Source organism: Chenopodium quinoa, unplaced genomic scaffold (assembly GCF_001683475.1).
Source record: "Chenopodium quinoa cultivar QQ74 unplaced genomic scaffold, ASM168347v1, whole genome shotgun sequence".
Lineage (NCBI taxonomy): Eukaryota > Viridiplantae > Streptophyta > Magnoliopsida > Caryophyllales > Amaranthaceae > Chenopodium > Chenopodium quinoa.
This window is the reverse complement of record NW_018743850.1, coordinates 1678630-1750718: the sequence shown is the minus strand read 5'-3', so window position 1 is coordinate 1750718 and position 72089 is coordinate 1678630. Positions and strand designations below refer to the sequence as shown.

The 72089-nt window shown below is 36.4% G+C and overlaps 3 protein-coding genes and 2 pseudogenes across 5 annotated transcripts; 3 read left to right on the top strand and 2 right to left on the bottom strand.

Annotated features, from left to right (window-relative positions):
* The first annotated feature begins 507 nt into the window (after positions 1 to 507).
* Positions 508 to 6845, top strand: LOC110685902 (ACT domain-containing protein ACR3-like). Its single transcript, XM_021862456.1, has 10 exons — positions 508 to 792; positions 2674 to 2776; positions 2860 to 2966; positions 3060 to 3171; positions 3244 to 3289; positions 3433 to 3547; positions 3770 to 3837; positions 4609 to 5226; positions 5826 to 5930; positions 6340 to 6845. The coding sequence occupies exons 4-10, from the start codon at positions 3110 to 3112 to the stop codon at positions 6673 to 6675; spliced, it is 1350 nt and encodes a 449-aa protein (XP_021718148.1). The 5' UTR covers positions 508 to 792; positions 2674 to 2776; positions 2860 to 2966; positions 3060 to 3109; the 3' UTR covers positions 6676 to 6845.
* Positions 6846 to 40327: 33482 nt separating this feature from the next.
* LOC110685901 (F-box protein SKP2A-like) lies at positions 40328 to 44845 on the top strand. 3 transcript variants are annotated; one of them, XM_021862453.1, is made up of 5 exons: positions 40328 to 40467; positions 41707 to 42007; positions 42971 to 43319; positions 43402 to 43543; positions 44216 to 44845. In XM_021862453.1, exons 2-5 carry the CDS (start codon positions 41745 to 41747, stop codon positions 44575 to 44577), a joined length of 1116 nt encoding a protein of 371 aa, XP_021718145.1. In that variant the 5' UTR covers positions 40328 to 40467; positions 41707 to 41744; the 3' UTR covers positions 44578 to 44845. The 3 variants fall into 3 exon arrangements, with proteins under 3 accessions (XP_021718145.1, XP_021718146.1, XP_021718147.1); XM_021862454.1 differs by having other exon boundaries at positions 40360 to 40467; positions 41745 to 42007; XM_021862455.1 differs by having other exon boundaries at positions 40364 to 40467; positions 41757 to 42007.
* Positions 44846 to 44917: 72 nt separating this feature from the next.
* Positions 44918 to 49306, bottom strand: LOC110685900 (annotated as a pseudogene).
* A 5927-nt stretch (positions 49307 to 55233) lies between these two features.
* On the bottom strand, positions 55234 to 66077 carry LOC110685899 (putative DEAD-box ATP-dependent RNA helicase 29). Its single transcript, XM_021862451.1, has 11 exons — positions 65569 to 66077; positions 63853 to 65014; positions 63657 to 63714; positions 62378 to 62482; positions 61450 to 61495; positions 59455 to 59531; positions 58240 to 58292; positions 57762 to 57837; positions 57610 to 57666; positions 56427 to 56565; positions 55234 to 55631 (listed from the first exon to the last, which is right to left on the bottom strand). The coding sequence occupies exons 1-11, from the start codon at positions 65951 to 65953 to the stop codon at positions 55429 to 55431; spliced, it is 2361 nt and encodes a 786-aa protein (XP_021718143.1). The 5' UTR covers positions 65954 to 66077; the 3' UTR covers positions 55234 to 55428.
* A 3662-nt stretch (positions 66078 to 69739) lies between these two features.
* On the top strand, positions 69740 to 71126 carry LOC110686267 (annotated as a pseudogene).
* Positions 71127 to 72089: the final 963 nt, after the last annotated feature.

Genomic DNA, 72089 nt, shown 5'->3' with positions numbered 1-72089 from the left:
TATTCTGTAGTATATAAAATAAAATTAATAAAACTTGGCATTCTAATAATACAAATTAAAATAAATCCAACAACTTACTTTATTATCAATAATTAATTTTATATAATTGCAAAAAAATAAATGGTCAAAGTTGATAAAAAAAAGTCAAGTGTCCCGACTAGGACAGAGGAAGTATGTCGTTAGCTATATTCTTATCAAATACTGTAGCTATTTTAAACTTAAACCATCTAGTGTTGACTCAACTCAAAGTAAAACGGAATTGATCATACTCAACCAGAGCATCATTATGTCAATTAAATCCGAACAACCTGTTTGTCACCTCTATGAAACAACACCGTTAAGTATCCCACAATGCAAAAGACTGCGGTGCAATAATTAACAGAAGAGGATCAATGATTAGACAAAGGACAAGTTGCACAGAAACACAAGTTGATCTTGCAAAATTGACTTAGATTATTACAACCATATATTTTAATACAACCATATTTATTTTCCCTTTAGATGAGCAGAAATACAAATTAACACTTTAATTAAACAAAATAAAAACAAGAAAAAAGAGTGAGATTTGACAAAAAAGTGATTCTAGCCACGCAATTCGAACGTGTCTTCCTCTTTCTCTCTCCACTCAAAACCCAACCAACATTCAGCATTCAGCATCAATATAGTGCGCCATCTGCTGATGCATCACTCAACCCCACTGACAACATCTTATTGAAATTCTCAATTTCTGTTCAAAAACCAATCTTTTTTCATTAGTTTTTGCTGATTTTCTCTGTTTCAGACACCCATTATGTAAGTTTTTCTCTTTCCATCCTTTTCTTTCTTTTTAGTAAGTGATTTTTAATTTGATTAGATTGTTAGTTTTGATGATGGGTTTTATAGCGATTGTTTGGTTAATTACTTAATTGTTTATTAATTCAGCATATATTCTTTTGATGTTCTTGTTTTTCTTGTTCTGTTCTGGGTAGTGTTCTGCTTTGTTTAATTGGGTTTTCATTAATATAAAAAATTAAAGGTGTTTGAAATTCTAGAATTTGAAATTATATTCATGACATTTGTGATATGAAGAAATATCTAATGTAATTGATTAATTGGGATTTTAGTATGTATACAAAGGCTGGTATAATCATAATTTTTTAATTTATGGTAGATGAGGAGTTTTGGCCTTTGGGGATTGTAAAGGGGCGCAAAAGTTGGAAAGGTTTATATTGGCTAGATAATTTTGTGTGATTCTGTTTGAGCAGTAGATTAGTGCTGTCAAATCAGTTGTTCAGGTTGTGTTTTGGGTCGAGTCATGGCGGGTCAATTAGATGGCTTGTCATATTGGGTAATCTTAGTTCGGGTTAGTTTTTGATAGCTCTATATAAGTATAGGCTGTATAGCATATATTGGAGTGACCCGCATATATTGGCCACTTGGAGCTACAGTGGTAGCAAGCAAGGCTCATGCTATTGTTCAATTTGTGTCTAAGTGCTTGTTAGTATAGTTCTTCTGCTTGAACGCCTTAAGTGGGGTCGACTACATGAACCAACATGAAGATTTCCTAGGAAGTCACTGTACTAATCTCAATCATTATGGCTCATGTCAAGTGATGTGACAAAGTTTTACACTCGCTGTCACTGGTCTACCGTAACTATACTAGGTCGCCCATCCTAGTATGGTTATTTATTGAATATTGGAATCATCATAAGCAAGGTTGTGTTGCTAATGTTCGAACTTTCTAGGTGCCCTCCTTCGTTATACACAGAAGTATCTTAATATAACTCAATTTAGTGTATGCTGAGTTTAGTGGACATACAGTATTTCTCTTGTTTGAGGGATGTAACTTTAAATTATGCTTGTATGAAGGTTGGTTCCTTAGAGAGTTTGATTTTGATTTTGATTTTCATCTATAACTTACATTTCTTCCTAGACTGACTTGTGAAAAGAAACATGATAAAGGATTCAATTTTGATACTAAAGCACTTTGTTTCCAGGGATATTGAGGGACTTTGTAGAGGGTTAACAAACGGAAAACAATTTAACTTAAAAGCACAAATAGGCTAAGAAATGGTAATCAAGGGCAATATAGTTTCAGCTGGGGCAGAGTACTATGTGCTAAGGCATGGGTAAGATTAGAATTGCCAAGCCTTTAGTAAACACTTAAGCAGAATAAGAGGTAGAGCTGAGATGATATGGGAAGCTGTGAAAGTGAATCAGTCTGAGATGTGTAGGTGCTTGGCTGTTTTTCTGTGTTTGATATGATGACTTCAGTGTTCAGTAACAATAATGCCAGCTCATCTAAGCTATATGATATCTATGGAGTCCCATAAGTTTTCATCCTCATGAGTTTTCATCTGCATTCTAGAACTGACTTTAGCTGATGCATTATACCTTTGCTTGGATTAGGTCTTTAAGATATTATGATGACATTGAATTTGGTGGTGTTTATGGCTGGCCGGTTTTCTGTGTTTGATACGATGACTTCAATGTTTACTAAGGATGTTGACAGTTTATCTAAGCTATATAATGTCCATAAGTTGCATAAATTTGATTTTTCATGAGTTTTTGTTCTCACTTTTGAACTGATATTAGCTAATGCATCATGCCTAATTGCCTATGTTTGGATTAGGTTTTAAGGCAACTTTGAATTTAAATATCTTGTTTAGTGATGCTATTACCAATTAATTGCAGTGAGTCAAGTGGCTGTTTTGGAAGGTGTGGTAACTAGAGAGCCATTGTTGGACATAATTTTCTTTTTCAACTGGTATCTCAGGACTCAGGAGTCACAATAGAGGTAGTCACAGTAATCATTTATATATTGAGAGAGTAGTCTTTACAAGGTGTAATTTGGCTGACTTACCTTTTCTTGTTTTGCAGGGTCAAGGATTATAGTTGTACTGTAAAGGTGTACGATGTAAGTTGGTGCAGGATTAGGGTGAGTTCAACGGTGAATTCAGGACTCCGCCCTCATTTTGTGCAATTAGGTATGGTCATCTTCCTAGTCATATTAGCCATGTGCAATTTGTAATGCTATTTATACTTCATGTGATATAATAATGGATGATTTGTTGAACCAGGTAGCTGCCGCCCTTGGAAAGTCTCTTGAATTTTTGTCGAAGACAATAAAATGGCTGGGCCATATTTTGATCCTGAATATGAGAACTTAAGCATCAGAATAAATCCTCCCAGGTTCCTATCTAGTCTGTGTTTCCTAATGAAACACTGTATTGTACATCTGCCTCTAACGTGTCTGTTTTTCAGGGTATCTGTAGATAACACCAGTTGCCGTGATTGCACCCTAGTTAAGGTCAGAATTTCATCTTCTGAATTTCAGAACAAAAGTTGCACTTTCTCACACCCCCTTCCTTATGTATGGATGATCATGTCATATACTGCTTTCTGTCAATATATGTAGAGCTAATATGTAAAAAATATATTGCTTTGTTACAGGTTGATAGCATGAATAAACCAGGAATACTTCTGGAAGTTGTGCAAATCTTAACTGATCTTGATCTCCTCATCACCAAAGCTTACATTTCCTCTGATGGTGGATGGTTTATGGATGGTGCGTATTTCTTTTATAAAATATTTCTGGTGTTATTGAACTAATAATATCTGAACCTTATGTTGATCCTATCAAATACAAATTATTATGCATATGGATTAAAGTTGACAAGAGCTGTTCTCTTAGTCATGCTTATTTTTTGGGGTTTTACTCATCTTAGATTTATATTCTTGCCTTTACTGACTCACAACGTTGGATTATTTTTTCCCTTGTGGAAAACAGTCTTCCATGTTACTGATCAAAATGGAAAGAAGATTACAGACAGCAAGACCATAGATTATATTGAAAAGGTATGCCTATCTTTCCTGTGATCAACAATGTGATCATGTGTTATATTTGCATGTTGATTCCAAACAAAGTAATTCTATTATGATTGATTGAATATTATAATGGCCTTTGTATGATGCCATTATTCCATCATCAATGGCTGTAGCAGTATGATTTCTTCTTGAACCCATGTATTGGACACATTGAATTGGCAACTAGAATCTCTAAGAGTAGTTTGATGATGTTTAGTTAGTTCCTAGTCTAGACTATAAACATATGAGGAATTTAGTAGTTTTTACTCATTAAAGTTAAATCTGGTTCCTTTCTTTTTCCTTGTCATTCTCAAAAGATTGAGATTCTTTGTCCTTGTGAGACTTACATTAAGTCAAACCAAATGATCTTGATACATTTATTACACAAATTTTGGATTCATCTAGACAGCTTTTTTAGTTGATAAATAAGCATTCAGCATCAGTGTAGATCTTTCGAAAAAGAATTACCTCCATTAGCACTTTTTGGGGAAAGCAACTGATGACAAGAGTGAGTCTCTCAAAAAGCTACAGCCTACATCACCATTACACCCCCCACCCTTGCCAAGGCCAATTATATGTCTGCAAAGTTTCTTTTAAGTCACTGAAGTATTTTCCTAGTTGCCAGAGCTATGACCACTGTATTGGGGACATTTGTAACATTTGTGTCTTAGTTTTGGTTTTTTACAAAATAGAGTACCATGTAAGAAGTTTCTGATGCATCATCAGGTAACTAATTGTTTTTTGCACCCAATCTCGCAATAGGCTTTGGGACCCAAGGGCCAAGCAGCTGATTGGATAAAGAGTAGGCCAGGAAAAAGAGTTGGACTACACTCTGTTGGTAATCACACTACTGTCGAGCTGATAGGCAGGGATCGTCCAGGGCTCTTGTCAGAAATCTTTGCGGTGCTTGCTGACCTCCACTTCAACATAGCTGCTGCTGAAGTTTGGACCCACAACACTAGAATAGCTTGTGTCCTTTATGTCAATGATGATACTACCTATCTTGCTGTAGATGACCCCTGCAGATTATCTCTGATGGAAGAACAGCTCAAGAACATTCTTGGTGGCTCCCAAGATGATGAACATGTGGCTCACACCAGTTTCTCCATGGGTTTTACCCATGTTGACCGACGTCTTCATCAGATGATGTTTGCTGACAGGGATTATGAAAATGCTGACACACCCAATATTGTGGAATATCCTCCTCCTCTCAAGCCTAAAATTTTTGTTGAACATTGTGAGGAGAAAGGGTACTCAGTGGTTACAGTGAAGTGCAAGGATCGACCAAAGCTTATGTTTGATATTGTCTGCACACTTACTGATATGCAGTATGTTGTTTTTCATGCAACCATCTCCTCTGATGGCCCATATGCATCACAGGTATCAAGATCATTCTCTTTGCCAAATTTGTGGGATTTTTTGTACTGTTTCCTTGAATTGACTTAGCTTTTGCCTAAGCTTCTGTTAGATACGTAGACACGATGCTAAAATGATATCATCAGGTAGATTGGAGAGTGTGAGAAATTAAGCGTCATCATAGTGGATATCTCAAGATACAAGAGAATTTTACTACATAAATATTAAATTTTCTTGTTATATTTTATGGTTTAAATTACAATTTTTGACAGATACTTCTATTGGTATCGTCCAAAATATTGACAGATATTCTGTTATATTTTCCAGGAAGTTCGAGGTGCACATTGTTCAACTAAGGCCTTTCTGTTTCTTAGTTATAATAAGTGTTGGAAGTTTAATACTTCCACCTCGATCTTCATTTAGGTTGAAAATATTTTTACCCCCCAATTCAATTTCTAAGTGCATGCATGGCATTACCTTTCATGTGTTTACCATATGCATAAAAAAGTTCAAAGATCCTCGTGATGGTTTGCTTTTTATCCCTTTGCTAAGGAAAAAATTCCTCAGTAACCAAAATTAATTTGTACTGCAACATTAAATTTGCTGATGAACAAGAGTTACAGGAGTACTACATTCGACATATGGATGGCTGTACACTTGACATGGAAATGGAGAAGGAAAGGGTTATCAAATGCCTTGAAGCTGCCATTCAACGGAGAATAAGTGAGGTAAGTAATGTCTCAAGCCTTCAATGTTATGGTAGGAAGTTCTGGTTGAAAATATGATTTCTTCAGTCATTGGTACCAGTTACTGAACTGAACAAGTTGATTTTTTTTTACTAACTTGTAATGCTTAGATTGCTTACTGGCCCTTATAGCTTTAATGTTAAGATGCAACAAAAAATTGGGGGGTGGGGTGGGATATTATTATTCAAATTATCAACTGTATGAAATTTTAGGATATGTGAAACTTTACAATGGAATGGAAGAACTAAGTGAGTGCAAATCAAATGACTGGGGGTTTATAGGCATTATAAGCATAAACAAGCAGGAATTGTCATATTATATTACTTTGTAACAAACAGCGCTATCCTGTAGAATAATTTACTTTGGAATTTATGTGATGCTTATGAAACAGGGTCTAAGCCTAGAACTTTGTGCAAAGGATCGAGTTGGCTTACTATCGGAAGTGACAAGGATTCTCCGAGAAAATGGACTGACAGTAATGAGAGCAGGTGTGTCCACTGTAGGAGAAAAGGCAAAAAATGTGTTCTATGTGAGAGATTCTTCAGGGAATCCAGTAGGTGTGAAGACAATCGAAGCACTCCGAAAAGAAATTGGGCTTACCATGATGCTCAATGTAAAGAAAGCCCCGGCTAGCTCCAGGGAACCCCCGGAAGCTAGAGGATGGGCCAAAACCAGCTTCTTCTTTGGCAGTCTGCTGGAGAAGTTCTTGCCGGGCATATGTATGTAACATTTTGGTGTATTTAGACTAATAAAAGTGTCACCAAAGAAAGCCTCTAATTGTCATCAGAACTGTGAATCTTATGATTAATTTTAGATGGTAGATATGTAGGATGAGAAACATTATTAGGACAGCATAATATTCAATATGAAATAGGGCCAAATTTTCTTGCTTTTTCATAGAGCTGGTGACTTATGCAATTAGGTCATAAATTTGGTTTCATGTTGATGTAGGCTGTTTCCAAACTACACCAAAAATTATATAAAGCCACAAGATAATTGAATGTATAACAAATTAACAACTCAAATCAAATCTAGTTTTGTGCAGTGTGAGATCTTGAATTTCTCTTACGTTTTGCTATGTTGAAAAGTTGAGTTTAGCAAAAATAAGTTCAAACAAAAAGTTCAATTTAGTAAAATAAAAGGCTACTCCGTAAGGTATTAATTATGACCTCATGAGAGTTGTAACTATGTACAAATTGAATGCAAAGTTCTAAAAGGTCAATCGAGGGTTAGTTCAAGGGGTAAGAAGTTTGTATACACAAAAAATGTTTCCTAATTTGAACAAAAATAAAGTGTAAAATTAAAGATATTGAATAAGGTGATTTGAGCATAACAGAATGATAGGAGGTTGAGTTGTGACGAAGTTAGAATCTACTCCGTAATAATAACCATATAAAGAATGGAGTTTGCGTCTTGCGTCGTAATACACCAGTACCTTAACACAAAAATGTTTTCTTATAAATATTTTGAGGTCAGATTATATATTAAGCATGTTGAACGAAGGGAAAATCATAAAGTAAACAATGAACATTATACGTTATTATGTGCAATTATAAAAGATGCGGTATTGCCAAATCAGTGTGATCTGGAATATGACAATTTCAGGTGTTGATGTTCCTACAAATATTGCTTCAACAATCAACATGCCTGTCTTTGACTTTGAGAATGAAGAGTTTTTGAACAAGCTAGCAAACATCTCGTTGTCAAGCTTGTTTTAATGGCAACTTGTGTATAATAATTAATTAATAAATTTAACTATATGAGTAAATGGAACTCTTCCACCTCCTAACACATATATGAGTTAATGGAACTCTTCCACCCCCTAAGATCGAAGTACATATTAAGTTTGACTCTCCTTGATTCTTTGTTATTATATTTTAACTTTTATGCTTGTCAATGCATAATTTTAATCACTAACATATTAATTTTTTAGATTTTTTTTTTCTTCAAACTCAACTTATAAGAGTAATAGATGAAATGAAATCGGAAATAAATTAGGGTATAATTAGTGTTAAAGCTAATTATCTTTCCAAGAGGGTTCAAATTAAGAGTTATAAAAGATATTTTTGACAATAATATTACAAAATATAAAGTATATAAAGGTTATATAGAAATATTTCATTTGGGTATATATATGGAATATGATTGTCAAACTAGAAAGAAAATATCATAAGGTATAAATAGTTTACATAAAGAATTTGCAAAAAAAAAAAAAAAAAAAAAAAAAAAAAAGCGAAAAAGGCAGGAAAATTTTCACAAGGTAATGTCAAGTGTCATTGGTTATTCGCTTTTAGTATATAAGTTAATTAATAGAAGATTTATTACGGAGTACTCAAAATCATTGAAAAATCAGATACTTTTGTCGACTATTAAAAACTATCCGAAATTATGACTTGAAAATACGAAATTGATCAGATTTCTGAAATTAGAATGTCAAACTCGACACCCTTCGATCTAGATCAACCATTGATCAAGTTCAAACACTTTTGCTTGTATAATACATCAAATTAAGTAGTTTATTTTCACCATATGCATAAAAACTAATTAATTAGTTTGTTCATATGATATCTTATCTATATTATTATTAAAACTCATAGGACAACATGCTAACGCCATGCGTCATCCTTATTTATTATTTGGTGTCACATGTGCGCCATGTAGAGCTGTCAAAAGCTAACCCGATCTGAAATACCGACCCGAACCCGATTATTAACCGACCTGTTTGAACCCGAAAAAATGGTAACCTGAACCCGATATGACCCGACCTGAAACCAACTGTAGACCCGAGTTAACTTGAGTATTTGAGACCCGATCCCGAACATGAATAGATCTGCAAATGAACCGACCTGAATATAACCCGTAAATTATTGACCTGAACCGAACTCGACCTGAACCGAGATTGACTCAAACCTGTTTTAACCCGTCAAAACCCGAGTTTAACCCGACCTGTTACTAACCCGACCCAAATTTAACCCGACCCTTATTATACCGACCCGAATTTATCCCGACCTGTTATTAAACCGACCCGAATTTAACCCGACTTATTACTAACCCGACCCGAAATTCAACTCGATCTGTTACTAACCCGACCTAAAATTAACACGACTTGTTATTGACCCGACCCAAATTAAATCCGAATTGCTCCAGACCCATTTCGAACTCAACCTAACCTGTTATTAATAGACCTGGCAATCGTGTCGTGTCATGTCGTGTTCGTTTTCGTGTCGAAAATTAAACGGGTTGGGGAAGGTCAACACTAACCCGACCCATTGAATAAATGTGTCGTGTCGTGTTCACCCAATTAATTAATTGTGTCGAAAACCCTTAACACTAACCCACTTTTTTCGTGTTCGATTCGTGTAGTGTTGTCGTGTTGAATTGAAAAAAATTGGTCTTGTTCAATAGATTTATCAATAATTTCATAAATTATTAGGGTTTTATATTAGGCGGGTTGAATCGTGTTAATTTCGTGTTGAGAATTTCAATATTAACCCAACCTGTTTAATTAAACGTGTCATGTTGTGTTGACCCGTTTAATTAAACGTGTTGAAAACCCTTGATACTAACCCGTTTTTTTCGTGTTCGGTTTGTGTCGTGTTATCGTGTCGTGTCAATTTTTGTCAGCTCTATTAATTGACTTGAGCCGATTTCAAATCACCTTAAATTCAATTTAAACCACCTTATTAATATTGATCAAAGTACAGTTATATAGTTACGTTGTCACTTATTATTTATATCTTATCTAAACTTATCTGAACTAATTAGCTCGAATTTAAACTTATGTGAAATTATTTCTCTTATAATAATTGAAGAAATTGATAATGATTAAACGTGAACCGAAACCCAAATTAACCCAATATTTGAGACCTGATCCCGAACATGACCCGACTTGGAAATGAACCGACCTGATTGTAACCCACAAATTATTGACTTGAACCGAACTCGACTCGAACCTGAGAATGACCCGACATGGAAATGACCCGACCTGAATATAACTCGCATATTATTGACTTGAACCGAACTTGACTCGAACTCGAGAATGACCCGACCTAATTATAACCCGCAAATTATTGATTTGAACCGAACCCGACTCGAACCCGAGAATGACCCTAACTAGTTTTAACCCGTGAAAACCTGAATTAAACCCGACCTATTATTCACCCGATCCGAATGTGAGTTGACCTATTATTGACCTGACATAAACTCGACGCAAACCCGATAAGATGTATGACCCGACGTTACCCGACTCAAGCATGATCCAACCCGAACTCGACCCGCATAGGTTACGACATTATCCCGAATTGACCCGACCCGAGTTGACCCGACCCACACTTACCCGACCCAAACCCGACCCGTTTACCCGAATTGACAGCTCTAGCGCCATGTGTCATCCTATGTGTATCCTCTTCTTTCATTGCATTGAATTGTAGTAATGTAAAGGTCATTTGAAAAACTCTTCATTGGTATAACTTTAATTTTCTATAATACGGAGTAATGTTTAATTTACTTGAAAAACTCTTTATATGTATAACCTCCACATTTAAATTTGACATATTAATATAGAATATTATATTTTTCACTAACTTATTAATATTGTTATTAACCCTTTTTTATTGATTTTGATCAAACTTATAAATATATGATGTATCGGGGCATCGCCCAGGCCAATAACTAGTTTGAACTTTGATTTGTAAACCTTACACTTAATACTTCGTATTATTAGTCTCAAGCATCGCTTTTAGATGTGAATTGAATTTATTAGACCACATTACTTATTGTTTGGGTCCATTTTACTCCAATTGGGCCGACCCACAAATGATTTAATCAAGGCTCAAGGTTCAACTCTCCAAACAAACATGCCAAGTTAGTCAAAAGCGGCCCAGTCAGCGTGGCAAGCCCATATGACTAGAGAGCCCATTAAAGCCTCTTGAACAAGGTATAAAAACCTTGACTTCTCTCTCTTTCCATCTATCTACATTAAGCCTCAGGCCCTCAAGTATTAAATTCTCTTGCATAGCGTTCTCTTTCTAGAAAAGCACTATACTAACTTCGGCATTGGAGGGGCCTTCCTGGGCAACACCCCCGAAGCTAGTTTATGTGTGTTTGCTATGCAGGAAATCCTTGTCCCAATCACCACTTGGGTCGAGTCTAGTTTTCAGCCCACTATTAAGGTCCATCCGAATGACCTATTGCTTTCACCCGAAATAATTTGGCGCCGTCTGTGGGGAAGACAATTAAAAACAAGCCAAAAAATCAATCACTTAGCAACATGACTAAGAGTGCAAAGAAGACTAATCTTTCTTCGTCCGCCGCGAAGAAAGGTCCTTCTTCTTCTTCGTCTTCAGAGGCTGCCTCATCCGAGAAAGCCTCACCTGAAAGACCATCTCACAACACCGTCCAGCCGTCGAGCTCTCGCCGGCCAAGCCATTCCAATGCTAGGAGCCCAACTCTTATTCACCATTCACAATCTCATCTGAGGGGAACTCCCTAAACGGATCCCACGTCGAAAGAGGTGACTAAATCCTTCGCGGTCTTCATTGACTTCATGAAGGCCTAAGAAAATCAGCAAGTCTCGCCTCCAATCTCCTCGACGCATGCTGATACAATCGAGCGACCGTGGAGGTTGAGGAGGAGGGTAGAGCTTGAGGTTGGAGAACGAGCTCCATCCCATAAAGAGCTCGAGGAGCACTAGGAAGAAGACACCTGGAGGACTGAGCGGAAAAAAAATAAAGAAACCCCCAGTTCTTCAAGAAATCTCAAGCTAGAAGCTTTCGAAGCAGCAACACTGCGTCTGCGCGGCCTGAAATTGTTCGCCAAAGCGTTCACGAATGCATCGGCTCGAGGGAGGTGAGCATTCATAGCCAACATCAATGACCAAGAATTCGGCCATAATGTTCCCAACGGCCCGGAGCAAGGGGAAGGCGGTAATGACTCCTTCCAGGTCTCCATTTTTCTCGTGGATCCTGGAAGAAAAAGTGCCAACAGTGAAGATCCAAGCGCACATCACCTACAATGGAACTTCAGATCCGAAGGAACATATAGGCCTCATACGAAGAGCATATGTACCTAAACCCTTTGTTCGAAGCAACTTGGTGCAAATACTTTCCTACAACACTAAAAGGAGTTGCCTAGGCATGGATTGCGAAGGGGGTGGAAGAGGGGTCAACATTGGATAGGAAGACCTCTCCTACAAATTCAAAAGCAAATTCTCTACGGCAAACCGTCGAGAGAAGACCATTGCTGAGCTCATGAGTCTATAGCGGGGGGACGGAGAAAGTCTGCGGAACTACCTAACTCGGCTCAGCAGTGAGTCCTCCAGAATCACAAATCCAGATCAAGGGCTGGCCGTTTTCGCACTTCAAAACGAGCTGAATGTGGGAAAATTTCTTGACTTCATGGTCATGCAAACCCTGTAGACCTTGGAGGAAGCCCTCGATGTTTCGAATAAGTACATCCGAGCCGAAGAATTGAGCAAAACCAAGTCCCAACCCAAGACTGGGAAAACTAAAGGACATCAGTCCAAAGGCCAGGGCCAGAAGAAAGGGAAGGCAAAAGCCTTAGAACCTCATTCGGCACCTGAGTCGAAGAAAGAGAAAACCCCATTCTTGGGGAAATATGAATCCTACACTCCTCTTGCTCTTCCGCGTGCTAAAATCTATAACATAACGAAGAACGATGAGAAGTGGAAAAAGCCGAGGGCGCCACCATCGTGGCACTAAAGCAAAAACTAGGACAAATGGTGTGAATTCCATGACGCTCATGGACACAACACAAAAGAGTATATCCAGTTGAAGGATCAGATTGAAGATCTAGTCCGAAGAAGATACCTGAAGAAGTACCTCGCAGATCGTCGCGTGGAAAAGAAAATCGAGCTGGGTACTCAGCTACAGCTTGATTATAACCGAAAAAAGGAAAAGTCGCAGGACAAAGAAATTATTGGCATCCTTGTCATTTCCGGGGGGACGAGCTCCAGCAATGCCCGTAAGCGCCACCTGAGGAGTCTGACTCACCAGGTCAATTGCGCCTCAATTCGAGGTCCAGAATCTTTGGTTCCGAACATTAAGTTCATAGCCGAAGACTTGCGGGGGATAGCATACCCCTATGACGACCCGCTGGTCATCATAACGGGAGTTGCGAACCACAACGTCTGGCAAACCCTCGTGGACGGTGGTGGCGCAATGAACATCATATTTCGGTATGTCTACGACCGTCTCAAGCTTCAAACCAAGGACCTAAGTCCAGTGCCCTACCCAGTCACTGGATTCAACGGTTCTTCGGCATACCTTGATGGGAAAATCACTCTTCTCGTCACCATCGGCAAAGACCGAGCAGCTAGGAACATTATGGCCGAATTCTTGGTCATTGATGTCCCGTCTGTCTACAATGTAATTATGGGGAGACCCATGATCCATCAAGTCCAAGGAGTCGTCTCCACGTATCATCAGTTGATGATATACGTGTTAGATGAAGGCTTCGCTGAAAGGTTCCGAGGGAGCCAAGAGGCCGCCCGCAAATGCAATAACAACTCCATCAAGCCCTCCAAAGATCATCGTGAGGACGAGGATGGAGACGAAAAATAAAGAGAAAAGGACCGAAGCACTAAGAAGCAGAAAGGCCTAAGTGCTTCGACCTAAGGGACTCCACAAAAACAATGGGGAAAGAAAGGGCTGGCTCATCTTCTGAAGCAGCAGATTTAGAAGGCCAGCCGAAGTCCGGAAAACGTGCTGACATTGAAAGTAGGCCGGACAATGAAGAGCCCGGTTCCAAAGCAATGGACCTGGACCATTAGTCCGAGTCAATTGAGTTGACCGAAGGAGACCTAGAAAAACTTGTGAGCATCGGGCTCGGACTTGATCCGAGTATCCGAGTTGAGCTTATCCAACTCCTTCGGGACCACCAAGATGTGTTCTTTTTCTCAGCTGCAGACATGCCTGGGATCGATCTGGAGCTCATCTCCCACAAGCTGAATGTCAACCCAAGATGTCGACCTGTCAAGCAAAAGAAGTGGAATTAATCCGCAAACAAAAATCGTGACATCATTGCTGAAGTCAAAAAACTTTTGGATGTAGGCTTCATCGATCCCTGTATGTACCCATAATGGTTTGCTAATGTGGTGATGGTCTAGAAGGCCAATGGTTCCTGGAGAATGTACGTTGACTTCACGGACCTAAATAGAGCTTGTCCGAAGGACTTCTATCCCTTGTCGAGAATCGATCAACTAGTCGACTCGACAAGTGGCCATGCTCTGCCTAGTTTCATGGACGCGTTCTCGGGGTATCATCAGATCTTCATGCACCCCAATAATCGAGCAAAAACGACATTCGTTACGAACACCGGGGTGTTCAATTACAAAATGATGATGCCCTTCGGATTGAAAAATGTCGGGGCAACGTATAAAAGGCTGGTTGATCAAGCTTTGGCAAGCAAAAGGGTCGCAACATGGAAGTCTACGTTGACGATTCAATCGTCAAAAGCAAAAATGACATAGACCATGTGGCGGACCCTGGCCAAGACGTTCGCCACCTTAAGAAAACACCAAGTGCAGCTGAATCCGAAGAAGTGTGTCTTCGGCGTGAAGTCAGACAAGTTCCTGGGTTTCATGGTCAACAAAAAGGGGATTGATGCCAATCTTGCCAAAGTTCAAGTAGTGCTTGATCTTCCCAAGCCGAAGACAAAAAGGGATGTTCAGTGATTGACCAGAAGAATGACAGCCTTGTCCAGGTTCATCTCTAGAGCTTTGGATAAGGGGATGCCCTTCTTCAAGGCTCTAAAGCTGCCAAAAACTAAAGAGCTCATTTGGGAAGATGAGCAAAAAGAGGCCTTCAAGAAGCTCCGGGAGCATCTGGCTTAACTCACGACGTTGGCACGTCTAGCCGAAGGAGAAACTTTGTACTTATACGTGGCAGTCAGCCCAACCACTGTAAGTGCGGTTCTGCTGAAGGAAGAAGATAAAGTCCAGAAGCCGATCTAATTCCTCAGCTACACTCTGACGGGCGCCGAGACCCACTTCCCTCTACTCAAAAAAGTTGCATACGCAGTAGTGGTAGCTGCTCAGAAGTTGAGGCCCTATTTTGACTGCCATCAGATAATGGTCTTGACAGATCAACCCCTGGAAAAAGCCCTTGGCAAAGTGAAAAAATCTAGCAGGTTAACGAAGTGGGCCTTCAAGCTCACTGAGTTCAGCATACGCTACCAGCCGAGGACAGCAATTAAAGCACAATCTCTAGCGGATTTCCTGACCGAATGCTCATACCAGGAGATGTTGGATGAAGAAAAGAGGACCTGGACCATTTTTAAGGATGGATCTTCCGCCATTAATGGTTCGGGGGCGGGAGTAGTACTTACCTCACCTGAAGGCAATTCCTTTGAGTATGCACTCAAATTTGCGTTTTGAGCTTCAAACAACGAAGTAGAATATGAGATAGCAATTGCTGGCCTAGAGTTGTGCATATGATTGGAAGCCGAACATGTCTGCTTGAAAACAGACTCTCAGCTTGTTGCAAATCAAATCCGAGGCGAGTATGAGGCGAAAGAGTCCTCAATGATTGCTTACCTAGAAAAAATCAAAACAATAATTGTGAAGCTGAGAACTTTCGGTGTCGAGCTGATCCCAAGGGGTCAGAACGCCCAAGCCGACACACTCTGCAAAATAGAAAGTTCAACTCTAACTGTGTTGAACTAATTTGTTTATGTGGAGGTGTAGTGAGAAAGAAGTGTTAATGAGGCACCTGAAGTTCGCACCATCACACCTAAACCGAATTATATAGACCCCATCTTAGCTTACAAGCTTCAGGGAGAGACTCCCAAAGACAGAAACCTAGCCTCCAAGATGAAGAGAATCAGTTCCAGATTCATTGTCTTCAGAGGAGAGCTGTTGAAAAAATCATTCTTAGCCCCACTATTAAAATGCTTGGGACGAACAAATGCAGATTATATCTTTCGGGAGATCCACCTCGGCATCTGTGGTAACCACATCGGGGGAAGAGCCCTGGCCCACAAGGCACTAAGGGCAGGGTATTACTAGCCAACCATGATCCTAGACGCAAAAGAGATGGTGAACAAATGCGAAAAATGCCAAAAATTTGCACCGGTCATCCATCAACCAACAAGGGACCTTCAACCAGTCCTGAACCCACTTCCCTTCGCTCAATGGGGGCTAAATATTTTGGGGCCATTTCCTGATGCTATGTACCAAAAAAGATGGTTGATAGTCGCTATAGACTACTTTAGCAAGTGGATCGAAGGTGTTTGTCGAGGAAGCTTCGAACATCAATGAGCAGACTGTTAGGAAATTTATCTGGCAGAACATCATCACTCGCTTCGGAATCCCGAAGGTGTTTGTCTTCGATCATGGAAGGAAATTTGATAATCTGCGGCTGAGGCGGTACAGTGATTAGTTCGGCATCAAGTTGGCTTACTCTGCGGTTTTCCATCCGCAAAGTAATGGTCAAGCCGATGCTGCAAATAAGAAGATCCTCAATACACTCAAGAAGAGGGTAGAGGATCAAAATTCCAAGTGGATAGAGGAACTTCTTTGTACCCTCTGGTCCCTTCGGACAACTAAAAAAGAAGCTACGAGACATTCACCCTTTGAGCTGGTGTATAGATCTGAAGTTGTGCTTCCAGTGGAAATAGGCATTGAAAGTCTGCGAGTGCATAACTTCTCAACCGAAGAAAATGAGCAACTTTTGAGAGAAACCCTCGATTTTCTAGATGAAGTCAGAGATTCGTCTCGAGATAGAATAGCGGCTTACAAACAGAGAATCAGCACGTTCTACAACCGAAGGGTCAATGCAAGACCACTTAAAATTAGGGACTTGGTTCTTTGAAATGCCGAAGCAGTTCAGAAAGGCCGAATTCATGGGAGACTCTTGGCCACTTGGGAGGGTCCCTATGAGATGTATGATGAGCTTCGGCTTGGAACTTTGCCAGTTGGATGGAACCGAGCTGAAAAACCACTAGAACACCGATGTACTGAAAAAATTCCACGTGTAATCCCTTCGGAGAAGAACAATCTATGTAAGTAAATCTTTTGCAAATCAATGAAAAGGCCTCCGAGCCAAATTTTGTTAATTCTATAAGATTTTCTTTTTTCATATTTATTTTTCCAAGGGTTTTCTTTCGGCACTGTCCAAGGTATAGCCCATCAAGAGGCATTGTACCTCGTATTTCCTTAAAACCCGCCCAACAAGGAACAATGGTTTCACAGCCGAAGTATTGCCAGCCAAAGGCATTGAACTTTGGATAAACCAGTCTCTTGGGGCAAAGGGGTCGTGGATAAATCTGAAGCATAGCCAACCACCAGCATCGTGCTTCAGATGGTCATATCCAAAGCATAGCCAACCATTGGCACTGTGCTTCGGATAGTCATTCCCCCGCAAAAATCTTAGCTTAAGGGTCGAGAGGATACTGCTCTTGGAATCCATGACTTCTGAGCAACGAACTCATAGACTCTTCCAAATCACAATCGATATTCTTTTAAGTAGTACAGTTTAATATGAGGCAAGGCTTGGTCGTCTGTACTAGCAAACATAAGCAAAGGAAATACTTCAGAAACCCGAAGACCCAAACTTCAGATTTCTAGGGGGCAAGCAGTATGTCAACCTTACCCTTTCAGCGAAATGGGATAAAACATGTCTAGGCCGAAGCTAAACACTTAAAAAAATTACAAAATAGATAAAAAAATACTAGTTATGCAATGAAAACAAACGAGCAAGGTAGTTGAAAGGAAGGGCAATACAATTAAAGCAGCAAGTCCTGCTCGGGCAACTGAGCTACATCAAACCAAGTTCAGAAATTTGGAAAGGAAACATATCCTAAATCGGCAGCCGTCCACAAGGCGGATAAAAGATGTAGGGTTTCGTAGTGACCCGATACTACGCGGAAGGAAACCCACCAAGACCCGCCCCTTAATTAAAACAATTAACAAGCATATCAAACTTAATCCAACAAGATTAAGAACAAGAATTATACCTTTGTCGCGTGCTTCGCTCCCTAAGAGCTCTTACTTCAAAATCCCGAAAACACGAGATCTCCGACGGATCGTACCCTCGACCCGACCAGAGCGTCCTAAGTCTTGAAGGTTAGTCAAAACCCGGACAAAATAACTATGAGTTTTACGAATCAAAGGTTTATTCTTAATTAGAGTTGCCTTTTTAATTCCACTCAAGGTTGTTCATTTCCCAATACCCAAGCTTGGTATTTATAAGGAAATGAACCCTTGATTTTTTCATCCTCCACCAATGTGGGAGTGTTGAAATACAATGATTTATTTAATTTCCAAATTAAATAAATAATCAAGTAAATCATATTGCGACAAGTGGCATGATCACATGCAAAAGAGTGGTGGCCAAGGTTAGGTGGGGGACCATATTCCTTGCTCCCCAAGGCCTTGATTTGGTCCCCACATCCTTGCACAAAACCAGGTCAAGGAAGGCTAGCTGGCTGCCAGCTAGCGTGCCAGCTAGGGCTGCCAGCTAACACTGCCTTGATGCCCAGCACCCTTGCCAGCCAGTGCGTGCTGATGCTGGGCTGTGCTGGTGCTGTGTGCTGGCGCTGGGCGCTGCTAGCACATAGTGCTGGAACTGGCCCCCAGCAGCCCACGCACAAACTAGCACGCACACACACCTTGCGCACTATTGCTAGCACAGCCAACATGCGTGCTGCTAGCGAGCCACACATGCTGGCCCCTTCCTTCGCATCGTGCTACGCACCACGCAACACGCAGCACGCTACACACCACGCACTACTCGCACACGCATCAGCCAGTGCCTAGCACTGCTATGCTTGGTGCGAGGCGCACACACACACACATGCACATGCGCCAGTGCCCAGCACTGCGATGGCTGTGCTTGGTGCGTGTGTGGCCCTGCCATGTGCACCTAGGAACCCAGGCTAGCACGCTGCTAGCTGCGATGGGCTGCCTGGTGCTTGTGGTGCTTGCGATAGGCTGCCATGCGCACCCAAGCATCCATGCTAGCACGCTGCTAGCTGTGATGGGCTGCCTGGTGCTTGTGGTGCTTTGCGATAGGCTGCCATGCGCACCCAGGCATCCATGCTAGCACGCTGCTAGCTGCGATGGGCTGCCATGGAACGCCTAGGCTGCGATGGTGCGCCTAGGCTGCGCCTAGCCATGCTAGGTGTATGCTAGCTCGAACTAGCCTAGCATCCACATGGCCAGGCCAGTGTGTTGCTAGGGCTATGTTCATACTTGTCACTTTGTGATTTTGTGACGCTCGGTCTCGACGCCCTAGGCTCGATATCCGACGTCTGTATTCGTAAAACTCTGTCGACTCATTAAATCCTTTTAGATTAATTCGTCGTCTCGGATCGGTGATTCGATTGGGTTCGACCCGAAGGGTTCAGTTAAGATTAAGTTGTAACATCAATTGTACAATGATATTACTGATCGGAAACGGCCTCCACCTAGGGCATTCCGATCACTTGACCTTACTGAAGAATTAGCTCCATAATAATTTTGAACCCTCTATCGGAAGAATACACTTGTTGGAAGGACATCATTCCTTTCAAACTCCCACTTGTCCTTCCGGACAAGTGTGCATACAGTGTATAGCCTATTTCCTATGTCATTTAATGTTTCTTCGTGAACTATAAGGTAAGATTCTTTATCATCCTTATTACGTTGAGAAGTGTTTCTCGATCTCCGAGTTCGACTGCCAATAAGCAGATGATTTCTAAAATCCAACTGAGCACGGCCATGCATTTTCACAGTCTCGCTCTTCGAGCGGCCTTGTAGATAACAAAACATTTTCCCTATTGTTAGTAGGGGGACAATCCCAGTCTTGTATTGTAATTTCCTCTTACTAAGAGGACATAGTCTCCTGAGTGTTCCCGTTATGATCCCCTGTTACGGCAGACGTTAGGAAACATCAAAGAGTCTAGTACTCAAACAAGAAAACTTCACAATACTCATGGTCGGAGGAAACAAGTTCCGATAGTCATAATGAGAAATGTACTTATGACAGTTTTAAAATTTCTTAAAGTACTCTCATAGGTCTTATCCAGTACAGTTCCAAATTGTGCTTGTGCAAATGATTTATGACCGTCACGTCCTCGCAGCACAAGAAACGGTACTGTAAATCATACAACACACTAATCTATGGCGGTCATCAATCATTTATCCGTTAGATGACCTCGATTAGGGACAATTTTCGATTTAAATATTCAATGTTCACTTAACAGGTGTTTCTTTATCCAAGACATGGTCTTGATACCCTGTTTTGAATATTTCCGTAAATCAAATGGACTCATTATTTAATTCTAAACCACAATTAAATAGTAATGGAGTGAATGATAATTTTGCACAAAATTAATTACTCCATTAATGAATGGTTTTAATATAGTGTCTTACATTAAATATCTTATTTAATTAAAACACATGTACAGGGAATTTTAAAGCCAGACTCCAACATGCTTAATCCCTATCGCCTCAATGTGGTTGTTGTGTTTCACTTGAGGCAGCGGTTTAGTCAAAGGATCAGCTACATTATTATCTGCGCGAATCTTACAAATTCTGATTTCAACTTCGGATTTCCATTCCCTTATCATGTGAAATCACCTTTGTACGTGTTTGACCTTCTGGTGCTCTCTCAGCTCCCTGGCCTGAGCGATAGCTCCATTGTTATCACAATAGAGGTCTATCGGCCCCTTGATTGAGGGTACAACACCAAGTTCGCTAATAAACTTGTGAATCCAAACAGCTTCCTTGGCAGCTTCTGAAGCGGCCAAGTACTCGGCTTCAGTTGTAGAGTCTGCAGTGGTGCTCTGCTTGGCACTCTTCCAGCTAAACGCTCCTCCATTCCGATAGAATATGTACCCCGACTGTAACTTGAAGTCGTCTCTGTCAGTCTGAAAGCTAGCGTCGGTGTAACCTTCAACAACCAGTTCTTTGTGGCCTCCATACACCAGGAATTTATCCTTGTTCCTTTTCAGGTACTTAAGGATGTTCTTGGGCGCAGTCCAATGCGCCTCTCCTAGGTTCGATTGGTATCGGCTCGTTGCACTCCAGGGCATACGATACATCTGGCCTTGTACATATTATGGCATACATGATCGATCCGATTAGAGAAGCATATGGGATCTGATTCATTCTTTCTCGCTCAACAGGTGTCTATGGACACTGTTTCTTGCTGAGAGTTATGCCATGGAACATGGGTAAATGCCCTCTTTTGGCATTCTCCATGTGGAATCGAGCCAGTACCTTATTACTGTAAGTACTCTGGCTTAATCCAATCATCCTCTTGGATCCATCCCCGTAGATCTTGATGCCGAATATGTACTGTTCCTCTCCTAAGTCCTTCATTGAAAAGCACTTTCCCAACCAGCCCTTTACAGACTCCAACAATTTTGTGTTGTTTCCAATGAGAAGTATGTCATCGACATACAGGACTAGGAATGCAATATCACTCCCACTGACCTTCTTGTATACACAAGATTCATCTGGATTTTTGCTAAAACCAAACTTGCTAATGGCTTCATCAAATCGCAGATTCCAACTTCTGCTAGCTTGCTTTAGTCCATAAATGGACTTCTTCAGCTTGCAAACCTTTCCAGCGTTGCCTGGATCGACAAAACCTTCTGGCTGTGTCATATACACAGTTTCTTCCAAAATTCCATTAAGGAAGGCGGTTTTGACATCCATTTTCCATATTTCATAATCGTAATATGCAGCAATCGCTAGGATGATCCGAACGGATTTTAGCATTGCAACTGGTGAAAAAGTTTCATCATAGTCAATCCCGTGGACTTGTCTATAACCTTTGCCACCAATCTAGCTTTGTATATTGATACATTTTCATCCTTGTCTGTCTTCACTTTGAAGATCCATTTGCAACCAATGGGTGTATAACCCTCGGGCAAATTCACCAAGTCCCATACTTGATTTTCAGACATGGAGTCCATCTCGGATTTCATGGCCTCTTGCCATTTTGCAGAGTCGGGGATCGTCATAGCTTGCTTGTATGTCGCCGGCTCATCACCATCCATGACTAGGATGTCCTGATCATCGGTTAAGACGATACCGAGGTATCTGTCTGGTTAAGATCTTTGCCGTTGCGACCTACAAAGGGTAATCGGTTGAGCATTTTCATTGTCAGTTTGATTCTGACCAATCTTCTTAGATGCTTGCAAAGCATCTAGATTGTCAGTTTTGTCAGGTTGACATTGTTTCTTGTCCTCCCGAACTTTGTCGAGTTCGATTTTCCTCCCACTTGTCATTTTGGAAATGTGTTCCTTCTCCAAAAAGACACCATCACGAGCAACAAATACTTTGTTCTCGGATTTATTGTAGAAGTAATACCCTTTGGTTTCTTTTGGATATCCCACAAGAAACACTTATCCGATTTGGGGTGAAGTTTGTCCGAAATTAATCGCTTGACATATGCTTCGCATCCCCAAATCTTGAGAAAAGACAACCTAGGAGGTTTCTTAGTCCATAATTCATATGGAGTCTTTTCAACAGCTTTTGACGGAGCTCTATTCAGTGTTAGTGCTGCAGTTTGTAGCGCATGTCCCCAGAAGGAGATAGGGAGTTCACTAAGACCCATCATTGATCGAACCATGTCTAACAAGGTTCGATTCCTCCGTTCGGACACTCCGTTCCATTGAGGAGTTCTAGGAGGTGTCAACTCCGAAAGAATGCCATTTTCTTTCAAGTGATCGTCGAATTCATGGCTCAAATATTTGCCACCTCGATTCGATCAAAGTGCTTTAATTTTCTTGCCAAGTTGATTTTCAACTTCTTTCTCAAATTCTTTGAATTTTTCAAAGGATTCAGATTTATTCGACATTAAGTAGATATAGCCATATCTACTACAATCGTCGGTGAAAGTGATGAAATATCGGTAACCTTGTCTTGCGGGTGTACTCATTGGTCGACATACATCTGTGTGTATCAGACCTAATAAGTCACTTGCCCTTTCTCCCAACTTGGAGAATGGATGTTTTATCATCTTGCCTAATAAGCATCCTTCGCAATTTTCAAACGACTCTAAGTCGAATGAGTCAAGAACACCTTCTTGAAGAAGTTTCTTGATGCGTTTGATGTTAATATGGCCAAGACGACAATGCCACAAGTAGGTTTGATTCGACTCGATGGTCTTAGCCCTTTGGTAGTATTATCGATGTTATAAACCTGTTTGTCTAGTGAAAGCACATAAAGACCATTTTCTGAATGTGCCTTACCATATAAAACATTATCAAAATTAAATAAAACAACTATTGTTTTTGATTCGAAATTCGAATCCTTTGGCGTCCAACGCCGATATTGAAATAATGTTTTTGATCACTCTTGGAACATGATAGCAGTTTTCAAGTTCTAGAATAAGCCCTGAGGGAAAAGACAAACTGAGAGTTCCAACGGAGACGGCAGACATCCTTGCTCCATTGCCGACCCGAAGCTCGACCTCTCCTTTCTCTAGCCTCCTATTTATCCTTAGTCCCTGAGCATTGGAACAAAGGTGTGAGCCACATCCGGTATCTAATACCCATGATGTTTTGCTAGCGAAGTTTAAGTCTATAACGAAAATACCTGATGAAGAAGCAACGTTGCCGTTCTTCTTATCTTCCTTGAATTTGAGGCAGTCCCGTTTGAAATGTCCCTTCTTCTTGCAGTAGAAACATTCGGAATCAGATTTAGAAGAGGCTTCCTTTTTGTCCTTGCTGCCCTTGGCAGATTTTGACTTAGGCGGGAATTTCTTCTTTTTCCCTTTAAAGCTCTTCTTTTTGCCCGGACGTTTGAATGGATTGCCCTTCCTCACCATGAGCATGTCATGCTTGCCCTCATCCTTGAGGGTTTGCTCGGCTTGCTTCAATATACCATGAAGCTCGGTGAGGGTTTTCTCCATACTATGCATGTTATAGTTCATTTTGAACTGATCATAGCCTTTGTGAAGGGAGTGGAGAATGATGTCAATTGCGATTTCGGTTGAATACCCAGCATCAAGCCTTTCCATGTTCTCAAATAATCCAATCATTTTGAGGACATGCGGGCTGACTGGCTCTCCTTTCTTGAGCTTGCTCTCAAGGATCTGCATGTGGGTTTCGAACCTTTCAATTCGGGCCTGCTCTTGAAACATATTCTGAAGCTCAGAAATGATCTCAAAAGCTGTCTCCTTTTCAAAGAAATTCTTTTGAAGGTCAGGAGACATGGTGGCCAACATGATGCATTTGACATCCCGATTGGAACTTTGCCATCAGTTAAGGGCAGCCTGAGTGACCTCCTCATTTGGAGCGTCGGGCATTTCATCATCAAGGACGTATTCCTTTTGCTCCTGCATTAGTACAATGCGGAGATTTCTTTGCCAATCAAGAAAGTTTGGCCCGCTCAACTTCTCCTTGTCGAGAATTGAGCGCAAAGAGGATTGGTTGTTTTTTTGAGTTACTTGCAGACATGATTCTACAATTGAAAGAATTTGAAGTGAAAAACCATTCATAAATCAATAAGTTGAAATTTAAAACGTTCCTGCATATATTCAATCTTATTGAGCATTTTATCCACGCATTTAAATGTCCCTTATGGGCGAGAATAAAATGATTCCGAGATCCCAAAGATCAAGAAATGGTTAAACATGCTTTGGCTTGTCTTAATCATTAAATATCTTAAGGTAAGCAATCTAATTGCTAATAGCTCCAAGCTACTCTCGGTTTGATAAAATGTCGCATCTAATGCATCCTTGACATTTTATCTCTTTTGCCACGACATCTAAGGACTCCTTATTGATATCGTTGAGCTTAACAAAGACAACTTGTATACCTAGTATACCTTACGTTCCTAGGGAAGTAGTGATGTCTCGCTTTAGCGTAGTCTATCACGTACGCGCATTAGTTCGGTAAGTGTTGTTCTTGGAACGGCAAATTTTAGCTCAATATTATTAAGGGACCTAGGGTTTCTATGTTGGTTGATTTAAGTGAACTTAACTAATCGTCGCAACATAATAGAAAACCTAGACATGTGTAACACCCCCAAATCTCTCTCTGCGTAAATTGTAGAAAAATACGTATAAATACCGTAGAGATAGGTTTGGGTGTATTACCAATATGATTTAGTAATGCGCGTACGTGATGATTTAAGGTCCTTTTGATTTAAATCCAAATCATTTAATTCAATCCGTCATGATTTCATAATTTAGTACGGAACATAATATCATAAATTCATACGAAACATAAAACATGATTTCATACATAATGTAATAAAATATGATTTAGTACGGAACATAATAATTTATAGACTCATAATAAATTATTGTTTTATACGGAACATAAATTATAGTTTCACAATTAAAATTTTATACGGAATAAATTATAGTTTCATACGATCAAAAAATGTAGTTCCATAATCAACTTTCGAAGGTATCAAACCACATAACGTACCTTGATCAATCACGAGCGATTCACAACTACTTCTCTAAATCACGAACACCCTACATATAATTATAACCTTAATTAATATAAGGTTATCAAATAAACACAACAATTTAATTAAACTACCCTATATGTGCATGAATTAATTATCATTATATAAAATAATTTTCTGTTTATAATTTTAAGAATTTTCTGTTTTTATAAAATTAATTTGTATTAGAAATAATAATTATGAAAATGATTAGTAATATAAATAAGATTAAGAGAAAGGGGGATTAAAGGATGGTGGAAGAACCAATGCAAGGGAGGAGCAAGGGTGGCTGCTGGTGGCTGGAGTGGCGCCTGCTGGTGGCTGCTGGTGGCTGCCGGCAGCAGGTGGTCGCCGGAGGTGGTGGCCGCCGGTGGTGGTGGCCGGAAATTTTGAGGGGAAGGAGAGGAGAAACCGTGAGAACAAGGGGAAGAAGAAGAGAATTCTTGAGGTTTTTGGTGTGATTTTTGGGGTGTATGAAAGGGGTATTTATAAGTGTTTAGGGGATGGGTATATGGCATTTTACGATTTATAATTTATGGAAGTTTTTGATCATGAAATTCCTTTTGGTAGTTTTTAAGCTTGGAATGCAAGGATGACATAGAATAAAATATTTTTAGGTTTAAGAATGGAAGTAAAGAAATTTAAAGATTTTATTTTTAATAAAATAATTTAAAATCTTTGTAGAAAAACCATGAATGGTCGAAAATATTGAGCAAAATATTACTCAATATTTTCGGACCTATCATGTTAGTTTAGGGATTTTGTAAAATAATTTATTTGTCAAAAACTTAAGAATAAAATCAATTTTTCTTGCTAGATTATTAGGGTGGCCGAATTTGGACAATACTAAGGTATAAAAATCAGATTTTTAATTATATAAAGTTTAAAATATTATTTGATAAATTTTGGAAATCATTTTATTTCATAAAAATAATTAATTTAGCAAATAATTAATAAAAATCTGATTTTTAATGTATAAAAATCCGAAAATATGCTTCATTTTAGTTTAGGAATTAATTTTATTTTATGAAAATACTTTTATTTAGAGAAAAATCAGATTTTTAATTACAAAAATTCAAAAATGATATTTATTTAGTTTTAGGAAATTAATTTCATTTCATGAAAATAATTAGTTTAGCAAGATATTAAGTAAAATTGGATTTTATTGGGAAAATCCGAAATTATATTTACAAAAATCAGATTTTTAAATTCGAAAATGCCTCTAATTTTATTAATTAATATAGTTTTGTTTTATTATTTATTTAATCAAAATACTACTTATAAAATTTTTAGTTTATCCATTTAATTAAAATAAATGATTTAGGCGCCAAAATTCAAATATCATTTTGGCTCCAAAACTGAAATACTCTTAAGTTAGAAAATACGTCGAAAATACGAGACTAAATACTGTTTAATTTAGAAAATGCCTTTCAAAAATACGGGGTATTACAGTCTACCCCCTTAAAAGAAGTTTCGACCCGAAACTAGGCAGAGTGATGAGGAAAGTAGAAAGAATTTCTTATTTGAAAATAGCTTTTAGTTAATTAATTTCATGCACATGCTAAACATTCTAACTAGACACAGCCTATTGCTAACTTAGAGGGTTGGGAACAGGTGCGCGCGAAACTCTATCGCATTCTACCCCCCTTACAAGAGTTACGCCCCCGTACCTCGACTACTAACCTCCAGAAACAGATCTGGGTAGCGTTTCCGCATCTCGGCTTCGGCTTCCCATGTTGCTTCCTCGACCTTGTGATTGGTCCATAACACTTTCACAATTCTCACATCTTTTTTTCTTGTGCTCCTGACTTTAGTATCGAAGATTTTGACAGGTCTTTCTTCATAAGTCAGATTTTCGTCCATTTCTATGTTCCTGGGTTGTAGTACGTGAGTCGCATCAGGTATATACTTTCGGAGTTGGCTCACATGAAATACGTTATGGACCTTTTCTAGCTCATTGGGTAAGTTCAACCTGTATGCCACCTTTCCGATCCGTTGGGTAATTTCGTATGGTCCGATGTACTTGGGACTCAATTTTCCTCTTTTCCCAAATCTCATAACCCCTTTCATAGGTGACACTTTCAACAACACTTTCTCTCCTACTTGATATTCTTCTTCTCCTCTCTTCGAATCAACATAGCTTCTTTGCCTATCTTGGGCTGCTTTCATCTTTTCTTGTATCAATTTTACTTGTTTAACCATGTCTTCAATCATATCTGGTCCAAGTACCATCCTTTCACTGATATCACTCCAACAGACTGGGCTTCTACATTTCCTCTCGTATAGGGCTTCGAATGGTGTCATCCCGATACTTGCATGGTAACTATTGTTGTAGGAGAACTCAATCAAATCCAGGTGGTCTTCCAAGATCCTTGATATTCCATTACACATGCCCTCAACATATCTTCCAATGTTTGGATGGTCCTCTCGGTTTGTCCGTCAGTGGCAGGGTGGAACGCCGTGCTCATTAGTAGTTTCGTCCCCATTGCTTTTTGCACACTTTGCCAAAAGTTGGATAGGAATCTCGAATCCCTGTCTGACACAATGTCGCTTGGCACCCCATGGTACTTGACTACATACTTAACATAGGCTTTTCCCAATTGCTCCATGGACCAAGTATTTTTCATGGGTATAAAGACCGTTGTTTTCGTCAGTCGATCCACAATTACCCAAATGGTGTCATTTCCTGCCCGAGTTTTGGGTAATGCCCCAACGAAATCCATAGAGATGGAATCCCACTTCCAACTAGGCACTTCTAATGATTGGACCTTCCCTTGTGGTCTGCGATGTTCAATCTTTACTTTCTGACATGTCAGACATTTAGCCACAAATTCTGCAACCTCTCTTTTCATATTGGGCCACCAAAACATTTTCTTCATGTCCTTATACAATTTATCCCCTCCGGGATGCATTGAATAAGGAGAACTATGAGCTTCTTCCATCAACCTTTGCTTAATGTCTCCACGGTGCTGTGGGACGCACCATCTTCCCTTAAAACGAAGTCCACCATCTTCATCAATGGTGAAATCCGATACCTTCCCTTCACTCATTTTCTCTTTTATATTTTTCAACTTTTCATCCTCCGACTGACTCTTCTTAATTTCCTTGAAAATCGACGGTCGAATAATCTAAGCGTTCAACATCCGACTGACTTCTCCTTGCTCTACCACCTCCAAACTCATCTTTTGGAACTCGATACACAGTTGGTCCGGCAATATCATCGCATATATCGAGTGTCTTGACTTCCTACTTAAGGCGTCGACCACTACATTAGCCTTACCCTCATGGTACTGGATTAGCAGCTCATAATCCTTGATGAATTCTAACCACCTTCTCTGTCTATTGTTCAATTCCTTTTGGGTGAAGATATATTTTAGGCTCTTGTGATCGGTGAAAATTTTACAAGTTACTCCATACAAGTAATGCCACCAAATCTTCAAAGCAAACACTATGGCAGCAAGTTCCAAGTCATGCGTTGGGTAATTCTGCTCATATGTCTTTAGCTGTATTGAGGCATAAGCAATAACTCTTCTAGCTTGCATCAAACCACATCCTAACCCAAACTTTGATGCATCGCTGTACACTTCATACTCCTTGCTTTCATCAGGTAATGCTAACACAGGGGCTGATGTCAGTTTTTCTTTTAGGGTTTGAAATGCCTCTTCACACTCAGGAGACCAATTGAACTTACATTCCTTTTTCATCAAGTTGGTCATTGGTCTTGCTATTTTCGAAAAGTCCTTTATAAACCTCCGATAATACCCGGCCAATCCCAGGAAACTCCTCACCTCTGACACATTCTTTGGGGCTGGCCACTCATGTACAGCTTGGACCTTAGCTGGGTCAACCGAGACTCCTTCCTTAGAGATTACATGCCCCAAAAAGGCGACTTCCTCTAACCAGAACTCACACTTAGAGAGTTTGGCATATAACTGATGCTCCCTTAGTAACTGTAACACTTTCCTCAAATGGTCTTCATGGTCCTCCTTACTACTCGAGTAAACTAGAATGTCATCAATGAATACCACTACAAACTTGTCCAAATAGGGTCGGAAGATTCGATGCATCAAATCCATGAACACTGCCGGCGCGTTTGTCAACCCAAACGGCATTACTGTGAACTCATAATAGCCATAACGGGTCCTGAAAGCAGTCTTAGGAATATCTTGCTCTGCAATCCTTAACTGGTGATAACCCGACCTCAAATCTATTTTCGAGAATGTTCCTGCTCCCTTTAATTGGTCAAACAAATCATCGATCCGAAGTAATGGGTATTTGTTCTTGACGGTGACATTATTTAACTCACGGTAATCAATGTATAACCGTAAACTCCCGTCCTTTTTCTTCACAAACAATACTGGAGCTCCCCAGGGTGAGGAACTGGGTCTAATGTATCCCTTTTCAAGCAAATCTTCCAATTGGGCCTTTAGCTCTTTCATTTCAGCTGGGGCCATTCTGTATGGAGCCTTGGAAATAGGTCCAGTTCCAGGAACCAAGTCAATCGTGAATTCCACATCTCTTTCTGGTGGCATGCCTGGTATTTCATCGGGAAATACATCGGGAAATTCTTCCACAACAGGTAACTTTGTATCACTCTTCCCTTCTTCACCCCTTATCTCTTGGAGGCTACACATGAATAACGGATACCCTTTCTTGAGGCACTTCTGAATTTGTAAAGCCGAAATAATCCTTATTCCTTGACTTTTCCCTTCCTTCTTATAAGTCACCCTGGTCTTTGCTGGGCCATAGAGCGTGACTTTTTGTGCTGAACAATCTATCTGAGCTTTGTACTTTCCCAACCAGTCCATTCCCACAATCACATCGAGGTCTTTGAGATCGAACTCAAGTAGGTCCGATGGAAACTCTACTTCAGAAATAGTTAGGGGTACATTCCTAAAAAGTCTAGAACACTCCCTAACTTCCCCCGTTGGAATAGCTACATCCAAGGAGACTGACTCTGGACTTTCTAACTGGAGACTTTCTATTACTGTCTTAGAAATAAAAGAGTGCGATGCACCCGAATCAAATAAAACTTTCACAGATAAAGAACGTATAAGAAAAGTGTCAATTACCACATTACTGGAAGTCTCAGCTTCACGGCTATTCATTACGAAAATCCGTCCCTTAGAAGTGTTTCCACCATTGCTGATTCCAGTGTTCTGGGCAGGTCCGCTAGTTTGAGGGGGTTTTGGGGGATTCCGTCCATCCTGAACCTTTCCATTCTTCAAATCTGCTTCCTTTTTGAAACACTCGTACTCTCGGTGTCCCAATTTTTGGCAGTATCGGCATGTCACTTTATTGCCTGCACAGTCCTTCCCCGGGTGGTCCTTCTCACATCTCTTATAGAAATAACTTCTCTTGTTTCTCTCCTTGTTCTCTCTATTCTCACCACCATGGTTTGAAATTCTCCGAAAATTCCCTTTAAAGTCCCTCTTATCCCCATGATTCCCATTCCCAAAACTCGCATGGTTCTTGGGCCTCTTATCGCTCCCTTGGGGCTGATCATTGGACTTTCTTTTCTCCCCAGACATGCTCCCTAGCTCTCTTCCCTTGATCCCATACAAATAGGCGGCGCGGCCATACACCTCATCTAGACTCTCAAAGGTTGCCCCACCCAGTTTTCCTTGCAGATTCCAAGTTAACCCCTGCTCGAATCTTTGTGCTTTGATAGCCTCTGTTGGTACTACTTCTGGTGCAAACCTCATCAACTCTAAGAACTTAGAATAGTACTCACTCACAGTCATAGTTCCCATCCTTAAGTTAGTGAACTCCAAACATTTCTATTTCCTCAAATGATCAGGATAGAATTTTTTCCTCAAAGCTACCTTGAAATCCTCCCAGCCAAAATTAGGGTCTACCATCAATTCTTCTTTCTTTTGGGTCCACCATAAGTCAGCTTCTTCCTTTAAGTAGTATACAACATTATTAATCTTCATATTGTCTGGACAGTTGATTGCATCAAACAACTTATCAAATTCTCGGATCCAGTTTTCAAGACTAGCTGGGTCCTCTTTTTCTAAGAAAAAGGGTGCTTTGGCTGCAGCTACACCCTTAAAGACTTCACCAAAAGTATCCCCCTTTCCTGAACCCTTCCCTTGGTTTGATACTTGGGTAATGTTTTCAGCAAGATCGGTTAGTGTCTTAAGGACCTTGCCCATATTGGAACCAGCTTTCTTATTCTTTAACTTTAAAGACATATTTCCTGATGTTCACATTTGAGAGAAAGAAGAAAGAAAAAAAAATTAAAAAAATTCATATACATAAACATAGAAGAAATCAAGCAAATACTTTATTATTATTAATTAATATTCAAGTACACTTTATTATGCATATAATTTATTGAAACAATCATAACATAAATCATTTAATTGATCACTCCTCTTCTACTGGGTCAAACTCTTGATCTTCATTGTTAATCTTCTTGTTACCATTGGGCTCCTTCAAGTAGGTTGGTACATAGTCACTGTAGTTTGGGGTTTGGCCTGACTTTGGATTTGGGTTTCCTTGAGGGTTTGGGTTGTTGGGTTGTGGAGGAGGGGAAGAGTTGGAGCTAGAAGATGATGAGAAGTCATGGACTCTAGGCCTTTTTAGAATTTGGGCTTTTGTTTGAGATTTTGGATGTTCACAAGGTATAGGTACATTGTACTGAGAAAAGTGGGAAGGATGAGGGTAGTTCTTACGCCGTCCGAGTGGTGGAATGGATTCATCATCAGAAGAGTCAAAGTCTCCCTCATACTTTGGGTAAGAGAAAGGAAGTTGAGCATTTAGATAACAGAGTTGGTCAACCTCTCTTAATGTGTGGTGAGGGGTAAGTTTAGGTGGCTTGACAGACTTGCTCTTAGGTTCATAGTTACGCTCCAAATAGTGTAGGTCATTTTTGAAACGGGTCAAGGTGGCTAGCCATTTTCCTTCATGGTGATGCCTCTCATTCCAAAGCCCATCCTCCTTAATCACATCCCCATACTTCTCAAGTAAAGGGTATTACTTCTTAATCTTGGGTATGGGCTAATGCCAACAAAACTAGCCAAGGAGGTTGAGTAAAAACTTCAAGGTTGTACTTCTCATAATAGTGTAGAGCTAATACTGTTATTCCAGTCACAAAGTCGCTAACACTGATTGCATCAGTTTTCAAGTAGTGAATGTTAAAGTACTTCTTCCTAATATCATTCAACATCTGTTTAGAAAACAATAACTCAATAAGTATTCATACCAATGTTCACAAACATATAAGTTTAACATATATGGGCCACATATATACTCAAAAATCATGTCCATGGACTTCTTCAAAAGTTCATAATATACTTATCTTATATGCACACATAGTCTTTGAAACTTAAAAAAAATTTCAATTCATTTTCTTTTGAAATTAATAATGTACTTGACTCATGATATAGGATGGTCGAGCCCGCGTCTCCCAAGTAAGTTACCCACAGCGTCGGGGAGAGCCTTGCCTAGACAGAGAGGCGTACCCATTATAGGCCTCGTTATGAGAACCCGAGCATCCTTTTCTCAATCATCTTTCCAAAGAAGAAAATAGGTTTTTTTTTTTTTTTTTTTTTTTTAAATGCGAAACTCTATCCTATATGCCCATCTTAAGTCTACCCATCCAATTTATTTATTTCAACTTTTAATCTTGTTTTAAGACCCGGCAAACTGATACCACTTTGTAACACCCCCAAATCTCTCTCTACGTAAATTGTAGAAAAATACGTATAATACCGTAGAGATAGGTTTGGGCGTATTACCACCGCGTATAACACAAGGCTTATACAAAAATACTTTTGCACCGGAAAACTTTATTCTTTATTAAATAACCATAATAAAATTCGTTCATAATTCGTGACACAAAAATGATTCAAACTTTTCCTAGCTAGGTGAAATTCCCGTGGACTCCGTATGCATCAATTAATTTCCACCTGAAAAATTCACCTGCTTACCATAAATGATAAACAGGGAAAAGCCAAAACAAAAGCACGTATTAGCAAAGTATGCTAAGTAAGTCATGTGTAAGATAAGTAAAACGTAATTTAAATCATTTTCGTTTAATTAATAAAAGAAATACCAATGCCGTATTCAAATAGAACTTTTTCAATCCAATTCTTTTAATACGAATTAAAACTCAATCGATTCATTCCAACCAATTCCTCACTAAGTGTGCACACCCCCCAAGTGGCTTACTTTATAATCAAAGGTCATACTTGAGGAAAGACTAGGTCATGAAAAGTCCATAGTCTTCTCTAAACCATTCCCTAAGTGGGATTCAACATATCGATTGATTTATTTAAAAACTCGTCTTTAAAAAAAATCCATCACACTTACATAACAACAAACTTGCAAATCATTTCCAATAATTTTCCAATCACAATTTAAGGTCCTTTTTGATTTAAATCCAAATCATTTAATTCAATCCGTCATGATTTCATAATTTAGTACGGAACATAATATCATAAATTCATACGAAACATAAAACAGAGGAAGGGTTCATAATAATTAAATCCCTAAGTACGAACATTAGAGATGCTTAATTAGCACAATTATTAGCATGAGGAACAGAGGAAGGGTTCATAATAATTCGCTATACTTTATGATTCCATCATATAATTAGCCTAACAAAAGGAATAAAACTTCCAAATTCCAATCAAAACAAGTCTAAAGTCTAAACTATTGAGAAACTAATTTTATTTTTTAAAAAATTTAAAAATTAAAAAAAAAAAAAAAAAAAAAATCTAAACCGTGAGATCAATTTTTTGATACCATGGATAGATGCCACAACTAAATTCATCATACGTAGTATCAATTATTAATTCCGCGAACATTGACTAGGTGTCCAATAATTTAATTTAGTGTCCCTCTAAAAACTAAGTGGATGAAACTATTCGAGAGTAATTTACTTTATTCTATAAAAAAAAAAATAAAAAAAAAAATAAAAAAAACAAAAAAAAAAAAAATTGAGATTATATTATAGCATATATGGTTACGTGCAATTGCATGTATAAAGACGATAATCGATGTTGGGTTCATTGATGTACATAATGTACATCAAATCTTTGGTCATATTCTTGTATTTTTAACTTTGTGATTTATCTTTTTTAATGTGAAAAAACTACTCGTACAATTATTGACGTAAAGATAAGGCAAGGTGTAACTTTGCCAAATTTCCAAATTTAGAATGTTGGTTCAAATAAAACCTTTCTCTAAAAGGAATAGATAATTGCGTGAGTAATTTTTCTTTGTGGGGATTTATTATTAGCTATTTGATGGTTGATTTTTCATAGATATAGTATAGTGTTTCATAATGAATGGAAACCTTTATAAGTAAATCAAACAATTATGGCTCTTTGTTTAATTATTTTGGTTTGGTGCTTGAAGATTAATGAGTCATAATTGATTGGGTTTAGTGCATGCATATAGAGAAACCAATACTAGTAGTAAACAACTTTAAAAAAAAATCATACGCACAGTCGTACATCCAAAAAAAACTGATTTTGACACATCTCTTTTTGTGAGAAAAGCATCGTAAACTATGATCTCCAGATAGGCGTGCCAAAACTCATTTTTAGTTTGATAAAATCATTTTCCTAACATAGCAGTTTTGTATTGGATTCATATATGGGGTTCATTTGCACACCAAAAAAAAAAGGGGGGTTCATTTCTATTTAAAACAAATATACCCCCGTTTAAACTAATGAGGGTTTTTTGTGACCGTCGGAAGAAACTGTTTTTCTGTTGTGTGTGCTGCAATACTTGTGATAAAAATGGCTTGATTGTGCATGAATTTGAAACAAGAGAGCCCACGAGAAATGCAAGATCTATAAAGCTAATGTCCTACCATTGATGTTTTTAGTTAGCTACAATGTACACAAAGGTACAAAGTCAAGGCATAGAAGATGACCTAATGACCTATAAATTGGGATTAATAAGTTACTCCCTTTTTTTTTATTTATTTTTTTTAGCTACACTTGAGTTTGTATATTTTCGAGACACAACTTTAACCATCAATATCTTTAATTAGAGATTAGAGATTAGTAAAAATTATGAAAAAAATTCATTTATAAAAATAGACATTATATATGATAAATCCAACAACATATTATATGATCATATTTATATATTACGAAGTATATATTAGTAAAAAAAATTAAGTCAAGGATAACATATGAATAGTATAAAATTTTTCAAGTGTAGCTTTTAAAAAAAAACGGAGAGAGTACAAAAATCTTTCCAACGTTACCTGTAAACGTAGCAATCAGCTGATGCAGCATGGCCACCATCTTCACTATCACGTCTATGGTTTATCTATTGTATTATTGCACATTTGATAACAATATAATGCAACTTGCTACTGTATGGATTTTGAGACCAACAAAAAAATCACTCTTTAGAACAAAAGGGAAAAAGACGGCGCTTAACTAGACAATCAATGTAGTTATGTTCTTATATTGTTAATTAGTCCTTAATCAGTTAGTTTAAAGCGGAAATTAAATCTTCAAGGTTTAGTACAATTCGATCTATCGCTTTGTACCTTGGCATGGCATGCATGTCATGTACCTTCGATATTTTTCATACATGCAACCTACTTTCTATGTTATGAATGATTTGGAAAAATATAACAGTTTTTTCACCAAATACCACTGAATTTTAACATAATTCATTAAATACCACCAATATTTTTCAAATTCACCAAATACTCTACAGTTTTATGAAAATGTCACCACATGCCATTATTGACTTACGGACGTTAACAGCGTTAGTCATTAAAGCTAATAATGCCACGTGGCAACATATAATTGGTTCCCCTTTTAAATTATTTAATATTAGAATAATTATTTAATTAATTATCAAAAAATAAAATAAAAAAAAACCAGCCACCCACTTCCTCCCAGCCAGCCACCACCCGCCGGCGCGGAATCTGACTTGAACCTCGCGTTGGCCCGAAATCCGACCAAAACCCCCCGCGCTGGCCCAAAATCCGACCAGATTCCCTCGCTGGTGCTGCTCCCCTTCCCTTGAACCACAATGTCTCCCTCGACCAAAACCCCCTATCTCCCTTGAAAAAACACTCTCCTAACCACCGGCCGGCACCCAAACCCCCCTCCCCCGCGTCGACGAACTGAATTCGCCTCTCCCGGTGTCATCTCCATCTCATTGAACCACCACATACGCCGAAACCCTAAAACCAAATCTAGGGTTTCTATTTTGGTGTTTTAGGGTTTTGGGGTGGTGGTTTTTGGCAAGTTGGGCGGCGGCGATGTGTGGGAGAGGATTTGGGCTACCGGCGAAGGTGGTGGCCTGAGAATTCTGCTAAGGTGGTGGCTGGGGAATTGGGCTAAGGTGGTGGCTGGGGAAATCAGGAGGGAGAGGGGAATTCGCCTAAGGTGGTGGATGGCCTGGAAATTCGGGAGAGAAAGGTGGCTGGGGTCGAGATTGTCGCCGGCGGGGGGAGGGGGGATGGTCGTCGGCCAGTTGGGAAGTGGACCAGGCGGCCAATAGGGGGTGGGGGTCGAGATTGGGCTGGGGGCGGCAGTGGCTAAGTTGGTGATTTTTTTTAAAAAAAAAATTAATAATTTTTCCAAAGTTAATTAATTAAATAAATAATATTAATAAGAACCAATTACAAGCTGCCACGTGGCACAATTAACGTTAATGACTAACTGAGTTAACGGAAAGGGCATGTTGTGACATTTTCATAAAACTGAAGAGTATTTGGTGAATTTGAAAAATGTCGATGGTATTTGGTGAATTATGTTAAAACTCAGGGGTACTTGGTGAAAAAAACGAAAATATAATCATGTGGAAAATGATTATTTATTGTGTTTTTGCAAATTATATATATACCATTATATGTGTATGTATGAACATATATATTTTACAAAAACCTTTGTAAATAACAATTTTTTTTTGAAGAATTGTAAATAAGTAACAATATTAATGATTAAATAAAGTCTTCAAAAAGTGTGTGTTGACACACCGAAATTTTGTTAATAGTGAAATTTCTGTTAACATTCGAGTGTCAAATTTATGTTTTGGCCTGGAGATAATAATATATTAAAAAATATAAGATAATATATTTTCACGGTCTCAGAAAATATATGTTAACTACAAAGTATATTATTTTTTAAATTCTATATGGGTCATGAGACTCGGATGCAATAAGTCAAAAAGACTTTATCCCCTCTCTACTACCAAAAATTGTAGATACATAATATGGAAAAAGCTTAAAAAAGGCTTTGTATTTTAAATACATATAAAAATCATAGTCATTTTGAGAAAGGAATCAACCCCACAAATTATCAATAAAATATTATTTTCGTATATTTTCTTCATTCTTTATTTGTCATAGGGAAGAGTTAGGGTCTTTGTGAGTTTGTGACTTATTACAATTGAGTCACATGAAACCCCTAAAGTCAACCCTCTTTATATAATAAAGTCATAGGTTAGAGAATAATATATAATTATATTTTCATATATTCTTTAATATTATCTCTTTATTTACATAAATTTGGCATACAAAATTAACATAATTTCTGAGTCCAACATTGTGAAAATGCATAAGAGCAAAGAGACAGAAGGGATAGATATATTACTTCATCTAGCTATTTGTATGATATCATTATTTTGCTAACAAAAACAAGATTAAACTTTGACCTCAAAATTATAAATTTCGTGTAATTTATTTGTATGTAATATGTAATATGACAAATTAGGTTAGTCTCGTGCAATGCACAATTTAAATTTTTTATTTTTATTTTTATTTTTTATTTGTATGTAATATGTATTTAAGAAAAATATAATGAATCATGTGCCTTCTTATTAGATAAATTGAACTATAGCGAAAGATATGATGTTAAATATGGAGTATTATAATCATGTATTATGCATAGCTTTGTAATTTAAATAAAATTTAAAACTTTTTTTTAAGATGTTAGCATTAAGTTACTGGTTTATCTTTCATTAAATTTTTTTTTGAAGAACTAATAAAGAATGAAAACCCCAAAACATACAATACTATATTACTATAAATGTATAGTGTAGGAGGAGATAAGAAGTTTCTAGATAAATGATATAGTCCAACCACTAATTTTTAATTTATTTTTAATCCATGGAAAAATTGTGTAATTAGTCCATTTTATCATAAAATATATTAGAAAATATGCAATTAATCTACTAATTCCAAACCTTTATTTATCTTGGAAAAAAAATGTCTTTACCAAAAGTTTTGGAGGAAATTATTTTTATGAGAAATTGACATGTGTATAGTAATGATGTCAGCGATTATTATTTTAATTTATATTTATAGATAGATGTATAATATAATTACGTTTAAAATACATTTTTTAACTCCGCAAGTAATGTCTTCTGCATTTTTTTAATTAATATTTGTAATAAAGTAACTATCATCATTGATATCCTTTAATTAGGTATCGAGCATATTGGTCAAGTTGCACAAGAAAGATTGCTAAAGAAAGACACTTCTTCTAACTGTTTATGGCATGTTATCATAAAATAAAGCAAAAGAAAGTAAATCAAAATCAGTTATTTTTCTTTTATTTTATTAATTTTACAAAAATCAAGCGGTGAGGAAAAATAATATTAATGTATAACATGCTGAATAATTCATATTATTATGGTCGTCCATTATATACTAATCAATCAATTAAGCCATATCAAGTATATGTACAAAATTTGATATTATTGTCTTTTATTTTTTTGGTAAAACAGGATTTGATACTCAGTTATCTTTGCTAATTACTATGTAAAGTATTTTTGGTGTAGAGAAAGACATGCACGTTAATGCATATAAAACTCATTAAAACATGGAGTGGTGCTATTTTGTAAATAGTTATGGTGTTAATACTTAATACTTTGTAGTTTCTTTAGAGACTACTAGCTACATCGTTAGACCCTTATTTTATTTTTGTTGAATTTAAGGGGCATAGGCTCAATTCATAAGAAATGCCAGATCAATAATAATGTCTAATTTGATATTAGACGACTTAAATCTATAATAGGTCACAATGTCAAACAAGGCCCAACAAAAAGTCAAAGCTCAATAGTGAATGCAATGCTAGATTTCAAAGGTTTTCAAACAAGGATGAGCGCCATTTTTCTCCATTTTACATCTTCTCCATTTTTCTTTTTTGTTTCATCCTATTGTTATTTTTTATACTAGTAGTAAGCATATTATTACTTCGTTACCATCTTATGATTCTTATCCCCTTACACACAAACTACCCACCTCATTTTCAAATACATAGGAGAGCAGGATGTCAACAGAGCATAACAGAAAAATAAAATTCAAAAGAATATGGCGTATTTAACAATTTAACACAATACCTAGCATAACTTCAAATGTCCTGAACTCGATCCATAACATTGATGAATCAAACGCAACCCATCATAAACCCAATCGGTAGCACTAATTCAACACGACATGACCCTTGCCCTGTTTTGTGGCTCAAACCTTATTTTGAGCAGACATAAAACAGAAAGTGTAAACTTTACCTTGCAATATAGTCCCATAAATCCAATGATCTCTAAAAAAACACAATCATACAAAAGTAGCAGGTATACCTTGCTGAAGAACCTCAATTAGTCAATTATGTAATTTAATTTTATAATTTATGTAACGCACTTAAAACCCCTTTGTTCCAATTTTATTCCTTCAATCTCCTTTTTTTTTTTTTTTTTTTTTGGCTTTTTATACAGCAAAGCGGTTTCGATTATACACATATTTTAGTCATTGAGCTCCTGGAATCTTCCATCACCTCCTTATTCTCTCTCATCATTTCTTGTATAATCTAATTATTTTTTTTTAAATAATTTTTTATTATTTCGTAGTAATCCATTCTCCTTAATTTGATCAAACAATCCTTTAAAATGGGACCCACCCAACACATATACACATCCCATCTACGCCATCCACGTGTCATAAATTATTACCGTTTGATTCCTTACTACATTTCTTCCTAGCTATCTTTTGCCTCTTTATATTTCACATTTTTCTTGCAAAAAAAAAGCAGGCACAAATTAACACAATTTGTGCCTTCTCAAAAAATTTCAAGTACCCAGAAGAGAAATTCAGCTTAAAATCCTCTTTTTCTTGCAAAGGTGAAATCTTTTGTCTTTCTTTTGACTTAAATTCTGTTTTTTTTTTTTTTTTTTTTTTTAGCTGTTATGATCATATATTTTGTTTCAATATCTGGGTGTATAATATAAGCTATGAAATTGTGATTAACTTTGTGGAATTGGGTTTTTTTGTTTGGTTTTTTTCTGAAATTTGTTTAAGGGTTTAAAATGGTGAAATTATAGGCTCAAATTTTGGTTTTATTTGTGGAAATTTGTTTGCTTGAATTGCTTAATTTGTTCTTTATGTCTGAATGTAGTGAATATAGTGATCAATTATGCACACTGATCAGATTAGTTTATTTATTTTGAGTTATTTTGTTTATTATTCCTTACTTGGTTATGTCTTCCTTATTCCTTTTCCCTATTTTGTTCTCTGTTCTTGGTCTCTTTCTTTTTTTTTTTGGGTGTATGTGTATGGAGAGCCATATGCACTTTGATGATGTAGTTGAGATTTGATTTTAGGTCACGAGTACTGTTCGTTAGACTTTACCAACTAAGCTAGTTGACATTGACTTATTTTTGTATTTTTTTGTTGATATGGGAGCTCTAGAACTTTCCATTGCCAATTTATTGAGCTAGGGATTGATTGATAGATTATGATAAGTAAAATAAATGATGTTCATTTTTATGTTTTTTGTTGGAGGAAGGAAGGGGGTGAAACGTGTAAGGGGTAGGGACCAGGGAGTTCCTTGGTGTAAAGGCAAGAACTTGTATGCTATATGTACCTACAATGGGTGTTTCGTATACAATTAGTTTAGTAATTAACTAATTATGGAGTACAAATTTGCATAGAAGTTAACTTCGTAACGGGGTGACTTATACTTCGTATTACTTACAATTTGATCCGACTAGGTTTCATACTGTACATTCGTTGTATACACGACCTACTGTTGTAGATACGGGTTTATAAACCCCCCTACCCCCCCTCTTTTTTCCGTATTGAGTAATATAGGGAATGGATAATGGGGTTGGCTGTTGTGTCTAGTGAGTAATCATGGATAGAATTTCAGAAATGAGAACCCAGGAAAGAGTTTTTTTTTTTTTTTTTTTGGGTGTGATGAGTCAGTCTTAGATATCTGAGTAGTTACTCTACTGCTGACAAATGGGGTGTCTTTGATGCCTTGTGTAACTTTCTATTTGTCCTTTTGATGCAGCTTAATAATTAAAATCTAGTCATCTGACAATTTTTTTTTACTTTATCTTGTTGGGTGTTAAAATCAGGATAACTCCTAAAGCTTTCATAGGTTTTGAAAAAATAGATGGCAATGCAGGGTGGATTAAGGATTGAAGATTTGGACTCCTTCAAGAAGCTGATGGTGTTTAGTGCTGGTCTTGATGGTGGTGTTAGTGGTGGTGTCGAAATGAGTGGTGAGATGTCGGCTCAGTGGAAAGATATCCCTATGGAGTTGCTCCTGCGAATCGTGACACTTGTTGATGATCAGACAATTATCAGGGCTTCCTGGGTGTGTAGTGGATGGAGGGATGCGATTTGCCTTGGGCTAACGCGTCTTTGTCTATCATGGTATATTACTTCTGGCCTTTTAGTGTGTCAGTTTTTACCCTTTATTGCTTGTTTTTTTGGGTTAGATTTATCATATCTTGCACATTGATTTCGTGGTATGTCCTGAAGGGTCTTGATTATGCATAATGGTAGATGTAGAGTATGAGAAAATTTGAAGTTTTTTGTTGCAATTTTTGGTTTAATTTGGTCTTCTGTTATTATGAATTTGAATGTTATATCTATGGCCATATTGATGTATTATGCTATAAGCCTATCATCTTGAGTAAGGCTGCCATGATTTGGAAGTAGCTTAATCTTTGGCATGTAATGTCAATAGTTGCCATTTTTACTATATATATCCCTGAACCTCTTTCCCATATCCGAATCCTTTTTCTAGGTATTTTTGATGTGTTTAGCAGTTTATGCAAAGCATGCCTGCTGATTATAGCCCTGTGTTTTATTCAAGTTTTATGTTCATTTTATTGATAGGCATGCTAACTCTGTTTATCTTTTGAGGTTGAATTAACTGTTTCACCGTTCTCTCATCATTTTAATGGGAATTGAACTAAGAGATGTTTTGTATGTGTGACATAATCACTTACCTATTGAACTTTTATAGAAGCTTAGAATTTTTTTACTGATATAATTTCGTTTTGTTTTCATGGAATGGGCATTGGTTTATTGGTTTCACAGTTACTCCCTTTGATTTAACATTTAAGGAGCCCACATCTTTATAGAAATGAAATAAAATAAAATAAAATCTACTGGAAGTTTCATGTAATGTTATAATGTTCATAAGCTTTATCAGGGAAAATGAAACAGCCAAGTTCAACCTGGAAATGTGTTTACACCTTATCTTTGAAACAGGAGGAATGAGATGTTCAACAGACATTGCTAACTTATTGCAATTTTGGAGGTGGAGAACCTTAAGTTGTGGATTAAATTTTTGCTTGTTATTAATATTGGCATGAAATATTTGTGTAGGTGCAATAATGACATGAACAACTTAGTCCTTTCGCTTGTGCCAAAATGTACAAATTTGCGGACTTTGATACTTCGTCAAGATAAGGCTCAGCTTGAGGATAATGCTGTTGAGGCAATAGCAAACTTCTGCCATGACCTACAGGAGCTTGACTTGAGCAAAAGCTTCAAACTAACTGATCGCTCTCTTTATGCATTGGCTCATGGTTGCCCAAATCTCACGAAGCTGAATATCAGCGGATGTTCAGCTTTCAGTGATACTGCACTTGCATATTTGGCCAGCTTTTGCAAAAAGTTGAAGTCAATAAATCTATGTGGATGTGTGAGGACTGCAACTGACAAGGCGTTGCAGGTATGTTGTGCTTCTAAAGTTTCCCCGTGTCCTTATCTGAATATTGTATCCCTTGTTTAACAGTGACATTTTTTGCATGTAGTCCATTGCATATAACTGCAAGGATCTGCAGATTCTCAATCTGGGATGGTGTGAAAATGTTGGGGATGTGGGAGTTACAAGTCTCACATATGGTTGCCCCAATTTGAGAGCCCTCGACTTGTGTGGCTGTGTACTTATAACAGGTACTACTCCCTGTAAAAAAGTTTATATTTTACTTTTTGGAAAGTCTCAAAATAATCTTTATGCTTACTCTTACTTGGTTGGCTCACTTTCTCTTACATTGGTCTGAAAATTCCTAACTGTCATGTACCCGTGTTAACCGTGAGTGAAGATTATTGAGGGTCAAATGGGATTTTTCATAATAAACTTACGAGTCCTTTTCTGAACTTCTCTAACTACATAATAGATGGCTGTAATTAGATAAGCAACATTTAGATTTCACGTCCTGTTTTACCCTGCATCTTGCCCGTAGCTACATTTAAAATTGTCTGTACTCTTCCAGGAATCTTATATACTTGTATTTAAGAGCTTGGCATAGCTATTTACAACTAAGTTCAGCCACAGATCTTAATCCGTGGTTATTTTAAAAAATACGGTGAGAAAAGAGGTGAGCTAATCCTCAACCCACCCAAGCCTATGGGTGGGTTGGGTTAAGCCAATTAAGCTTTAATCACACTGCTAAAGTTAAAATCTTTTTCACCTTTGTGAGCTTGTAACATAGTAGAGCCACTACAAACAACAGTAATGTTTCCAGTTTTCTAAATCTAATTCAATGTTGATTTTGTATATGTGCCTTTTGCTTTCATTATCTGTTGGTCACCTAATCCAGCTACATACTTCGTACATGTTTGCAGATGAGAGTGTGATTGCCCTGGCAAACGGATGCCCTCACCTTAAATCTCTAGGTCTCTACTATTGCCAGAATATCACGGACCGAGCAATGTATTCTCTGGCTCAGAGCTGTGTCAGAAACAAGCACGGTGTATGGCAATCCATTAAAAGCAGATACGAAGACAACGGCCTTGTGAACCTCAACATCAGTCAGTGTACTGCTCTTACACCTCATGCTGTTCAGGCTGTATGTGATTCCTCCCCTGCCCTTCACACATGTCCTGGACGGCATTCTCTTATCAAAAGCGGGTGTCTTAATCTGACATCCGTACATTGTGCCTGCGCTGTCCAAGCTCATCGCGCTGCAAGCACAACCGCGCATTGAGAGAGATTGTTCAAATCTCAATGATCAATATCTTCCTGTTGTAAATAAAGGTGGTCTTCTGTTTTATTAAATCCTTGTAGGAAGTGTTTTGTATTGCTTTTTTAAGCTCAAAAACAATGAAAAAGCTAGAGTTGGAGAAGAAGCTGACTTTAATATGTTGTTGTACTTTAGGCTTTGAAGAACTTGATAACAGTGACTTTGACTCGTGGATTTGGTCCAAAATTTGTATATAGTTATTTTCTGAAGCACTGCTTGGAAGTTTGTTTTATATGGTTCCGCTTATGTAATCTTCTTTGTTATGTTATATCGCATTCATCTAACTTGTTCGGCTGTCTTATCTAGTTGCATGATCACATCTGCAAATGCGGCTGCATGGTCCCTCAAACCATTCAATTTAGGTGTCTAGAGAGAGATGGCGGTGGCAGAGGGGCTTACATACCGGGAAGTTTTTAATCTGGAGTGGCCTGGGTAGAAGGGTGGATGGGGGTTGGAGTTGCTCAATTAGTGATTGTAATTCTAAGATCGATTAAGGTTTGACTCATTTGGTAGGCAATAAAAAGTGACAGTAATGGAGGTGGTATGATATCGAGTGGAAGGTGTATATCGTCAAAGATCTTGAAGTGGGGTTGGCCTTTCTGTTGTTTTGTGACATATTCTAACCTTAATTATCGACAAAAGATAAAATGGATTTTGAGCCATCAAATTGGCTAGTTGATATCTACTGAGTACTGATTGCATCAATCCAATCTATATGGCTTTTGACAATGATACCTAAATTGAGGCTGACTCAAAGGGAGCAATTATCTTTCTAATCACTTTGTGAGGTGTTTACTGATTGGCTTTCAACATCAAAACATGCGTTATGAATCTGTATCTTCTTGGTGGTGGGAGATGGGCCGCCTTAGTTTTGAGGGCAGTTTTCTTTCTGTTATGCATGCGATGATGCGGACTTTGATGGTAAACTAATGAATTATAGGCATAATTGTAGATAATGGGACACAAAATGAGACGTATATAGGAGTTCTCTACAAAGTGGAAAGCGTATATGCTGCTAGACCGAGTCACAATTCTGTAGAAACTGAATTTAACATTATATTTTGATCAAAGTTCTTTTGACAGTTAATTAACAAATTTGGTGGCAGCACATGAAGAGGAAGATTTTTTAAAAATATGATTGAAAACTTTCAAAATGCTAACTTATCACCATGTCTATATAGCCTTCTGACTAGGAAATTCTCTTTTGGACATGCCATTAGGCTTATAAAAACAGGTTGAATGTTCTTCTCACAAGTCGAACATGATAAGTTAACGGACAACTATGTGCAAGCAACTTCTTTTGGTACATTGGCGATCATTTTGAATAATGCAATACTTTGTGTTGGTGTATGTAGGCTCATTTTCCCTTGTAGACAATCTCATCATCATCCACATCAAAAGCAGGATTACAGAGACATCTGAACAGTCTCCCAATTCCCTGTAATGAAAAAAAAGAAAGGATTTAGTAAACTAAAACTTCTGCTAATGTTACTGATTATTTCTTTCTGCCATGCATTGTACTTCAAATCAGATAATCATCCTTGTTATGTACAATAATTACTGTGTATGTAGTTTGAGTACAGATGATTGTGTGTTTATGTATGTACGTGAGCCTACATAGTTGACTTAGAAATATCCAAATATATGTCAGCATCGAAGATTCAGAAACTTGCCTGACTGAGCATAGGGGTACGATAACTTAGCATCCGGTGAGAATCCTCTTCAGAACTGCAATCAGAATCACTGTCATCTTCATTTATCTCAGCTACTGTTTTCTTCTTTGATGTTTCAGATTCCTGTGTAAGCTTTTCCCTCTGGAAGAAAGAAGATGGTGTCAGCAGACCATTTATCATGAAGATGAAACAAATCTTAAAAAATTGTATGTACTTATTCACTACCTTTTACTCATATCAGTTCAAACTCTGATTTCGATTAAAAGATTAGATCAAGGGTCGGGGTTGATTTAAAGTAGAAGTGTTATATATACATTCTAAGTATGCTAATTCTCTAGTAATTAATGAAATTGAACTTTTCTCATGAAAACTTCTGATGAAAATTGAACCTGGAATATCTTCCCAAGGATCTTCAGAGCTAAAGCACGAACTTTCAACTCTTCTTTCTTGATGTTCTTTTCCTGTAGCACCTGCAAGATCAATCACAACTCTTGAAATTGTAGCTTTTGTAATTTGTATAAGAAGTTCAGATATCTGAACAGTCTGACAAACCCAGTATGATTGTAAGAATGTAGCATTTCCGAGAAGACACACTAACCATTTGGCAAACATGTAAGAGAGTCATTTCAATGTCAACAACATTCATTTTCCACAAGGAGCTCATGAGAATGTCCTTGTTTAGTCGTATGTGAGATTCAAAGTCATTAGCTGGGCCACTACCATCCATCTTATATTGGCGGCGTACATCTTCTTGCAGTTGAAGCAACTGAAATGCACCTGTAAATGAGTATGAAATTCTCCCAAAAGTTAGGGGACTCATGGATTTTACTTTATTTTATGTGTGATGCTTGAGATAATGTGTCTTGTTATACCTTTAGCTGCAGTTATCTGAGATTTCCAAATGTGCCCTTTATTCCGTACCCACTCAGCCATGAAGGGCACTCCAAGGTACATGGTCTTCTTACCAAGTTCCAATGCAGCTTGTCTTGTGTAAACATAGCCTATGGTGTTTAAGATTTCGGAGCCAAAAGCTGTACCAATGCAGTGCAACAAATGAAGATGTTAGAATAGTTTTCGTCTGAAAAGATAAGTTATTCTTGTATGATTTCTGTAATTGATTAAATATATTCAAATGTTACCATTGCAGTTGCTTGTAAATTTTTATCAATATCATTAACAGTATTAAGGTAAATTTTCTTGCCTAGCTGACAGCAAGAGTTTTTGGACCTGTTGGTAAAAATACTCGAAAGCAACAATACTTTCATTATTCCCATCTTTGACAAATATGAATTTCGGTTACAGAAAAGAAAACATTGAATACAGTCAGAATAATTTGGCTATGTTGTACCTGCATTTGAAAGGCGCTTGACCTCACTTTCAGCTCGCTGTATGAATCCTTTCTTATCACCTCGAGCATATTGGCTAATAAAATCCTTCAGTTTCACTGCCAGCTTTTCTTCCCTTTCTTTCTGTACTGCCTGCATTACAGTAATTCATTGATTCATAAGAATGCACTTTATTTGCTCAAAAAAAAAAAAGAATGCACTTTATTCTGTCCTGTTATTATTAATTTTTCTCCTATAGGTAGCAATGCATAGCTCAAACATAGCTCGATCTCTACAAGTTTGGAGAAACAAGTGTTTACTGCAACATACTTGCCTTCAACTTTTCATTAATCCTTTCGGGACTATCATGTGCACTGATAAATTCAGATGAAGCCATCGATGCAACAGCTAGATGTCCTATGTAGTCCTCGAAAAGTTCACTTCCAAATAACAGGGCAAAAAACCGCTGTTGGATCAAGCATCGAATCTCTGAAAAATACAAGTATGGGCTAATAATCAACTAGTGCTCAATACTGCAGGATCACATAACACAAATGATGATATCTTAACATCTTCATTATAGTATTATACTTTTTTTCTGCAAAGTACTTCTGATAAGTATACATTTATTATTACTTTGTATATTACTTTTATATTCAACTCTCATGATTAATTGCACATATACTAGACTAGGTTCAACATCCAAGAATTGTACTAAATGATTAAAATTAGTTACTCGAAATCATAACAAAATTAGCCAGTACATAATTTATAACAGTAACTTATCGGATCATTCAATCAGCTAGTAATCTAAACAATATAAATCAAGTGATATAATTTACTAATACTCTTTAGCTTACTTGGATATACTATGCTTCCCATTTCGATCATATACATCTCGTTGCACTGGATCACTTAGAGCTTGATAAGCTTCTCCTAATATCTGAAAAATCATACCACCATTTCATAGATTTACAATTAAATTCTGCTCTATTACAGAAAAATAAATTGCCATTCCTTGAGACACATTACCTGAAACCTTTCAGCAGCTTGAGGATCATTAGGATTTTTATCCGGGTGAACTTTCCTTGCCTATAATTGAATAAAAAGTCGAACAAAACAAACAATCAAGTAAGAATTTCTATTCCAAGATCTTCAAAACGAAAACACGAAAAGACAAAAAACCATCCACCCACATAACAAAACATGATCAATATCACATACAACAATGACTTATATAATGCAAAAACATTTAAAGGGTTAATCAAGAATATATAGAACCTTAAGATAATAAGCTTTACGAATCTCTTCATCAGTCGCAGAAGGGCTGATACCAAGGATATCATAGTACTCAGTTTCCTTCACCATTTTTTATGTTCTTGGAGTCAATTTTCAAGGCCTAAAACAGGAAAAAAAAAACAGAGGAAAAAGGGGAAAGAAAATGAAGTGAAGAAGCAAAAAGTTGGTGTAAATGAAAGTAGGGAAAAGAAGAAGGATTGTAAGTGCTAGCTAATCTTTCACGAGCAACAATTAACTTTCCAGAAGTGAAACAAGAATAAAGAAATGGGGTGTTAACGCTTTTTCCCGGGTAATAAACAGTATTTTAAATGTCATAAAAAGGCTTTCTTTGATCAAGGTGGTGGCGCTTATCATGAGAGAGGTCCCCTACTTTTCAATTAACTAAACTTTTTTTTTTTGGGTGTGTTGGTGTGGAATGTGGATGTGTGATGGGTGTAAGATTTGGGTTTGGATTTGTTCTTCTTAGGAGGTCGATCGTGTTAAAAATGTAATCTAGAAAAATCTAATTAGTAAAATCTACAATTAGCTAGATATTTCTAGAATAGCCTAGTGTCTTAAGAGAAATCTAGAGAAAACTAGTAGATAGGAGTAGAGTAGTATGTCGGTGAAGGAGCATGTAAACCGACCTACACCACTATATATACTAGCACTTGGTCATGCAAATGTAAGCTATCCCCATGCAATAATACTTCAAATTTTATCCCACCACTACTTCCACTCACCTAAATTCTAACATTTGGTATCAGAGCCACAAATTCTCAAAGCCTTTCCTACAATATCATACACATATTAGCCCAAACACAACATAATATATAATGGCCAATAACAATGTAAGTTTTCCCATTCCAACTTTCGGGGGAGAAAGTTATGATTTTTGGAAGATCAAAATGAAGACAATGTTAAGATCATATGGACTATGGAGTTATGCCGACAAAGGCTATAACGAACCTGAAGATGAAAGCAGTCTAAGTGATGCTCAAAGGAAGAGACTTGAGGAGGAAAGGATGAAGGATGCAATGGCATTATATCTCATACAAAATGCGGTGAAAGATATCATTTTTCCAAGAATTATGAGGGCTAATACAGCAAAGGAGGCCTGGGAGATTCTACAACAAGAGTTCTAGGGAGATAGCAAGGTGAGAAGTATCAAACTTCAATCTTTAAGAAGAGATTTTGAAAATTTAAAGATGAAAGATAATGAGTTGGTTAAAGATTATTTTTCAAGAATTATCGAGATTGTTAATCAAATGAAATCATATGGAGAAGAAATTTCGGATGAAAAATTGTGAAGAAAATTTTAGTATCATTAAATGACAAATTTGATAATATAGTTACAATAATTGAAGAAACAAAAGAATTATCCAACATAACTGTTGAACAACTTATGGGATCTCTGGAGTCCCATGAACAAAGAAAAAATCGTCAAAGTAATGATGAAGACATGATGGAGACCGCGCTTGCAGCAAAGTTTTCTCTTAAACCAGGAGAAATCAAGAAAAATGGGTCCATGAAGAAGGCCGAGGGTGAAGATGAAGAAGATTCACCAAAATACAAAGGTATGGAGAATAAATTATTTTGTAAAATTTGTAAGAGAACTAACCATGATAGTGCAGATTGCTACTTCAAAGGAAAAGTACAATGTTGGATATGCAAAAAGTTCGGCCATGTTGGAAAGAATTGCAGGTTCAAGAAAGCTGATGTGGAAATTGCCAATTTTGGCAAGGAAGATAATGAAGAAAGCTTGTTTTTGAAGAAGAAAATAAGAGGTTGCTAATGACAAGTGCATTAGCAGAAATATTTAGTGACATGAGCACCAAAATTAAAAGGAAAAATAAAGGAGATATATTCGAAAGGAGAATTTGGGAGATCTCTGGTGACACGAGCATCAGATCAGTTAAAAAGATGGTAACACGAGTACCAAAATTAAACAACAAAATTAAGGTTGATAACATGAGTACCAACACAATGACAAGAAGAAAAGTCAAGATTAGAAGTTGTCGGTGACAACAAGAAGAAACAACATCAGAGGCCGTTGGTGACAAGAGCATCAACAAAACCGAAAGAATATTTTGAGAAGACGACGTATAGTTTAGAGTACAAGATTTTTCAGATTAAGGGGGAGTGTTAAAAATGTAATCTAGTAAAATCTACAATTAGCTAGATATTTCTAGAATAGCCTAGTGTCTTAAGAGAAATCTAGAGAAAGCTAGTAGATAGGAGTAGAGTAGTATGTCGGTGAAGGAGCATGTAAACCGACCTACACCACTATATATACTAGCACTTGGTCATGCAAATGTAAGCTATCCCCATGCAATAATACTTCAAATTTTATCCCACCACTACTTCCACTCACCTAAATTCTAACAGATCGATCTAGTTGGTTTGATTTGGGAAAGGTCGGGTTGGGTTAGGTCGTGTCTTGTGTTAGGATGGTTGTGCTAATAGGTTCATTGGGCATGACCAAATAAGCCATGATATGGACGACCAACTAAGCCATAATATGGTGATCTTCTGTCCAAGTGTGTCATGTTTGTAAATCTAGGGAGTCAGTGGCCAATGCACGACACGATCTATGGGCAATGGGTTTGTTGGTAGTGCAAGATCATGTCAACCCATGACCTTATTCATCTGAACCCGTCTAAATCTTTTTTAAATTAGCTATACAAGGCGAAATTGGATTTATTGGTGCAATTGCACTCATGACATGCTTAAAGTTGGCATGATCTAATATTAATAACACATCAATGCATCATACTTGTGATCGAAACTAAGGTTATGATCCAAGAAATTATCACAATAGTCTAGCACACTTCATGTAACGATTTGATGGATAATATTACAAAGTTTTCTCGCTTTGTAGATTAGAGTAGACAAATTATATTTGTGAATTGAAGAAGTAAATGTATTAAAGTAATAGTCACCGAGTCAAGCATCCTTTTTACAAACACACTACCAAAATAATAGGACAATATGACATTGAAATTTAGATTAAAAGATTAAACTTTAAACAATGATGTTTATCTATTTATTTTTTTTCATTCTTACATTATTATTGAACACCTTTTTATACTATGACAATTAATCGCCAATATTCTCATCCACAACTACGAGGGAATTAAAGTAGCAAAGCAAAAGAAACATTGAGCAGTCAATCATCATTATTCTTGCAGCTTCATCGAAAGAGGGTCGTGTAGTTTGGGATATGTTTTGATCTTTTATTGCAACTAACAAATTCTTGTTTTTGGTTTTATCCTTATAAGTCTAATCTATTTAATATATTGACCTATAAATATATAAATGGCAATTCGGACCAAAATAAAAATCTTGAGCAATTCAAAGGACCGATGACCAATTGTGTCTACATGATTTCGTTGTTGGTGAATGACACATCATTAAAGTTTTACACATTTTAATGGGTCGAGCTTTTGTACACGAATTCATTTTTGTTACAATTAGACAAATATGCTTATATATGTAGGTCCTTATTCAAAATAACTTGGCCATTCAAAATGAAATACATATGACCCGCCCACTAATTAATTTAACAACACATATGTGTATATGCATTAAAGGGATGAGAATAGTTCAATATGGGAGCTATAATCTAGACCGATTCAATGCTTTGTCTTCGTGTTCCATTGTGAAGCACCTATCTCACTCCTACGTCTATCCTTAGAAGACACAATTAGATTTGAGACATCCTACACATATACAAATATTTTGACAACCGAATCAAATTGCAAGTCACAAATACAAGTATAAACAAATTAATTAACCATTACTTAAGAAAACCATACGCACATTGTGCACGATATTTCCGGATGGGCCTTCAGTGTCCCTGGCTTGCCTAGAGTGTCTCTCTTCGTACGCAACGTCTAACAACTAAAACAACTCCACTAGCATTAACATCATTCAATAATACGACATATAAATACAACAAGGTCAAAACCATTTCATATTAATCAAAATTTACCCCCAAATTCCCATAGTCCCCTGATTGTAAACGATCTTCATTAGATGTCATTCCAATTTGCTTCATGCTCCACACCTTTATTCTAGGAAATGCATTCCACGCAACAGGGTCCCTATCAAGACGATCCAAGTAAAATATCTGCAATCATGTACAGTGGTAGTTGATTCCAACATTGTATTAATATAGATTAAACGATTTCGTTTGGGGATTAAACGGTTTCAATTTAATGGCCTTTCGTTGCCCCTCACATGTAACGTCGTTAAGTCATGTCACATTTACCCGTATATATGTACTACCACTAATCGCAGGAAAAGACCATATTACCCTTTGATATCTAAAAACAAGATAGCAAATACGGAGTATATCAACTTGTATTTTCCGTATTATTACAATAACAAAGAGAAAATAAGTCAAAATTCAATAAATATCAAACCTAATCGATAATATTAATATGTCCACAATACAGACTAATAGCATTCTTCTAATATGCATGGTCTGATTTGGATTATTTGATAATTTGAATACACGAGGCAAATGCTTTTTGTTTACTATATATATAAGTCATGTGGGCCTTGGCAATGTGTCTTAAACAGGCCAAGCCTATATACAACGGGTTTATTTGTACAACAAACTTAATAACCCAACACTCATAAACGTCCCCACAAATCACCCCATTTGTGAAGTTGGCTTTTATGTGTTTTGGAGTCATTTTATGCGACTTTTGATCTAAGCCTGTTGTATACAGATACACCTATGGTATAAAAGTTCTGAAATGTTTCCTAAATTTTCTATAAATCTACGATATCCTTAATTTAACTTTCTTGCTTTGGCATCAACAAGATAAGATATTATATAACTGAATGTTACGTTTTCAAGGTCTCAATTGTATCTTGTACTAACCCTTTCCTGACTATCTCATTGGCTTTCTGTTTTTTAAATTCTAAAGATCCTGTTAGCTTTATAACATTTTTTGTGTATGTAGTATTTATATATGGTAAACCTGTCTCCCTTGGAGGAGTACACAGCATATTTTGTGCTGGCTCTTTGCAGTGATCTCCTGCCTCGAGGCGGTAGATTTATGATGATCTCCTGCCTCAAGGCGGTATATTATCATCTGAGAAATGTACAGTGGCGTTCTTTCATTGGGTTGCTCTAAATGAAAGTTGGTTACTACCTCAGAAAAATATTCTCCAAAGTGTGATTTTTACCTACTAGTCAAGTTGTACCTTGCAAAGAGGTGCAAATTATAGTAGATAAACGATAGAAATAGACATTACCCTAGATTGTGTGCATTGTTTTTTAATGTCACCCTTAATTTTACTCATCCAAATATAAATATTCCACATTATTGGTTTTTAAAAATAAGTTTTGGTGAAAATGATCGAGCATGAACACAATGTACTATTGTGCGGATTTGTGAAGTGGAACCACGTTTGTTTCGACATTGTGATAGCTTGGTGAGAGACTTACAGGGGAGGCTGGAACTACTATGTTCATGCAGGGGAGGCAGCTTGTATATAAATCATCGATTTTCTGTGAAAATGTCGATGAAAACTTCTGTTATTTAGTAAAAAGTCCTGTAGTTCACAAGTTAATTCTTGTATTTTCTTTAGCTGTTTCTTTTTAGCAACTCGATCAAGCCTGAAACAAAGGCAAAAATTTCATAAAAAATGGATGTTTCTGTTGGGATCTCTGCTGAATAAGGTAATATAGTAATCTGTAGACTGGTTATTTTAATCAGTAATTAGTGAAGACAAACAAACTCCAAGAAGATAAAATTTGCCTGTGGTCCTGTGATTAGGAAGCAATCAAGGCTAATGTAATACGAGGAACTTGATGATTCTGTGAATCTGAAGAATTTGCAAGTTTCCATCACTCCAAAGAACGAGGAATTTTTAGATACTCCGTACTAATTATTTGGCAAGTTTAAGAGCATTCCTACTGGTAGTTTTGCTTTCGAGGTTTAATTTAGGTTGGATCAGTAATATAGCTAGCATACTTAGTATTTGAAACTTAAATGAATTTAAATAACAATTTATTTTTCCTGAAATTAATCCAAATTAGAAGAAATGTAGTTCGTTTACATAAATGATACAATGAACTGAAATTTATGAGACCCTAATTTGATGGGGAGAAGTTATATACAGATTTATCAATTTGATGGGGGGAAGTTAAACACATATTAATAAACTGAAAAACTCGTCGCACAATTTGATTTTAGAGCATTTTGTTGTCCTAGTAACTATAGAAAGAGCTTTAGTGATGTACTCGCAAAATTGAACATGAAGTCAATGTGCTTCTTTTCAGGTTTGTGAAGCAGGATTTAAAATTTAAAGCTAACCACTGACTATGTTATAAACAAAACTAATTTCTCATTTATATTAAGGGTTTTTGGTTCACAAAGTATAGTTCATAAGAATTGGAGACTAGGGCAAAAGAACGATGTATAATGAAAAAGCATAACATTACAATAAAAAATTTGTTCCTAAGGAGCAAAAAATCAGTCGATCCTCTTTGACCGGATGACCATGCACTATAGTATCTTCTACCTGGACTTTCGTTTCTTGCCATTTTTACCAGATTTCTTCCCCTTCTTTGAATTGTGCTTTATCAAAGATTGCTGGGTTGCTTTCTTCTGTCTCTCTTTGCGAACTTGTTCAAGATTTTTGATTTCTGAAGGAACATGTGCATTTGGTATTGAACGCTGTTGGTTGTGTCTGTTGAACCTCTTATTAAACCGACCACCACCTGCAACAAACAAAACACAGGTACAAATGTAAGAACACCAAAAAGTAAAAAAAAATATTTTTGATATCCAATGAGATGACCAATAACAGGGATAATATCCTCCTAGGCTGCTAGGCATGCTCTCAAATCACCAAGAATCAGTTTCAAATGTAAATTAGAGTGTAAACATAACCTGTCTGACATTTTGGGCAAAAACTTCAGGTTCTAAACAACAATTGAGTTTAGTAAAATGATGAGAAAGGCATAACAAGATGAGGGGCAGGCACATAAGCTGGAGCTGCATGGGCAGCAAAACAAGTGCAAAGGGGCATGCCCGACTAAAAGAGCATGTTGCAACTCTCCTGCAAGATAATTGGGACTAAAACATCTCTCAAACGTTTTTCCTCTCTTTTAATCTTCCCTTGGCCCCTTATTAATAAACCTTCTCAAATACAAGTATGATTTTTATATCCACTTTTTGGGTTTTCCCTTTACACTCCCCCCCCCCCCCCCTCTCCCTCCCCTAATTTCTTTTTTTTTTGGCTCACTATGTTTTTTCTTGTTTTTCTTCCAATTTCATAGCATCACTTTTCTTTATAATGACATTTTTTTCCCTGGATAGCATCTTATGACAATTCATGTTAGTCAGCCCCAAATTATTTTGGGACTTGGGCATGTTGTTGTAGAGGTAAGTCAGTGGACTACGCAAGTCATCATTACTAAAATCTCAACCTATTTGCTAGTTATACATGCATGCTTAGAGGGCGACCAATATTATAAGTTACAGAAACCAAAAGCCTAGCTTTTGAACAATACCTGAAAATCCAGAGGATGATCCCACATTGCCTCCACTATCATGTCCTTTTAGAGCAATTTTATTGTGTGTACTAGCTTTCCACTTTTTATAAATCCCAGTTCTCTGAGCCTTCACTTTTTTCCCTCCTTCAGTCTTAATCTGTTCAATAATAATCATACATGCATAATTAAATAATTCAAGTGGGGAGAAAGGGACAACCAAGGCAGCAATAATTAGCTCTTTTATCAAGCATCTGGACCAATAATAGGAAGGGAAAAAAAAAGACACCTGGACAGACTTCTTAATAAAAAATGTATAGAATGTGATTGGTCTCTGATAAATTCAACGTTTTCAGTTAAAGATTATGAGTTTACAGATTCTACTTCAATAAACAAATAAGAGCAATGTTTTTGTGAAGCAATACAAGATTAATGATTCTTCTTCCAGCGTCTATACACTCCATAGGATCTCAATAACATGTTTACTAGATTGCCAAAGTTGACAACAGCATATAAATGACTCTAAACAGAGTTCATTCAAGAGAAAATCCTATAAAAGTGGATATTCGGCTAGACCCAGAAGTTGACGCAAATACGCAATGCAAGCAATCTCCTCAATACCTGCAATACTTCTTAAATGACTGATAAAACGCATATCTTAATTTATGTCACACCGCAACCCAACTAATCAACCCAAAAGAGAAATGACCCATATATGAACTTTCTAGTTTGATGCTGAAAAAGAGCAGATCTAATCGAACACAAAATCAATATGTTTGAGACTGGCGGCTATTTTTGCTGACAATACATTCATTATTGCCTACACAAGAGAAAGAGAACACAGTGACCTCTTTTATAATTGTTTAGCAGAAAGTCAAGTTGGTAGCCTTTTTCCTATCAAAACTTTCTGCTAACTTTCTTTCATAATTTTAGTATTCGAGAGGGTAAGGATAAAAAAATTTAACAAGAGAGCACCACTGCTAACAGACATCACACTATTCCAGCTTGAGTGGTTGACTGGCGAGTGGCGACTGCACATAAGCTTTCATACTTACAATTTCAGCTAAGCCCATATGTAACAAAACCATGACATTACTACTTAACAGTTAATCCACATAAAAAATAAAAAAGTTCCAAATATAATAACTGTTTGCACTAATTAAAGAATCTGCAAATCCATACAAAGGAGAATGAAATGAAGTACCTTTCCGGTGGCAGTCACACGATCACCATTGTTAAGCTTGACAAACTTTTTACTTTTCTGATGGATATAAGTACAAATGTGTTAAAAATATCTTCCACTAATACAAAATTGATCAGAGTTGACCAAAGAAGATCTTTCACACACAGAAGTACCTTATCCCAGTGGACTTTTTGTTTCTGCATTCCCACTTTATCATCTGCAACTAGATCCATAACAGCTGAATCCAACCTACAAAAAATTAACATAACCAAAAAATAAATAAAAAATTAAGCTAATTAGCCTATTGCAAAAGCAGTATATCTGGATCACTAAGTTATTAAACCCTGACCAAGCATTATTGTGAATTCTTCAAAGGATCTTTGTCTACAAACACATTAGACATGAAGTTTTTATTGATGGTCTATGCACCATCCAATTGGGATAAAAACAAATAATTTCTTTGTTTCTTTTAACTTGCAACACTTTTATTTCAATCACAATTTATAACCAATAAGTAAAAATTATAAATTTTTAATATTATGAAAGCATAACAGGGACAAATCTGACAAGATCACACAACTATTTAACAAAAAATAAATAAAAAAATAGCAGCACCAGTTATGATGCTGAATAATTCTTTAGCAGCCTCACCTATTTGAACCAAAACCTAGTTCAGCTCGCATTGATAGTCCAGCCTCTGTATGCTGAGATAAAGCCAAGAAAATGAAGTTACAAATAACATTAAGGCACGAGAAGGTTATCACTTCAATAACAGTAAGCCACAGAAGATAAGTACTCCCTCCATTTCATAATAATCACAACACTTTCCTTTTACAAATGTTTCATAATAATTGCAACACCTCCATATTTGGAAAGGACACACAATTATTTTATTACTAGGTTAGGTCCCGTGCCATGCACGGTAATTTTAAATAATTTTTCTTAAATTAAAACTACCTTTAATTAAAAAAACATAAATTTATCTATAATATTATAATGAATTTATATGAAAGAGCCTCTTAGTCAGATAGGTATTTAAATAGCATTTGACTATATCTATATATTTTTGTATATTTCACCAACAAATTGTATTTTTTTTTCTTATTAACCAAATGAATTTCTTAAAATTATGTAATACGTATTTAATCCGTAAATAGATTTCTATTTTAATTATTTTTGAAAGTAAATTGGTGTTGTAATAAACGTAGTACATTACACTCAATATGTCACATTTAAGAATCCGATTTTTTTTTCTTAAATTTATACTCCGTAATTGTTAATATAATTTGTGGAAGGATATATCAAATCTTTAATTTTAAGTAATTTTTAATATTCATATTATTTTCTTGGAGTTTCTCATACACTGTATTATATAAAAATATTCAAATATAATTGTCTAGGATACTTCAAATCTTTTATTTATGTATAAATTTGTTATACTTTATTTTTGTTTAAGATTTGTTTCCTAAATGATTTTTTTTTTTTAAAAAAAAAAAACAAACTAAGGGACACCAGAAAATGACACGTGTCATTGCTGGTGTGTCTTTTAGTATATAGTTATTGATTTTTCTCTCCCACTAACCACACTTTCACATATATTTTATTATTTCTCTCTATTACACAACACCACTTAATACTTATTTTATATAATTTCTTTTCCCTTCTAACCATACTTTATACTATACAATATCTTATATTGGTCCCCATCCTATAATTTTCCAAAACTATATTATGAAACGGAGGGAGTAGCAATGTATCCCAGCAATGTCACAATGTCACATCAATATCATGATGGAGAATATCAGTACTTCATGTATGATAAGTTTTACTATAAAAGATCAGAGGAAAAACCAAAGAGAAAAAAACCTGGTTTGTAGGCACTGGATTGATAAAATACTCCTCATTCCTGAAGCTCTGTGCTTTCCTTTTAGAACCAACAGTTTCTGACAGAATCAATTTTAAAAAATTATATATATATAAAAAAAATAATAATAGAGAGAGAGAGAGAGAGAGAGAGAGGGGGGGGGGGGGAGAGAGAGAGAGAGACTTGTGTGACTGTAAGATTCTAAGACTCTAAGATATCATAGTAAAGAAATTAAAATTTGAGCATAAGAAAATTAAAGTATACAAGTACCAGCTCCAAGGCCTCAAGATGCCAGGACATGGGAAAACTGAACTATTGAACAAGATAGTATAACAATTTCTTTCATTTCAGTATTTTCTTTTCTTCAAAAATTTAACTCTTCTAACCTACATTTGTAACAACTACATAGCTATACTATAGCCTAAAAGGGATGACTACACAGCTATCTGTAAGGCATAAGCTATGCATTCAGACACCTTCGCTTGGAGGATATATCTGACTATGTCAGTTTACTCACCATTACAGCCTTGCAGGTAATAAAATGAAAATGCAAGTTTTCCCACAATGTCTAAGGTTTTTTATTTTAAAAAATAACAAAAATACTCCATCAGTTTTCCTGTCTACAAGTCACTATAGCTACACAAACCAAGAAAAAGTAGAAATGAAAACTACACATGTGGATACTTTTATAGTTCCTTCTTTTTTTTTTTTTTTTTTTTTTTTAAGTTGCACCATATGGTGCTTTACACTTGCCAATACAAATCTTTGGACATTAATATCTTTAATTTGATTCAAGTGAAAATTTGATATTTGAAAAGTACAATTCAAGACAAATCTAATTAGATCTCACATGACTATATTTTTCTTACATATAAAACACAAAAAAATGGTCATATAGGGATGTGTAAATAGTGAAAAAAACCCAAATGATTCAATTAAAAAAATGGAGGAAGTATTAGAGAGGAGAGAAATAGAGCGTAAGAGATTTATTAAATAAAATTGGGCCCCACAAAGTGAGGTTGTGGATAATAGAAATTAAATAAAAAGTTGTCATAAAAAGAATAAAGTAAAAGTGAGTAGAGCTTAGAAAAACAAATGAAAACGAAAAGTAAATTGAACTTAGAAAAACAGAGGGAGTATCTACTATGTACTACGAACATTAGGCCTAAAATTTCTTTTGATTGCAAGATTCTCTCTCGTCATAGTGGTCCCTCTTCAATCTCTACCCACAATAAATAGATTACTAAAAGCTTTTGCCTCCCCTCATGTTGCCAAAAGTATTTACTACTTATAAGCATTGCTAGCAAAAGAAGAAAAATACGAACATTGATATTACAACACTTCATGCATTTATCTCCCATTGAGTGCGAGTAGAGTATCGATTCAATATACACTTTTCCTCCTACATTTTAGGGTAAAATTTACAATGCTTTACCCACACTGCTAGTCTGCCACACATATACACAAGCACCCTAAGGAGAATGTGACTCACCCTTTCCTCACAAGCAGGCATAGCAGCACCACGTCTATTACCAACAGAGCAATAAGCTTGAATTCTAGAATACTATAAAGATGCAGGAAATCACAAAGATAGACTCAGTTTAGCATCCCTTGTAAAAAGAAAGGAAAAGGTTATTGACGAATACCAAAATAAAACAATTAGCAAGGGACCATACTGACTTAATTCCATGATTACAAAACTCCTACATAATTAAAGATGTTGATGATTAAAATTGTGTATTACAAACAGTGAAAAAGCAAAACAGGAACATCATTTTAAAACAAAGAGAATATGTTTTAATCTTTCCATGCAGCTGAAAGATTGCTGCCTGAGTTCCAATCAGCCACAATATCTCAAACATCAGATTATATATTTACTTAAGTCATAAATATCTCATAAAATTTACATTAAGTAGCATCTCTACAACAAGGGTTTCAAAATTAAAAGGGAAAAAAATCAGCGCATCATAATAATAAAATAAGTGAAGAGGATAAACCTTTATTCTCCATTTCATTGACAAAATTGGAACCGGGTTCCTCTTCCTGCAAAAGCAAGACTCCCCGTCAAAACAAAATACCAATACAACAGCAATTAACATTAAAAATCTCAATATCTTGAAGGTAGTGCTCTCTTCACCTAAATTTCACTTATCTTATTAGTCCTAAACTTATTAGCCCTTATCTTATCTAAACTTAATAGCACTTATTTTATATTATATCATCTTATTGGAACTTGTTAGACCTTATTTCACCTTATTATAAGCTCTTAATAGACCTTATTGCATGCTCTCAATAGACCTTGTTGGAACTTAACCGTTATTTTATTTTATACGAGCCTATTAATTTTATCTTAAGTTATTAGCCCTTATACTATCTTATTGAGCTTATCACCCTTATTTTATTTTATCTGAACTTATAAACCTTAAATAAGTGAAAATAATGTGAAGAGAACATAGCCTAAAGAGGCTCCCTCCGTGCAAAAGGTGGAGGGTAAGATCTATACTCCCTTCATTTTTTATTTTTTTTTATGCATCTCTTTGACTTTTACTCTATTCACATACCATGTTTGACTTAATTTTTTTACAATTATAAAATAAATAAATGTTATTATATAATATATCATTATGTCTAATTTCATAATATAATTTTGTTATAGTTTTTGCTAAGAGACAATTAAAGATATTAATGGTCAAAGTTATGCCTCGACAAATGTGTCGGTCAAACTGATGCATTTAAAAAAACAAAGGGAGTATTAAATAGATAGCTTATTTTGTATAATGAAGGGGAATCACTGAAGAGTCCTCCTAAAGACCATATTAAAAAAGATGAAACTACCAATGCTGGAGTACTAAGTGCATCAATGGCAGTTCACATTGTAGTTCAGCATAGGGTATGAAGTATTGCATCTAAAACTCAAAGTATTACCTCGGCTTCCGTAACGGTAGAACATTGCTGCTGCACTTGTTTAATAATGTGATCATGGATGGCCTTTTTCTCCTTCATCACATCAACCCATTGACTAGAAGGACCCTGCTGTCAGTATAAACAATCTATTAGGAATAAAAAAAAAATCACATATGCAGAAGAGACAACCTTGTTAACCCTATCTTTTTTCCTTGTTCTTTATTTCATGAAACCGTGAGGCCCCAAGAAAAGAAAAGTCCACGGGAGCAAGGAATGATAAAGATAAACAAATATAAACTTGTCAAAAGCATATATATTGAAGGGTTGTCATCATTACAATTTCCCAATCTACAAGCATGACAAAAATTTTTAGATGATATTCAAGGTGTAATACATCACTGATTGATTTCCAAATGATGAATGTGACGATCATAAATTTTACAATGCCGCCACTTGCATCTAGTTTCAAAAGACAAACACAAACATGGTACACAGAAGCAAAGATTGATATAAGCACTTGTTATGATTTTCAAGAGAATGTATATCAACATATTCCCCCTTCAACATAACAATCACATACTTGTTTATGATACAATTGGACATAAATCCAGTAATTAGTTTTCAAATAGCCAATACCGGGATCAAAATTTTCACAAGCACCACCTATATGCATGTAAATTTCAAGACAAACATTAACCCAACTCTAGTAAGTAGTAAGATACACTGCTTTGCCTAATTTGTTACAATACTCCATAATATAGTTTTAGCTATGAATCAGAGTATGAACTAGCTGAGAGACCAGCATCAAGGTGTGGGGGTAAATTTTGAATTTAAGTCTTGTAATTTATACAATAGATGTTAAACAATCAAGCTGACACTACTTGGAATGAATTAATTTTGTATAACTTTCTTTCGGCTTCAAGCATAATAATCCCTCCATTTCTTAGTACATGCAACAAGTTAACATCATTATACACTCATTAAAAGTCAAATTGTTGCATGTACTGAGAACGCGGGAAGTGTATATATAATTCATTCATCTTTAAACCCACTTACTGACATACAAACAGAACAGCTAAAAAATTTAGCAAGCCAGATCCTAAAAGAGATATAATCAGAAGAGATGGGGTACAGTATGCATACAATGAGAAATTCAGAAATAAAATCACCATATACATTTTCAACAAAATTTTGCTAGACTTTTAATACAGGAACAAACACATAATGAAAAAACTTAAAATAGCAAAAGAAACGATGCAGTGAAAAGTATAAGAGATACAATCATAAACTTAAGTATAACCTTTCGACGCTTTGACATTGCAGCACGGCCTTCAGCCTCCAAAATTGTCTGCTTGGGTCTAGCTCACATTACCAATATTAAAGAGTTAGATGAGTGCCAAAACACAAGGTACGGATGCATGCAAGAGAGGAGATGGAGAAAAGACAAAAAAAATTAACAAGCATAAAAAAAGCAAACGTCAAAAATCAATGCCTACCTGAAGGATTTCAAGCGCTCAGTGAAAGCTAAAGCACTCAGCTCATTGCCTTCTAACTCACCTTTGAACATAGGATGCAAGCCTTCGCGGGGTAAATCTTTTGCCCTCCGGATTGATGCTTTTGAGGGTGCAGGTTTTGTCTTTATATACTGATGGGATGCATTTTTACTAGCCTTCAGCAAAGCTTGTATATCGGACGATGAGTCAATGTCGTCCCGTACTTTATCTTGCACAAGATCTAAAGCAGTCTGAGGAAAACGGCCATACACAGTAACACCATTGGCCATAGCTTGTTCAATTTTATCCATAACCTGATTAATATCCTTTAGATATTCCTCCTCTGTTGGAGCAGGTCTGATGGGTTTTGACATAAAGAGATGAAGATCCAAAAGGTAAGGGATATCTTCAGGTGTCACAAAAGAGTAAGCTGTACCGGTCCGACCATTCCTGGCAACTCTTCCAACACGGTGCACAAACATTTTAGGATTTGAAGGGAAGTCCCAATTGAGTACATTATCAAGCAAAGGAATATCCATTCCTCTAGACGCAACATCTGTAACAATTAGCAGCTTAGTTTTTCCTGATCGGAATTTTGATATGCTTATTTTGCGCGCTTCTTGATCCATATCACCATAGCATATATTGGACTCAATACCCTCAATCAAAAGCAACGATCTCAGGAACTCTGTATGGTGTTTAGTGGAAACAAAGATTAACATTTGCTCCTCAGATCTAACCACGTCCCTAATCAAATACACTAAGGCTGCATTTTTCTCTTCTGGCCTCAAGGTGAAAAAGGTGAGCTTACAGTCTGCACTAATTTTCTTCTCCACGTCTAGGCGTACAAGCTGAGGATCTCGCAGACCAGCCTTAGCAAACTCTGCCAAAGCATGTGGCATAGTTGCACTAAAAAGCAAAGTTTGCCTACTCTCACTCAACTGATTCAGAATGCTATGCAGTTGCTCAGCAAAACCCATACCAAATAAAGAATCAGCTTCATCAAAGACCACATATTCCACAGTTCGAAGTGTCATGTCATCCACCTCAGACAAATGATGCATCAGTCTACCCGGTGTAGCAATAATAATGTCAGGATTCTTAGCCAATTCTTCAAATTGATTTTCCATTGAATCCCCACCAACTAAAAGACTCATACGAAGATCTGCATATAAAATGACAACCAAAAGAAGCGCAACAACAAGTTCTTAGAAATATGCTTACCAACCACACAGCTCATATTGATCCTTCTAACTATGTCAAATACGCTTTATTAACCCCTTGATTTTCAGATAAAATGGTAACGGTGATACATACTTGATCCATTTAGTTACCATATCATAGTTGTCATCGAAAACTTACAAAATACTACTGTAAGAAACAAAATTTAGTTTCCTTTCAAAGGTCTCACTCTCACAAAACAGTAAACTACTACGGAGTATATTCTTGTAAAAGTTCAGCCTCAACTATCAAACTTCGACCTCGACTATGCCCAATAGGAGCAGGACATTCTGATTCGGTTACAAATAAACAACAAAACATCATTATTTCACAGATTATAAACAAAGAATTACACCACTGTTTCAAAATTCCAATCACACTAACTTTCACAGATTAACAAAAAAACACACAACATCAAGCTACTTCTACTCAACAAAAATACCCAAATTTCGAAATTTCAATTAAAACCACAATTAACAAAAATTATAGAAAACTAACCTGTAAAACGCCCCAATTCCTTACAAAACTTCATAGTTTGAAGAGCCAAATCCCTAGTAGGAGACAAAATCAAAGCCCTAATCCCATGTTGAGGAACATGCTGCTTCAATTTCTCCAACATAGGAATAAGAAACGCCGCCGTTTTACCAGACCCAGTTCGCGCCATAGCAACAACATCAGACCCAGCAAGAATAATCGGCATAGTTTTGCGCTGAATTGGGGTTGGTACTTTGTAACCCTTCCTTTTGATTCCATTGAAGACATTAGGACTAAGTCTTAGGGATTCAAACCCACCTCCTTTTGCTTTCTTGCTTGCTTTCTCTTTGTGAGCTAGCTCTGATTGTGAGCTCACGAGGAAACCTCCATTGTGCTTGTCTTTCGCCATTGGAGATGGCGAAGAAGGAGGAGAGAGAATGGACGGAGGTTTTAGGAAAGGGTTTTAGCGTTTTACAGGTGAAGGGGAGAGAAACTCATACAGTGAATATAGGTCAATTTGAGCCCAATAAAAAAGTTTGGCACGCTGAAGCTCAAATATAGGTGTCAAAAACTAATTCGACCCAATCTGAAAATAACTTGATTTAAATTTAATTGAGTTTGATAATTTATCATGATTTAACTTCAAACTATCCCCAATCTGATTTGATCCAATAACCCAAACTGACATGACAAAAAGTGTGTCAATATTCAATAGGTCATGCGACATGAATTATGTATCGAATAGATTTCAAAATCGGTTCGAATGTGATGGACCGATGGTTAGCCATGATGCTTCTGTGCCCTCTTTTCAGTTATTGTTTTACCGACTTTGGTGTTTATTACCTTATAAAGGTTTTTTTTTTTTGTTTGGTTATTTACAACTTTATATTGTGTATTGATAGATTTCTTATGGTTAGTTGTGCTGCTTATGTGTTCTCTTTTCAAAAATAGATTTTCATTGTGTTTACCCGACTTTGGTAGTTATTACCTTATAAATTTATTTTTTTTTTGGGTTACAACTTTATAAATATATATTTATGTTAAATGGGTTGAAATTACCACCACTTAACGATTGTCATTCATCTTCTCATCTAAGTGGAGCCACTTTTGTTTTTCCCTCTTTTTTCATATACAAACTCTCATTCTTCAATTAAACAACTTTAATTTGTTAGAATTCCTAGTATCTCTTAATAGATAATTTTCTCAAATTAAATCTAAAATAATTTACGCAAGCTAATTGCATATAATTTTGACCTAATAAAATATGATTTAAGGAGAATCAAAACTTCTATTAAAAAAAAAGGAGAATCAAAACTTTTCTTTTGTTATGAATTTTATTAGCTCCATAAACGTTAATAAAGTGCAATTAGAAAACAATTCAAAATGAGACCAACTATCAATAAAAACGACGTGATCCGATAAAAGAATGTACTTTAAAATAGCTACACATATAGGGCGTGTTCGGCAAAATGTAGCTGTAGATCGAGGTAGTTGTCAGCTGTGATAGTAGCTGTTAGCTGTATGTGTAACTGTTAGCTGTCAACTAGTTGTTAGCTATTAAAATAATTAATTAAGTATGAGACTATGAGTGTTTGGTAATTAGCTGTTGATTAGCTATTAACTGTAAAATTCTACAAGTATAGAAGGAAAATACTAACAGCTACCTAGCTTTTCACAGAAGCTAATAATGTTAACTTTTCACAAAAGTTATTCCAACCACTAAACTCTACTCCCACCACTACATTGCCAAACACTCATATTTTTCACTAAGTAATGGTTTGAATAAGTCAAACCACTAACTAAAGGCTACCTAAAAGCTACTCAAAAGCTAATGCCGACACGCCCAAAATAAACAATATTGAATTGCATGCATTAGTGTTATTGGAGACATGTATGCTACAATATGACTTTAGTATTGATTTATTAGGCTAAAGTTGGGCATAGAGCTATTGACCAAATTGATACATATATACAGGGTAAATGACAAATTGTTAAGAAAAAAAAACGTGCACAATTGGTAAAAATAAAAAAAGAAAAAGAAAAAAAAAGTTGGTGTAGTGATTTGTTGGAATAAATAGAGAGTCATGATGACAATTAAGCCACGTTAAGAAAATGGCGATAAAGAGAGATTTCATCATATTTGTCTACAGTGGCGGATTCACGAAATGAAGTTCGATATAAAAAAAATTACAAAATAATATGTGTATTGCAATAATTTTTTCCTAACTAAATTTTGAGTTAATAAATCATAAATCATTTTACTATGTATTAGTAATTGCGTGTTCGATACACCCCATCCTTCGACAATAAGTCCTATTATTGAGTAACTAAATATATTTGTAGGTAAAAAAGAGATTATCTAAGAGACCTGTTATTAGGAACAACATGTCTCTTTGATCGAAAAATACTAATCTGGCGTTGAAAAATTTAAAATATCACCTAAGAGGCTAAGAGGGGTTGATTCGTTGCTTTGGCTAACTACATAACAGAACCTAAGAGCCACCTATTTCATACAAGCGGTCTCTTTTCTTACCTGTTCTTTATTTTTATTTTTTTACTTTTTATTTTATTTTTATTTTTTTTTTGCAGAATGGAGGTACAACTGTACCTCTGTATACCCCTTAGATCCGCCACTGTTTGTCTACTATCATTATTTGTTTATATGCAATAACTAACAAAATATTCTCAATTGTTTCTGAATCATGACATGAATAAAAAAAAGTACAAAGTGCGAGTTTTTTTTATAATTTTTTATAGTGTTCTATTATTATTATAAGAAGTAATTTTTAAAACTCCTATAAGCTAATACAATAGTTAATTTGTAAAAAACAGGTGAGTATATAAATGCCATTAATTAATCTTAAATATAAACTACTCTATATTAACGCTGCTTTACTTCTGATTTTTTTTTTTTTTTAAATTTCAATATTGTGTCAATTTTAAATTTCAATATTGTGTCAATTTTAAATTTCAATATTGTGTCAGCAATGACACAAGGGTTTAGGAAACAAATCCTTTCCAATGAAATGAATAGCTTAAATCCTTGTGGTAAAATGATTTTTTTTCAAAGAAATTAAGCATTTATAAGAATTCTTTTATCATGGTAAAAAGGAAGGTTAACAGAATGACATTCCTTACTGATGCTAATGCTCTAAGGAACGGAGATCGCGCGGCAACAAACTCAAATTCCAAAACCTATATAAACTCCAGAATCTTCACCTTCACCAACAAAACCCTTTTCTAAAACCCTCTCTCCTCTCTCTGCAGTTTTTCACCACTCTCCAATGGTGGCGAGAAGTAAGACCTCTGATTTCGTAGTCAGCTCACAATCAATGACTGAAAACCCAAAATTTGGGGGGTTTGAATCCTTAAAATTTAGCCCTAATGTTTTCAAAAGAACCAAAAGGAAGGGTTTTAAAGTACCCACTCCAATTTAACGCAAGACTATCCCTTTAATTCTTGCTGGTTCCGATGTCGTTGCCATGCCGCGTTTCGGGTCTGGTAAAACGACAGCGTTTCTTATCCCCATCTTGGAGAAATTGAAAAAGCATGAGGAACATGGGATTAGGGGTTTGATTTTGTCTCCTATTCAAACTATGAAGTTTTGTAAGGAATATGGGCGTTTCACAGGTTATTTTTATATTTTTGATTGATTATGGCTTTAATATAATTTATGAATTTTGAGTTTTTATTTTTTATTTTTTATTTTTATTTTTATATAGAAGTAGCTAGCTTTATGTGTGTGCTGTAATTGTTCATAATCTGTGAAAGTTAGTGTAGAAAATTTGAATGCATGGTGTTATTTGTTTATAATTAATCTGTGATATAATGGTGTTTTCTTGACAAGAACAATGTAGTTCTTATAACAAGATGAGTGTGATAGTGCCAATGTCCCATATTGATGTCATGTCGTGTTGTCCTGTTATGGTCATAGTGCCATATTGATGTCATGTTGTGTTGTCATGTCGTGTTAGAGATTATCTTATGAATGGTGTCGTGTTACAGATTATCTTATGAATGGTGGGGTGTAGATAATTATTTTGTGAAAGAGTGAGATCTTTAACAAGTATATTAATGTTTTTAGTATTTTGTAAATTATTGATGACAACTATGAATGAAGTATGTATGTATGGATTTTCTATATTAAAAAAAAAAGAAAAAAAAAAAACAGGTATGTATGTATGGATCAAAATAAATTGTGTGGTTTGTGGAAACAGAATTTTGCATTAGAGCATTTCTAAGAGCTTGTTGTTGCTTTTTTTTTTCGGGCAATTTTATATGCAGATCTCTGAATGAGTCTTTAGTTGGTGGGGATTCAATGGAAAATCAATTAAAAGAATTGGCTCTGAATCCTGACATTATTATTGCTACACCGGGTACACTGATGCATCATTTGTCGGAGGTGAAGAACGTGACACTTTGAACTGTGGAAATTGTGGTCTTTGATGATGCCGATTCTTTAATTTACATGGGTTTTGCTGAGCAATTGCATATCATTCTGTCTCAGTTGAGTGAGAGCAGGCAAACTTTGCTTTTTAGTGCAACTATGCCAACTGCTTTGGCAGAGTTTGCTAAGGCTGGTCTGCGAGATCCTCAGCTTGTACGCCAAGATGTGGAGTAGAACATAAGTGCAGACTGTAAGCTCATTTTTTTCACCTTGAGGCCAGAAGAGAAAAATGCAACCTTAGTGTATTTGATTAGGGACGTGATTAGATCTGAGGAGCAAATGTTGATCTTTGTTTCCACTAGACACCATACAAAGTTCCTGAGATCGTTGCTTTTAATAGAGGGTATTAAATCCAGTATATGTTATGGTTATATGGATCAAGAAGCGCGCAAAATAAGCATATCAAAGTTCCGATAAGGAAAAACTAAGCTGCTAATTGTTACAGATCTTGTGTCTAGAGGCATGGATATTCCTTTGCTTGATAATGTACTCAATTGGGACTTCCCTTCAAATCCTAAAATGTTTGTGCACCGTGTTGGAAGAGTTGCCAGGAATGGTCGGGCCGGTACAGCTTACTCTTTTGTGACACTTGAAGATATCCCTTACCTTTTGGATCTTCATATCTTTATGTCAAAACCCATCAGACCTGCTCCAACAGAGGAGGAATATCTAAAGGATATTAATCAGGTTATGGATAAAATTGAACAAGCTATGGCCAATGTTGTTACTGTGTATGGGTGTTTTCCTCAGACTGCTTTAGATCTTGTGCAAGATAAAGTTCAGGATGGCATTGGCTCATCTTCCAATATACAAGATTTTGCTAATGAAGGCTAGTAAAAATGCATCCCGTCAGTATATAAAGTCAAAACCTGCACCCTCGAAGGAATCAATCCAGATGGCAAAAGATTTTCCCCGCGAAGGCTTGCGTCCTTTGTTCAAAGGTGAGTTAGAAGGCAATGAGCTGAGTGCTTTAAGTTTATGTTAGCTTCGTTTGTTTTTTTAGTTCTATCGATCATTTCTTTTACCTTTTTTCAAAATAGTCTTTAGCAAAATATTGCTGTTGGTGTTTTTAGTTCCTAATTTCTCATTGTCTGCATATTGTTTCCAATCATATATCTTGTAGGACTGTTAGCTGTTTCGAATGTATGCCAGTGTAAAATGTGATTGAAGCTGAAAGAAAGTTTAACACACAAGTGACAAAACTAATTATTTCCAAGTAGTGTCTGCTTAATAATTTAGCATCTATTGGATGAATTACATGCCTTATTCAATATATACTCCCAAACCCTGATGGAGGTATTTCAGCTAGCCCAAACACTGATTCATTGCCAAAAAAATACTTCGTATTATTCATAACAAAATAGGTAAAGCAGTGTATCTTACTAGAGTTAGGTTAATGTTGGTCTTGAAAATTACATGCATATGGTGGTGGCGTGGTGCTTGTGAAATTTTGATCCCAGTATTGATTAAGTATTAAATACTGAATTTTCCCCCTGTAATATCATCTACAAGTATATGATTTGGTTGTTTTGCTTAAATCTGATCTTCTTCTAACTTGTAAATGACCCATATATGCTTTATTTGCGTCTTCAGTGTGCAAAACATGAAGGATGCCAAAGCTGAGTTTAGAGAAGATTTAAGGGCCTGAACATCAATACTAGCTAACTTTTTGGGTGGCTAAAAGGAGTTGTATGGGGAGATACCGATAAAGGGTATATTAGTGCCGATATCACCCCTTTACAGAACGCTCGGGTTCCTAAAAACAGGTCATAATGACCATATCGGTATACTCTCATAACGGCATAGGTAAAAGTCGTCCTGCGAATAACACGTGGCGTGAGGCGACCAACACTTGGCATGTATGTTATTTGCATGGCATGCAACCACGTGACAGATGAATCCTCTATAAATAAGCAAGTTAATTCTTGTAAACCCTGTATTTTTAAGACGTATTTTTCAATTAATTAATTAATTAGTATTTTCTAAAAAGGGTATTTTAGTAATTTATTTTAATATTTGAATTTTGGAGCCAAAATGATATTTGAATTTGGCGCCAACAACATTTTCAAAACTCAATGATTATTTTGGATAAGATTTA

Bases quoted from the DNA above. Each gene is read 5' to 3' on its own strand.
- LOC110685902 (XM_021862456.1), top strand. From the start codon at position 3,110: ATGGCTGGGCCATATTTTGATCCTGAATATGAGAACTTAAGCATCAGA. The intron at 3,548-3,769 runs GTGCGTATTTCT...TGTGGAAAACAG, and splicing joins TGGTGGATGGTTTATGGATG to TCTTCCATGTTACTGATCAA. The intron at 5,227-5,825 runs GTATCAAGATCA...CAAGAGTTACAG, and splicing joins ATGGCCCATATGCATCACAG to GAGTACTACATTCGACATAT.
- LOC110685901 (XM_021862453.1), top strand. From the start codon at position 41,745: ATGGCAATGCAGGGTGGATTAAGGATTGAAGATTTGGACTCCTTCAAG. The intron at 42,008-42,970 runs GTATATTACTTC...ATATTTGTGTAG, and splicing joins ACGCGTCTTTGTCTATCATG to GTGCAATAATGACATGAACA. The intron at 43,320-43,401 runs GTATGTTGTGCT...TTTTGCATGTAG, and splicing joins CAACTGACAAGGCGTTGCAG to TCCATTGCATATAACTGCAA.
- LOC110685899 (XM_021862451.1), bottom strand. From the start codon at position 65,953: ATGGCGAAAGACAAGCACAATGGAGGTTTCCTCGTGAGCTCACAATCA. The intron at 63,715-63,852 runs GTAGGCATTGAT...AATGTGAGCTAG, and splicing joins GAGCGCTTGAAATCCTTCAG to ACCCAAGCAGACAATTTTGG. The intron at 59,532-61,449 runs GTTTATCCTCTT...TGATTCTGTCAG, and splicing joins CAATGAAATGGAGAATAAAG to AAACTGTTGGTTCTAAAAGG.